Source organism: Lagopus leucura, unplaced genomic scaffold, assembly GCF_019238085.1.
Source record: "Lagopus leucura isolate 7727_CA_CO unplaced genomic scaffold, USGS_WTPT01 Super-Scaffold_739, whole genome shotgun sequence".
In the NCBI taxonomy this organism is placed as follows: Eukaryota; Metazoa; Chordata; class Aves; order Galliformes; family Phasianidae; genus Lagopus; species Lagopus leucura.
This window is the reverse complement of record NW_024962255.1, coordinates 3,880,399-3,952,487: the sequence shown is the minus strand read 5'-3', so window position 1 is coordinate 3,952,487 and position 72,089 is coordinate 3,880,399. Positions and strand designations below refer to the sequence as shown.

The 72,089-nt window shown below is 36.3% G+C and overlaps 1 pseudogene; it reads right to left on the bottom strand.

Annotated features, from left to right (window-relative positions):
• Positions 1–40,120: 40,120 nt before the first annotated feature.
• Positions 40,121–43,749, bottom strand: LOC122175441 (annotated as a pseudogene).
• Positions 43,750–72,089: the final 28,340 nt, after the last annotated feature.

Sequence of the window (72,089 nt, the reverse complement as noted above, 5' to 3'; positions counted from 1 at the left end):
AGTTGTGACCGTCCTATAATCAAACAATAACTTGACTGAATTAACTAGCTTTTTTTCCAGGAAAGAGCCTCATGAAAAGTGATGGTTAAAAAAAAAAAAAATCAACTAAATAAATCACATATTTAATGGTTCAAATTGAGCCTAAGCTAGGAAAAGCTGAACAGTCAAGCACTTGAACAATATCATGACGTGACATAGAATCTCCTCAATTAACTTCTTCTTCTAGCACAAAAATTAGAAGTTCAAAAAAAAAAATACACTCGGTTAATTATTTCACAGTGTTTCTCTAGACAAACCGGCGTCTCAAAATAGAAACAGAAGAGTTCCTAATGTATTATACCATACCAGATTTTTATAATTTTAAAATAAAGTGTCAGTGGAAAACTGTAAGTGAAATTGCATAATCAACATTCTGGAAATTACAAAAAAAAAAAAAAAAAAATTCAGGGAGTAAAGCTTTCAGTGAACACTGCTCACTGCTTTACAAATCTACATTTTCAAGTCACCTAAAAATACACGTTTGAAGTTACAAATAAACTCCTGCTCTCATATATATGTATAAACACAAATACTCTTTCCACTATCTATCCTACTGTGTAGAACTATTTTCACATGTGTGATATTTCAGCCCAGCATTTACTGTCACTGTTTATATGCCTCTAACTCTCTGAACAGCGTATTATTAATTCTCATGACATCATCTACCACAGCATCTCGGATTGTTTTACGAGTGTCATTTGACAGATGGGGAAGCTGAGACACAGAATCATAAAGTAGCTTGCACAAGGTCACGCAACAAGACTCGGTAAAACCAAAAACAAATATCATGGTCAATAGTCCAGCTATTAAAAAGATGGTTGTACAAATGTTACATTCCCCATCATTCCTGCTATCTTATATTTAGCAGCAAAGATTTTTGTACAGATCCATAGATTAACCTTCACATCATATTTATTTTATATTCTATCCCTTTTGCTCCTGTGGCATGGAAGGTAGGCTCAGGTAACAGATCTACAACCTAATTCAAAGCATAAACCCTCACGACATATTAGGGTCTCAAATGAGATTATTCAGCAGCCTAACACAAACAGCATAAAAAAATTCATCAGAGACTGGTAGAACAATGTAGGGTCCTCAGTAATTGTTGTTATTTGGCAGAAGCCACTCTAGTAGTCTCACTGCCTCTAACCTTGCTCCTGCAACTTATAAAGAGATACAATAGACAGGTAAATTAACCCAAGCATACAATATAATTTTTTAGCTTCTGTCTACATTGCAGTGTCTGTCCTGCATTTGTTTGCAACTCACAATTATCAGATTTCTAACAAAAGCCACGATGATTCTTTCCCAAGTTTCAGGTGAACTGCTATATTTATTACTGGGCTTCCTTGAGTTGACTTCATCCTTAAGAAGAAATCCCATTAACATTAACATACATTGCTTTTGTCTGGATCTTTATAGCCTTACCCAATTCCATCAGTGATTTTTCTTTTTTACTTTTTAAACATTTGATACTGGTTCTCAAAGAATTCCCAGCAGTAGCTATTTCAAATAATTCTTTCTTTTTGGCAACATAACTTCTGCCTTCTAAAGCATATTCATCTCTTTGGCAAGAAGGTACTCCTGTAGCTTACAGATAGCAGGGCTAAGTTAGCACTTTTCCAGTGACTTGACTTTGGAATAAGAGACACTGTTATAGTCTGATGAATAATGAAACTTATTTTTAGTCTTGTGGATTCTTGAGCAAGATGTGGAAAAAGGGAATTTCATAAACTTCTCTTCTACTTTGGTTTAGCCTCTTGCAGGTCACTAATTACCAAGCATTTCTGAACTTCCTGCTCTGCATAAGTGAAATTTTTTTTTTTTGTTTCTTCTCTGAAAACAAGATATAGAATTCTGTAATGTAAGAAAGTTAGAGGTTATACCATGGCAAATGCTTCTGATTTGATTTTACAAAGGCCAGTTCTATAATTCTGCATATTTTTCTCTGATTAGCATCCTAGTTATCCAAACTTCGACATGAGCATGTTCAATCAAGCCTGGGCAAACTCCTCCTTTCAATGCAATCTCCTTCTCTGCTGTATTAGCAAATTCTGCTTACATAAACATGTTCAAATTGCATTAAAATAATTGAATTGCATTTCATCTAAAAGTGCTTTGGAACAAAATACAGTAGAACAAAGAAAGGAGAGGAACATAGAAAAATACAACTCAAAATAAAGTCCTCCATGAACATGAAATTAACTGCAGCATAGAAAGAAACTGGGTATTACCTTACAGTGAGCACAAAACAGATTAAAGTATGGAAGTCAGTATTCCTCCTGAGAGACACCCTGCTTTCTTTATCCCTGCAATACCCTTCGCTTTGCAATATCTCGGAGACACAGCTTGAAGAACCATTTTCAAACTCATCTACAAGCGCATATTCATGTCTTCCCAAGTGGGTAAGAGTTGCGGTAACTTAGAATCTGTGGCTCACTGTGTTGTTCAATCTTACTTTGAATCAATCTGATCATATTTAAGTAGAGAAAGCTTCAAACACTTAAGATAAAAAGTAGTATTAATATTGATTGCATATCTAGTTTAAGTAATATGTTACTTACATTTCTCGAGTCTTCCTTGGTTTCAGGTTGTTGCTTACAAGTATAGTAAACGTGAAAAGTCAAATGGACAGAAAAATCCAGTAACTGGTGATTTGCGATTGAATTATGTATTCTGCTACAGTACAATAAGTAATTTCCAACTGCACTGGAGCCTAAAGGGATTGAAATATTTGGAGATTTATGTAGCAGCAGAGTTAGATGAAGTATTTAGTAGTGAATTATTCAATTATCTTGAGACAGCTTCCTGAAATTGAATGGTTTGAATAATTACTTTTAAAATGTATTTTCAGAGATACTATTAAAATCTTGTTACCAAAGTAAGTTAAAGACAATCATGATAAGGTAAAGCACACGGATTGGTTTTGATATAAATATTTCGTAACAAGTATTTGTAAAGCTGAGACAAAGTACACTTCCTTCACAGAAAATCCCACTGCACTAGCGGTTTCAGCTTATTTACATGTTTAATGTACTCTCTGCTCCTCACTTCAATACATTCTGATATAGAGTAATTATTAGTAATGAATTCGACAATCTATATTTACTCTCAAGGCCTGAAACTTTTTGATGCTCTGTTAATTTATAAAATGGATGTTGTATCTTCAAAAGAATCTGTCACACATACTACACTCATTTTTACTAAAGTTTTTAGTTTTAAGAATTTTTATCCAGCACTATAGTGAAAGAAAAAATACAGAAAAATTATAGGTAAAGTCACAAATAATGTGTTTATACAAAAAACACTAACGTATAAACATATCCTTTTGCGTTGCTAGATGTTTACCACTGAAAGATGCTTAACGGCAACCAAGAAGACAACACCACATAGAGCATGCACCAACATATTCTTAAGTGCTCAGAGCAACCTGAATTTCCTTGAAATCACATGTAAAAGCTAAAGCCTTTGAGGGACTGTTTCAGATTCACACCAGTTCCTTTTCATACAAACATGAAGATGCCACATAAGAGACACCTGTCATTTTGCCAGTACGGATGTTAGTTTATTTTAGAAGACCTCTTCTGAATATTCACTTGAACTGAATAATCCTAACATGTTTTGCATTGTTAACAAGGAGCACACCTCCTGAAAAATTGATGGAAGCATAACTGGTACAAGTGAGAGAGAATGGCAGCATTTACTAAGTTCCAAAAAACTACTAAACATAAGGCAACAAAAAGTTGGAGAATTTATTTTTTGTCAAAAATTTGATTTAAAGTTTGCTTGAAAACTTGGTTTGTTAAGTTTTTTTTTTTTTTTTTTTTTTTTAAATATAGCCTACTAAGCAAGAATATTCAAGGATTGAGTCAGAATTGCCTCTCTTTTGTTTCAATTATTTCTATTGTTTTAATTACATTTGCAGTTCAAGTCTTACAACGCCTATCTTCCTGGCTGTATATTGTATCCAGTCATCATACCTATTATTTTTTTAAACCATGTTTTATAACATAAGTCTTGCCTTTATGTTATGATTCCTGTTCAATTACCACGTCACACCATTTTTTTCTGCAGTAGTTTCACCTCCTGAGTCCTTTTTTTCTCTCTCTTATCATAACTGTGCTCTCATAAAAGCTAAGCAGCCAACCCAAAGTCACGCTTATAAAAAAGGTCACAACCTTTCAACCTCTACTCAATTCAAGTATGAGGAATTGGTATTTTCATTTGATCTCAGCAGTAAAGATACAATAAATGATAATATGCCTAATACAATACTAAGAGCCAAATATATACACACAGTGAAGGAACAATGTGTTTAGTAGTCAACTAGTTCAATTTTACATGTACTTAATTTAGTCTGAATAGTTTTACTTTTTAATAATTATTTATGAAACCAAAAAGTTTTCAAAGTACATAAAAGCTTTCGTGCATGTTGTGAACATTATCTAACTTAAAGAGGGGAACAGCTCAAAAACTGCAGTGATATTGTAAAAACAAAACAAAACAGCAGAGCTTCATTTGTACACAACACTGAAGCTTCCCAGAAATGACCAGTAGATTTTGCTTTCTAGTTTGAAAAGCAAGTTAGGAACAGATTTCTCCAAAATAACAGTGGTAGCTTTTTTTTTTTTTTTTTTAATCTAAGAACATGCAAAAGGTCTATGCTATTGTACATGGTATGCTTTTCTCTAGAAATTTGTGCTTTATTTGTGCAAATCTAGAAATAGATGCTCACTTTTAAGGAGAAAAAAAATCTACCAGTAAATTGTTTTATTTTCTTTCTTGGCACATTGTGGTTTGCTTTTCTACAAAAGCACTATTGTAATGATAGTCACTGATTGTCTACTTAATCTGTTAAATAACAAAATACCTTATCACTTTAAATTTTCTTAATCTATACATATACACACAACCGTTGCTAAGTATTTATTGCTATATCAATCTTTTTTTATAAATCTTTAAGCAATTTTCTGAAGGCATGCCTGAAACTGCTTACAATTCATAGCGTGACATAAAGATCCACAGAAAATTAAACCATTTATTGTTTATAACCTGTCTTGAACTAGTTCTGATTAGGCCTCACTTAACAAGCTTATTTTGAAATTATAGAAAAATCATTTGTAAGGTCTTGGTTACTAAATGCTTGAAAGCTCCATGGTAATTCACTTTGCATGTTTTCTTACCCTGCAGCAAGTACAAGTCAAATTAAAATTGTTCACTCCTCAGTGAAAGAGAGACTGCAACTCATTAACGTGTTGGCAATACAGACTAACAGTGTCTAAGCAGATAATCATTTACCAGCTGTTATCAAACCATCTTTAACTCTATGTCCTGTTGGCATGTCCTAAGCTGTATTAAGATACCTAGAAATCACCCCAAATTCAGCTTTGAAGATGTTCCTTTAGTCTCCTCAGTTATCCTCCCATGTGAAAATACCTTAGCTTATCTGCATTTATCATCAATTCATAGACACTAAAAATATATATAAAAATTTCTATACTATATTTCCCGTGTAAGTGTGCTTCAGATGTGAACAAAAAAAAAAAAACAACAAAACCAAAACATTTCCAACCATGCCATACTTTGGCTGTTGCTAGAAATATACTAAAATTAGTAAAGGCAATTAAAAATCTTACTAAATGAGATGCTAGATAAGATGACAGACAACTCATTAACTTAGAATGCTGCAGAAACAATAATAAAAATCATATTTCTACAGCAATTATCATTCTGAAATGATATGGAAGCCACTGCTATCCTTTATTATGAAACATAGTCCACTCTTAACATGCTTTTCTCCAGCAGACTACTCCTTTAGGCAGTTTTCAGCATAGAAACTGCTATCACTCCATCCAAATTTTTTTATTTATTTATTTATTTTTAAGATGTTTTTTGTTGCCATTAAACTTGGGAATACAAGTGTTTGGATCCATAGATACAGCAAGATATAAATAATGCAAAATTGTCCAAGTCTGCTGATAATCTTATGTGCTTTAATAGGGAAATAGATCTGTATTACTTATACATATATGCAGTACTTTAAAGCAAAAAATACAGCTTGCACAAAAAGCATTTTAAGGACACTTACAAAGGCAATAGGATACTATGAATATTTATCCCTATTTTTCCTATTCTGAAACTTAAAAATAGATGTAGCACTGTTCCGCTGACATGTAATACCCCCGGATAACATATTGAAAAGCAGCTTTAAGCTATGGACCCATATTGCAGGCTAGAAGAAAATAGCGTGGCTCAGTTGACACACATCACACAATTTGAACTTAAAATTTTAAAATCATTCCCACTGAAAGAACTGTACAAGACATTTCCCATTTACTTAACTAAGTAGGATCTTACATTCTGAGTTCTAGGAATAAGTAATTAATATCATTCAATGAACAAAATCACCTGCTTTACATATTTCACATTCAAACAACCAAGCTGATCTTAGCATATTTATGAGTACATATTTATGTCTCCATACTACCAGCACAATCCAAGTTCAAGGCAGTTAGGCTCAACTTAAAAATTGCTAATAGTACAGTGTTTTCTTTTTTAAAATTAATCACCATGCAGTTTATGTTTCTAAATTGCTTTCGCCAACTGATAAATAGGCACAAAGAGCAGAAAAATCGCATGTACAAGGGCTGATCCAAAAGTAATACCTGCTATTTTATTATGGCAGACTATGATATCAGAAGTGAGCATTGGTGGTATCGCACAAAGCGCTAGAAGGACCAAAAAATGCCTGAATAATACTCAAAATGCCCCAAATAGCTAAGCATGTTTAAAGTCAGTTGGGTAGACTGAAGCACAGGTAATTTTCTGTCATGACTTAGTGCCAGGTTTTGATTTGAGCTTTTCATTCGAAGCAACTTCTAAAGTGTCACCCTGCTTTTCCAGCACATTTCAATTCAAATTCACATTGGCACTCTCAGTTTATATGTCTACCACGTTACTTGCCTGAAATATGACTTCAGGCTTACAGTGCTATCAGTGAGAGCAAGCACACATAGCAGTGCAATGAGAGCACACCTGAAACACTGCTCACAGATGCCAGCTAAAGTCTCATTCCTGCCTTGATTCTCAACACAGAAAAATACAGGATTTTTCCCTTTCCCCTAAAATTTAAATTTTAGACTTCCATCAGCCTTATATCACCTTTCCTGCATGGTTTTACAACCAACAAATCAGCAACTTTGTTGCAGGATGATTGCGAGGCTGATCACCATTTCAACTGAGTCATTCCACCGGGTGCCTACAGAAAATTTCTTATATGAATTGAGACTTAAATCCCTTTCTTTGCAGGTCTCTTAATCCATCATTGATCAATCTCTCAGAACTGGAAATCTGACAGAGATTCTCCAGAATGCAACCACGAAGATTTTCCTTTTAAATTACTATTAATGCTGCTTCCAGAATCCCTATTTTTCTGACAACAAACTTATCTGCTACTAGAAAAGTTTTGAAAACATACCAGCTCCTATTATGTCAACTGGAAGCAGTTCTTGCTTCCTAAGAACATTATATACTATAACGTAACTGAAAATTCTTATGACCAGCCAACCAAAAGAGCAATCCCTAATCATAAAATACTCAGGTCAGAACATAACTACAATCAAATACATTTAAGAAGTCAGCTGAGCTGACTGAGACACTATTTCACACAACAGAAAATCTGGTTTATGTTAAATACAGATCCCGCTCTGTATTTTACAGTAACACATAATGCAAGGCTTCTCTAGTACCAGCTGAAGAACTTTATTCCCCTAAGACCTTCAGCACTGAAAACAAGCAGTTAAAATCTTTGGTGTGATTAGATTCATAGATGTTAACAATGCCGAGACAAAATCCAGAACACAAAATAAAACCAGAAATATAACAGGGAATCATTAATAATAACTACTAGATGACACCTTGCCACTTATGAAGTACCTAGTAGCAGCTTGAGAAGTATTACGACACACTGAACATAATCTCACATGAGGAATTTTCAATTAACTTTTTAAGCAAGCAAGCAGGGGGAATTTAATGATTTTTTGTTTGTTACCAACAGGAAAATGTAGCTCTTGACATCAAAGAATGTACATATTTGAAAAAAAAAAATCCTTCAGGGTAAGAAAAATATCAAAGTGGGATTATTTTACCCAAAACAAAACAACAACAACAAAAAAAAAAAAAAAAAAAAAAAAAAAAAAAAAAACCCAAAAAAAAAAAAACAAAAAAGAAAACCAACCCATCTTCATACTGTACTTACAGAAAGCAGCTGTTTTGTATCAAAATAATAAGGTTATTGAGAAGGTCAAGTCTTTTCTAAGGTTCAAATCCTAACACTAGCACAAACATAAAATGTGCCATAACCATTCTATGGAAGCCTCAATTAATTTGGTCCCAGATAATTCTGCTTCAACAGGTAAATACTGTTAACAAAGAAGCAAACTTCTTAGTGATGTTCTTAGTGATGTCAGGCAAAGCACAGGTAAGCCAATGGTCATATAAATAAAGAAGCACCAGACTCACCCAACTGGTGAAGAGAACCCATAGCTATAGAGCAGACCTTCTCAGAAACCAGCCAAGCACCAAAATATGATTGCACTTCAGTGACTGGCTCTTACATGAGATCAGGGTCCCTCCACTCTGGGTTTAACCCCTTCTGGTCACATGGGGAGCACAGGTACAAACAATTTCCCTGTGCTCTCTGGGCAGCCACACCCCTTCACCAAGTGCTCAATCACCAGTTTAAGTTATGACCTAACTGTTCCCCAGCAAAGCTAAACTCCACTGCATCTTGCAACAACACCAATTCAGAATACATTCATGACACTTTGTTGTTGTTTTGTTGTTTTGTTTTGTTTTTTTTAAATCCACTTTATTCTTCTTGATCAAAACAAATATGTATTATTGCAACAAGCCTAGTCTGCTGTATTCTGGAGAGCTTCTAAATGGATCCTTCCCTGTGATTTCCTCTGAAAGGAAAGGGGTGACACTGACTGTGTTTTTCTTGAAGGGGAAGAAGATTTTTTTAAAAAAAATATTTGGACATCTTTCAGCTTTTGTTTGTATTTCTCTGTACTACTAGAATTCAGCAGCAACTGTATCCATACTCACAGTCTTTAGAGGATTGCACTGACTGAATTATCAAGTCCACTCTACTCCTGGTCAGCTGAGGAAGTCTCACAGATAACTGCATTAATTAATTTTGCTGTCTTGCTGAGATCATCCAGCACACATCTCAGTCCAGAAAAAGTGGAAAAGAAAGTCAAGCACCACTGAGAGCCCCTGGTGTTTGTGTTAGACAGAAGTCCTTGAATAAAAGTATTAATACCATTGCTATCAAGAAGTATGGGTGACTGCAAACACACACAGGTTCTGCTATATAGCTTTTTGTTGTTAAGGATGTCCAGGGTTACCAGAAAAAATGAAAGGCTTCTAGTTCCCTTCTCATTTCCTTTGAAACATCCTCACCTCAGGTGATAAAAACAAATCAGCAGCCATGAAAATGCCCTTAGTTTTGATCTTATTGTTTTTGGGTTTCTTTCGCCTCCCAGAAGGGTTCTTAAGTCATTTACTAATGAAGCAGTCCACAAAGGAGCATGCTAGCAAAATAGGACACAAATAAGATACAATCTTGTAAAGATAAAGATTTTATCTTATAAGATAAAATCCAAGAGATCTTATGCAGCATCAGACTTCTCCCTAAATATTAGCACGTGCTTATTGCAGTAACAAACATTGAAGTTTGTGGAATCTGGAACACAGGCCATATGAGGAGAGGCTGAAGGAGCTGGGAATATTCAGCCTGGAGAAGAGGAGGCTCAGGGGAGACCTTATTGCTCTCTATAACTTCCTGAAGGGAGGTTGTAGTGAGCTGGGGGTCGGCCTCTTCTCTCGTGTCATTAGTGATAGGACCAGGGGGAATGGTTTCAAGCTACGGCAGGGGAGATTCAGGCTGGACGTGAGGAAGTATTACTTTTCAGAAAGGGTGGTCAGGCACTGGAATGGACTGCCCAGGGAGGTGGTGGAATCACCGACCCTGGGGGTGTTCAAGGAAAGACTGGATGTTGCGTTGAGGGACATGGTTTAGTAGGAGCTATTGGGAATAGGTGAACGGTTGGACTGGGTGATCTTTTAGGTCTTTTCCAACCTTAGTGATTCTATGATTCTATGATTCTATGATTCTATGATTCTAGTTCAAGGGACAGTCATTCAAAAACAGTCAAAACCACTATGTTCTAAGTTGTGCACTATCTCTTTTGCTTGGAGATATCTGCACCTTTTTAGTAGTTTTCTCTCTTCTTTCTTTTCTCTCAGAGACAAGTAGCAGAGAGAAATACTTACCTGCCTTCAGAAACAACTATACTTATATGGAAAACAGTATCCTCTTCAGTTATGTCTTCTGAGTAGGTTTATACAGTGATGATATTGCATTTTTCTCCTCTCATTAAAGTGAAAAGAAGATCTTTTGAAGCTGAAAGAGAGCTTTGGTGATGTGCACAACAAAGAAATAGAACATTGAATAATTGTCAAGATGTAGAATAATTATTTTTGTTTTTAAAAAAAAAAAAAAAAAAAGGTGTAAATTCTGATGGAAAAATTAAGCAAATGCTTCTAACTCCTGAAGAAAAAGAACATGAGAAATGATGGAAAAAGTCTGAGGAATTAACAGCCCCAAATAAATCTGGAACAGGATCCAAGTCCCTGTCATTTTCCCAACATAAAATCTTAAAGATTTTGAGGTTTTCAATCTTTCATGCAACTTCTATTTTCTTTTCTACGCGCTGGTAAGTAAAACCATACAGCTTTAACATCTTCATTAACTGCCTTCCTGTTAACACATCCTAAGTTCAGAAAGTAAAATTTATACAGTTACACAACCCCACAATATTGCTTAGCGTTACTAGTATCCTGAAATATGGAATAGTACGTGCTGAAATGATTACGTAAACCAAAATGATCAAAGACAATATATTCCCATTGAAATTTCAACCTCTACTTCAAATCTTTCTGTATGTTTACTTGATAATTCATGAGACATATCTAATGATGAAGTATCTCATTTCCACAGCAGGATGAGCAGCACTACAACGGGTGCTACAAACAACAGTTACATCAACAATATACCAGAAATAATTAGAAACAAGAAAAGACATGCCTTACAGTAATTCTGCAGTTTTCATTCCATCCTCTAATACTCCCAGAGGATCTGACGCCCTTTGACTGACTTCTAAAAAGTGAAAAAACAGATGATACATGACCTCAGATTAGAGTTTGATGGGCTTATGTTTATTCTATAAAAAGACTATGTTATTGCTGTACACTACTCAGAGAGAAAAAAATCTAGCTAAGATCTATTGTACCTAATGACATCTGAAAATATACTAACAGAACACTACCTGTTTCTGCTTATCATTATCACAAAAGTAGTACAGAAAGAGTGATGAACAGGTTTTTGTACAAATAGCATGATGCGCTTTTGTTAAAACTATTCTTGAAACAACTTGCCAAATATTTTTCTTTTACAGTTTTTCAGACACTGACACAAATTATAAATTTTGAGTCTGAATACAGAATATATTCTGAACAAGAAATGGACAAATATCCCACAGAATCTAAGTCCTGATTTCTATACACTTGCTCCAGGAACACACTGCAGTTTGTCCTCCACGTACCAAAAGTTCTCTAGCCAGTTCTACAAAATATTCAACTGCCAGTCAAACATCAAGGGTCAAATGCTTCAGCTGTTTATATAACGCATTCCAAGTATTTCAAGTAAGTAATTCTCAGTTTAATTGAGAAAATGACTACAATGTTCATCTACAATTTCACGTTGAACTTGAATTACCTTCAATAAACATACTGAAATTAAAAAAAAAAAAAAAAAAGTTAAACAATTGAACTGAATGAAGATTCTAGCAAATGACTATGATTTTGGTGTGGTGCTTGAATGCATTTTGATGTTAAGTTAAAAGTTGTTTGCTTTTTCCATGAGAGAATATACTATATGGAACCCTCTTATTTTTCTTATTTTAATAGTTTGAATTAAAAGAGCAGTGAAAAAAAAACAACCCCAAAAACCTCTTCTTCCAACTCTTATCTGCTGGTGATCTGCTGCTGATCACCAAGAAATGAATACACCACACTCTAACATTTTTATCTCTTTGATTTTCTGAACAGATTATGAATGCCTTAGTATGAATGTTGCTTCTTCCCGTATCTAAGACACAGGCTTGGATGCTGACCTTGGCACTTTCATTTAAGTCGTGCAGACACAAAATGTTTGTTGAATGTATCATATGCAAGTTACACTTTCATACTGAGGACCCTTACCTACTTATGCCATCCTCTGATACAACAGTCATTAGAACTGCTTTTAAACCTTTTTCATGTATATTTAAAACAACCAGTAGTTTACATCACAAGAATATTTATTCAATTTAAGAGAACTGTTGACAGTAGAACAGAAAGGTCATATGCAAGCCAGAACCTCCATTCTCACTTTTGTTCTGCATTTCAGTTATTTTTCCTTATTTTTATTATTATTATTTCTTCCCAGGATTAATGACAACTCTTTTTGAATAGGCTGTCAGCCTTATAAAAATCATCAAACTGGCTTATTAAATATTAAACAAGCACTCAAGTCTCTGTTCATTTTGAGACTTAGATTTGTGTACAACCTTGTTGTTTATTTTCATTTATTTTTATTTTTGCTGTTATTGACTTTTGCCAGTTGCTCTAGTAATTTTATGTAGTATTTATATACCAGATATATTTATAAAAAAATATTGATAGTTATGTGCCATATCAAATATCTAGAAACTACAACTATTATCTGAAGTACTGTGAATGAGAAGGAAAGAATAGAAAGGAAAGACAAATACTATGAAGCCAAAAGTACATTAATTTTTTTATATACTCATAGGCAAATAATAGTACAAATTTGTGGTTTTCTGTTCAATGTTTGCCTTTTCAAGATTATATGAATTAAGGGATGTAAACCAATACTTGATGATACAGTGAGATTGGACAGAAGCATGATGAGAACTGAACTTTCAAATATTTTTTGACTAGTTATAGAGAGGAGTGTATTTCTACACTCAGTGCTGCACTATCTTATGCCACCTAACTAGTTTCCAGATACTTCAAGATCATTTGAGTAGACATAACTAAGAATTGTAGTTTTTATGAAGAGTAGACTCACCAAACATGCAAACTTTCATAACTAATTTTTTTTTTCTTTTTTAAATATGGCAACAGTTAACAACAAAAATTGATCCCAATAAGGAATGAAGAAGTTGTGAAAGAAGGGCATTAAATCAACAAGCAAATGAAAACAATTAGGGAGCTGAAGATAGTCAGAAGTGACTGGCTGAGTTTACTGCCCTCTAAGATTACACTGTTGGAGAACATTATATTCTAACCAACAGACATCAAGGAGAAAGACGTGACTCCCGGAGAGCAAAATATTTGGAAACCAGATTTGCTAATAGAAGTATCAAATAGTTTAACCAACAATTTACTTTGTCAAGTAGAGATTAGACAGGAACTGTTGAAAAATAAATTCTCTTCTTCTCCCATCTTGCATTTAGAGTGACCAAACTGCAGTACAGCAATTCTGCATAGCATTCCCTAAGATCCCACAAATAGTACCCTGACGTTGTGCTTATGGCTGTAGGATCTGTGGGACATGTGTTGGAAAAAAAAACCCAACAGTTTTAGTTAGTGGATATTCAGAAGACAGAGGAATACATAAATCCACTCAAAAAAAACCAAAACAAAACAAAAACAAAAAACGAAACAAAACAAAAAAACACCTGTGTTTTTCAACTAAAACTTTCATTGCCTCCCTAGTAAACTTGTACCTGGCAACTTGCTGGGAAAGCCAGTAGTGGGAAGAAGGGTATGAGAAAACTACATCCTTATGTCTTCTGCAACTGGTCAGCCCATTTCCTGGATTTTTACTGGGGAGCTAAACATTTTAGATGAAAGACTATTTCTAGTTACAACCAAACGGAGCTGAGTCATTGAATTTCATCAATACTGTTAGCTCAGTAGAAGGTAGCTGAGAGAATGAATGCCAGCTTCTCAAAAGAGAGACTAATCTCAACACTACGTATTTATTTGTTCATGATACATAGTGCATTCTAAAAGCCAGAAAGTGCTCCTCTGCTATGGTATCAAAATTAAAGGAACTGTCTTGGATAACGTACTTCAATAATACAATACAGAATTTTAAGCTCTATCTTCAGTTTTAAAGGCTCCCCAAATTATAACCTAATTTCATTTTTATTGAGATACGAACATTCTAATTCTGAACTAAAAGCTTTTGAAATGCTGCATTGCCTATCATGTAATTCATAACTCAGAATAGTGGGATAGAAATAAGTTTTTGGGTGCATACATTAGGGCATGTGCTGCATACTTATTTTAATTGCTTCTTATGAAAATACTAATATTCAAACATATTACTTTAAACAGACACAGCTAGCTTTCCCAGAATAGATATGTAAAAATAATCAGAATATGAAGCCTAAGAATTCTAAGCCTATACTGCAGAAATACAACACTTAATGACTGTGCCTATCTTTAAAATTTGTCTAAAAGGAATGTGTTCTGTTCTCATTTCTACATAACCTTTATTGATTGGCTACCAAAAAAGGTAGCAGAAATCTATACTGAATTTTGAAATTTTAATGTTTTATAGGACTTGTGGTTTGTCACTGGGAAGAAAAGAAATTCCAAAACACAATGAAACTTGTGAGATCTTACAAACTGAACATTTATTTTGCTGTAGAGCACTGAAGCAATTTCAATGAATACTTTTTTTTGTTTTTAAACTGAGGTCCAGGACTTCTACTCAGACATTGTCTTCCTTCTATGCAGAGGTTTGTTCTTATACGTTACCAGTTTCAACAATGTTTTCTGTCGCTTAAAATTCTTGTCTATGAATAAGTGAACTGCAATGTAATCTCACCCATCTCTGTTACATGTGTATCTCCCTTAAATTATTTTTAAGAAGGGATTTCTTTAAATACAAGACATTTTGACACTATTTTTAATCACTGTGTTCCTAAAAGATGTTGTAATACAAAATTCGTGGACAATCTTCAGTTGAAACTAACAAAATGGATGGCTATTTCAGAATTTGACAGTATATGTAATGCACAGTGTTTGATTTCAAATTAGAACAATTTCTCCATATTCTTTTTTTGTTCATCCTATTTTTTGGTATTCTGTAAAAATAAATATGTCAAATTATTATTCTAAGGATCTGTCAAATACACATATTTAATATGATACAGAGATGACTAATGTAAACTAAACTTGCAGCACGTGGCTGCTCTTTCAACGTCTTAGCATGTGAGAATAAGAGAAGGAAACACAAGGAAGGATCTCTTTCTTGTGGTGCATGAAACTTTCTCTAGATAAAGTCATAGCTCAAGATATGCGTATTTTTCTAAATGAGTCTAAGCCCTGAAATCAGACTTGATGGACTTGCTGTCCTTATTCACTGATATTCTCTTGCTCCTGTCTTTTACAAAGGGTGAAATTTAACAGATATGTGAGAAGGAAGTAAAATGCAAAATAAACCCCTAGTGCTAATATGAATATATATTGTTTAACTTTTCTTACATTTAGTTCTTCATCCTTCCCAAAAATAGGAGAAGAAGAAATTTTCCCATCAGAACAGAACATATGACATTTTTCTCCCAACCACTAAATTCAATTAAAATTTAAAATAGACCTTTGGAAAACTCCAGCCAGTGGAAAAGCTTAAAATAGTAAAAAGACATTTTTCTTGAAGATCAAGTTTCAACTCAAAAGCCTGATAGAGTAAGGGAGTGGTAGTGAGGTTTCCAGGGTGACAGATAGAAGTGAACCATGACAACTTTTTCTGGTCACCTGAAGCAGCCCAGTGCTTCTGAAGTTGGACACTTAAAATCTCAGTAATCTCTGCCAAAGTGGCCGAGTTTAAGAGTCTCATTTTACAGTGAAGCTGTGAAAATGAGGCTGAACGTATAAACATGAGTGGTAGAGAAAATACACAGCACAGGTCAAGGATCATCCACCTCCTTTCAGTTTTTTTTTAATTATGCTGGATTTGCTTTCTTCCAAGGATTATTGCTGCTGGTATTGAAAAACCTCCACGCTACAGTCCTGCTCAGTGAGTTCCCAGCTTCCTTTCACTACCCCAAAGTTATCTTTTATCACCATCGGTACTTATTTTACCTACAAATCCTATACACTTTTCAGATGGAAGACAGAAAAAAAAAAACTTCACCAACAGCAAACTTCACTGAACTGTATTATACAGTTCTAGTTCTCAAAAAATAATCTTCTTATTTAGAAACCAGAGATTCAAATCCTTGAAAGCAACAAAGAAGAACATAATAACTATTTGAAATACTTAATCAGTGTTGAGAACACATTTCTTAAACAGTTCTCTACAGTAATAGCTTCTCTTTTTCCACATGATAATGTTGGTCTATGTCTGTGTTAAACTTGTGCACTAATACTTGCAGAGGTAACTCTCCTAGCCCTTTTCAATTACATTCCATGAAACCTTTTATTCAGTTGCCTTTTGCTTTAAAGTATGGAAATTAATTTTATGATTTACATCCTTGAACATTAAAGCATTTGATCTCATTTTACCAATATGTTACTTCAGTGATAATAAAGTCATCTAGTGCCTGATTTAATGGTTTGCATCCATGTCTGCTGCAGGGGGTTGAAACTAGAGGAGGACTGAGGTCCCTTCCAACCCAAGCCACTCCATGATTCTGTGATAAAAGGAAGGTAGCATTAAGGCATTTTAAAGATTTTGTTCCAGTTACATTTCTTCCCTAAAGAAGCAACATTGCCTATCTCACAGCAAGAAAAGTTTGAAAAAGTTTTAAAAAGTAATTTTTAAAATGACATTTTTGTCTTCCTTTCCCTTTCTTTTATACGTTTATCATTTCCTTTTCTCTTCTCATCTCCTAACACTATCACTTTTTCTTAATTTGTTTCTACATGTATCACTTTCCTTCCCCTAATTGTATCCTTCATCATCCACTATAACAAAACATACACATTTTCTTTTCTTTACCAGAATTCTCAGATTTGAATTCATAAATGTTAAAAAAAATACAGGATTGCTTTTGGTGACTAGAGGCATATAATTCCAACCCTATCTTAACTGATAACGCTTCCATGTTTCTAGAACAGAAGTGCAGCATTATGAGATCTATAATTGCATAAATCTGATCATTTCACAATATCTCTAGGTTTATAACGGATTTTAAGCTAGACCCCATTAAAATAAATAAATGAAAAAGAAATGTTAAAAAAGTCATGTTAAACTGATGCTGAAAGAATCACACTCTGTGCTGTGAAGCGTTTCATGGTTTTTGTTGATTTGTTCATTTGTCACAACAACCAAGATTATTGACTTCAAAAATATGTATAAGGCTGCCCTTTCCAGATAGTTTTAAAAGGTTTTGTCATTGTTGTTGCCATTTCTATCATTTACAGATAAGAGTCAAGTTCATACAGCCCCAAATACAGAGAACAGAGGAAAGGACAGAATGCAGTGAAATACTATGAAATACTATGAAAGGACAAATTGATTACTTAAAGATAGGTCCTGGAACTTTATATATTTGTCTGAATTTAAGCATGGGATGCTTTCAGTCATTAAGGTTACTTTAGAGTTTAGTCTGAAATACCCATGGAGTACAAGAAGTTCTGTAATAGATCCCTGCTGTAAATAAGTTTTGTGTTTCTTTAACTGAAGAGGGAAGTGTACAGCCATAAAGAGAAAGCGTGGATCATTTCTGACAGCTGAGAGAATAAGAAAATACAGGGGTTAACCATTCTATTCTGCATTACAGTTGCGAGATTAAGGGACTCCAAGGAAAAACATTTCAAGATAATTAAGCTATCGAAAAATGTTTCACAGCTGTATTTTATCCTGTCACTTGCCTTCTATAAAACACAGGAAACGTGTTATGTTGCAAATACATACCTAATCATATAATCACATATTGTGGTAATGTATTATAAATGCCTGTGACCACGCTCCAGGAAACTATCACAACACATGGGTTGTACCCCTGCCACACATGAAAGGTGCCCTCCTGCAGTGGGCACAACCCACGGAGCAGGGCAGGCAGAGAGCCCCAGCCAGCTCAGTCCCTGCAGGGCACTGCCTGCCCACCCACATGAGGGGTTTGTTGGCACAGAGAATTACATTGATTTACACGCACAGAAAAACACATGAAAATCAAGGATTTTATCCCTACGTAGTCGAGAAGTGTATGCCAGCACTCAGCTTCTGAACTCCTCACAGGAATGTTAATGGCCTGCCTAAAAACAGGTAACATTTCTTCCTCCATTCAAGTGTTCAGCATCAAAGTTGGAGTTAGTATGCTATTTTTAGAGTACAAGTCACTGTAAAACCTTAATTTCGTTAAAAGCCCAAGGGTGCACTTATCATCTAGCATAAAACTATCACATTATACAAGGGAAAACAAAGAACTAGCTTTATAGACTGAGCAGAAGAAAGAAATGAAAACAGCTCCATTACAGAGATAACCACGGCTTAGATTTTTGTCATAAAAAGATTATGAAATTACTCATTCTCTTCCATTAACAAGACAAACCAGGTTTCCTTTCATGTCAGTGCATTGTAAAAAGAAATACACCATTCTTGTAACATTTCCCTCCCACATATTTTTGTATCTATCAGAGGCATCACTAATTGTTTGCTATTAAGCGTGAGCTAATTACATCTTGCACTGTGTTAAAGAGAAACAGTAACAAAGTACATAACTCATGTTCCGTTACAACAGCTGCAGACAAATGAAAAACTAAATGAAAAGTAGCAAGAAAAACAGAAGAGCCAACAATGGCACACCAACTATGTTTGGTTTACCTTGGATGACAAGCTAATTTACCAACTCAAGTCAAATATAAGCATCCATAATAACAAAATTAAATCAGCCCAAATCTATCATGTTTGAGTCTTGGCAAACATAGCAGCTGAACAACCTGCAGGGGAAGTACCTCAAGCACATAACAGTTATTTAATAAATAGCTTGTTCTGCCTTCCTTGTGATTGCAATTAGACCAAGAAGTCATAATTACAGAACTTAAATCAGTCAATTACTGTTGATATACATTGCTAAATTTTTACTTGAGATCTAGAAAACTCAAAGTATTCCAGCAGAAGAATGCCTAGATTTCATTTTTATATTGATAATTATTTTGAAATTAAACTGTAATAATACAACTAAAATTCACTCTCATGTGAACATCTCACAAAGAAATATAAATACAAATTGATACATCACTGGCATTGTACTATCTGGCAGATATAACACAACTATGGCAATAATGTTCTCAAACCCCTTTACAAAATAAAATATATACATATTGGCAAAGGTGATGAATTAAAGGGACTGATGTTGCTCAATTGTTAAACTAGTGACAGTATTGAAGTTCATTCACATAAGTTTCTGCAACTCATCAGTTGTGCCCACGAGAAGCAACAGTTTTAAGAAAAATTTAGTTTAGATTATGTCTTACTAATCACAGGTAGCTGCTAAACTGCAAGAGTCAACTAAAAATAAAATCTTTAAATTTTCTTTATAACTTCCTTCTATCCAACTAGAATGCTTTACAGAAGGTCTATTACTTCAAAATTACCCAAAATCTAAGTTGCAGTGGGGCACATCTCATGAGGTCTTACAGGTTTCTCACAGCAAAGTAGCTATAATTTTCATGTACACGTTAGGAAGACGCTTTTGCTAGGAGTATTTTCTAAGAAAAAGAAAAACAAGATAATACTCATACATTTAGCAATCCAATTCAAGAGGCTCAACTTCACTTTTCCAAATGGAAATATATTATTGAAAACTGCATACACACTTAAAAATAAAAGGCCCTTGTGTAATTTTATCTTTATTTTATGTGATTCAGCTTGTAGGAAAAAAAACAGGGCCTAAGATAATATGACTAACCCTCCCTCAACATTACAAACAAATAGTTATCCTGAGCAATGATCCACATCAAACCGTAGAAACGAATACTCCGCATGTCAGTGTATACACACACCTATCTATAGAGGAACTCAAATATAAATAGATATGCATAAGCTTAATTGAATATATATAGGTAAGAAACCATGCAACTCACTCAAAATACGCAAGCAAGACTATCAGATAACTTCATAAGTCAATATTCTATTTGGTATGTTGCCATGTTCATAGTTAAAATCCATTATGAGCATAAAAAAATACATTTGAGGAATTTTTTTTTTTTTTTTTTTTGCATGAATCTTTTGCCATCTGAGTGAACACAACCTTGAGAATATAAACGGTATGTAATTTCAATCAAAAGTGAAACAAAATGACAGTTCTTGAGAATGCTTTTTAAATCACTAATTAAAGATGCATTATGCAAATAGAAAATAATATCCAAAAATACACAACACAGGAAAGTAGCACCTAGAAATCTCACAAACAGAGTTTCTAATTAGAATTTCTGGGGAAATTACATTGGTATGTGAACAGAATTATCTGAACAGAATACTTCACATCTGAACACATTTTAGCTTTCAGGGGGTCACGTTCTCTCTTTCATTTTTGGGTGAGATTTTTGTAGATGAATGTTCAAATTATAACATCAGCATTTGAAGCTAAGGATTTGACTCAGGCAAAGTTTGAACAGATCACTTCCCTCTCCATGTACTCCATTAACCCTACATACACATAAAATTTAATAGTAAACAGTATCTAAGAATAGCTAACAAGTGGATAAAATTGTATTTGATTTGCGTAAAATACATACAATGTATGTAAAATATGAAGGATGTATCAGGCAGAGTAATACCTGCATTAGCTGTAAGTATATACCTTTATTTCTTCCCTAATAGATTTAGCTGGCTAGGACAAGAAGAGATCACCTTCTCAACAAACTACAAATATCATTAAAGGTCATCCGGTTCAGCTCCTGTGAAAACAAATGCATGCATGTTACAAGAAAACAAATTGCTAGGGTATCCCCTCATTACTTCACATGCATTGATAAACTACTGCCAGTTATTGAAACCCCTTGTTTTCTTTATTATTGATCAGGGTTAACATTTAAACACTATCAAATGAACATCTTATCATATCAGACACTTACAAGGTAATAGATGTTGATGCACCCCGCAGAATGATGATTATCTTGAACATTTTTATTTATCCCCCATGTTTTATTTTATTATTTTTTTTTTTTTTATTTTTTTTTTTTTTTTATACTAAACTGTTCAGAGATTGGTCTGGATTGTGGAAAATAGCAGCATATGGGCATAGTTTAATTTTGTGAACTTCAGTTCACATATTACCTTAAAAAAAATCATTTTGCTGAAGTAGTTATAAATGAAAAAGTTTCTAAAATACTTAAGAGCTCCAGCTAGTCTATTACACTGTTCCAGGAAAGCAAGCTACCCACACTTCTGTTCAACTTTAACCTTTATTTAATTTCAAAAGACTGCACCAATCTATGAAATAAAACAAATACTTCAGAAAAAAAAAAAAAAAAAAATTGGCCATTTTATAAAAAAGGCAAACAGAAAATACCTTCACAAATCAATTGACTCTAACCCAGCCCCTCCGAAAAGTGAAGATTATCAGCTGCACTGCAAATTGAATGGCTAAGATACAACAGGCAAAAAAACCCAAACAATAATATCTATACTGATAACTTCTTCACATTTTACCAGTTTCTTGTTGATCAGTATTTGGCCATTGCACGGTATGAAATAAAATGTTAATTTGTTATAAATAGTACTCACGCTCTTAGTTTTTATTTTGCTAATAACACTTTTAAAAGCTTGTGAAAATTATCTTGCCCCAGATGTGACAATCAGACTTGCAATGGCAGCGTCTGTATCTGTTATTTTTTGAAGCAAAAAAGAAAAATCTGCACAACTAATTAACTAAAGTTTCAGAAAATATTTCTGATTAGGGTTTTTGGGATTTATTTATTTAAAATAAAATGTCTGTAAAATTTGAAGGCCTTCTCCATTTTATTTGGAAATGAGCTACGGAACACCAAATAAATCAGTTCGGTGACAAAATGAACACCCAGAACCAGCACTCATCAGTGCAACATTCACACACTAGCAAAGGACATGTTCATTCAAGCATTAGAATCAAGTCCTCAGAGGACTAGCTGTAGTGCTCTATGCTAATATCCTACCACTAAGTACTAATAACTGTCCATCCTTGTAGGGGAGGATGACACCAGATGAAAACATCACAGCTTGTTCTAGTAATGGACATACTTTGCTGCATATATCCTAGAAACAGGTTGCAGGCAAAGAGAACCCTTGCAAATTAAGTATCTAAGGTTTTAAAGAGTTGCTGCTGCAGGGAATATCGATAAATATCCTGCCTGGTCTTGCAAAAATAGACCATTTTTTGTCCTCTTCTGGAAAAGGAAGCTCTTGATAGATGTATTGTTTTTCCAAGAAAAAAATTGCTACTTATACCCTTGTGGGCTTAGAAAGGAAAATAACACCTATTTCCTGCAATCTGAAAGCATGTCATCATATTTATCACAAAGAAATGCTACATTAATGCAAGAATCTGAAGTCTCCTGTACCAGGACCTAGAGTTATGCCTATGTTTATATATGTTGCCAAATAAACACTGTGGGTCATACCCTTAGCTGACTTAATTACTGTTGTTCTACATACGTGCCTTAGAATGCACTTAACTGAATGGTTATAGAAAGATGTAGATGCCGTTGAAAAGAAATTCTTACTTTAAAGACACTCCAAGAACAAAACTATACCACAGCAAATAAAACCATACTTGTTAGACAACAGGCTGGTAGTTAACCACAGACCTTAAGAATAACATCGTATATCACTGACAAGTTTGAAAAACTAATATGGCTGATATGGGGCTTTTTTTGTTTGTTTGCTTGTTTGTTTTCTCCAGATTCAAGTTTTACTGAATCTGAAAGCATTGCTCTTAAACAGAATACAAGGATATTATTTTAACTTTCATGTAAATAAAAAAAAAAAAGCTGGAGAGATCTGCTATAAAACATTATCAGGAAGATGCAATGCAGAAGAACACTATTAACACATATGACCAGAAAAACATCCTTAATCCATCTTTATCTTGCCCTCCTCTCCCACAGTCTTGACCACTTCTTCTACCAACAAGTACCATCTGTGCTCTTCAGGATTCATATTTTACTGGCAAAAGGCCTTTTTTTTTTTTTTTTTTTTTTTGAGAAAGAATCTATGGGTATTGAGGTGTATGGCTAACCACATTAATTTAATATCAAAATACACAAGTATTATCAGATGTTAGTTGTTTCACACTTTCTTCTTATCGTTTCACAACAGAGCTATGTAAGAATGTGATCCAGAATAGAGTTGTGTAAAAATTTTTTTTAGGTTAAATTTGACAAAATAGGCAAGAAGAAGGTTTTGTGTTCATTTTTTTTTTTTTATCTTTGGAATGTGGTATACTGAAACAAAGTCAAAAGAGTTTAGTTCTAGCCAAACAGAGGTGATTCTATTGAATGAAATTTTCTTTAAAATACCACTGATTGTAAAAGCAACCTGACCAGCCAGCTGAATTGGAGCAATCCAAAATAACTAAAAGCAGTTAAATTACAAGTGTACAGCAGAAAAATCCAGCTGTATTAAGCAGCCCAAACATGTTGACAGTTCCAGCAACAAACATGACTATCTAGAAAGTTTTATACGACTCCAGATCTTCTATAAGAAACACATGTAATTCTCCACTGTACAGTCCATGTCTCACTCAGAGCCACAGAAGTGCTTGGTTAGACTCCTGCTCTCTAAGCCACTCTGGGATGCACTGCTTAGTTTGACAGTTTCCAGTAGGCAGATGTTTCTTCTCTTCTGTTACATTTTGATTTCTCAACTGGATGGTAAAAGCAGATGTCACTATATTTAAGACAATTTTTTTCTAATGTATATATATATATATATATATCCATGTATGTGTATATATATATATATAAATATCATGTATATATATATGAAACAGGAAGCATATTATAATTTGGTTTTGATTCACTAATGTTAACATATGATTTCCCACATACATACATATGCATTACATAAATATTTTTAAATACACATAGCAACACCTCACATATATTGTGTATGATATACATAAACAAGCACATGCTGGCACAGCATATATGTTTCCAGCTGGAATCAATCCAAAGCATAATGTGCTGTCTGTTAGAGAATACAGTGTTCTACATAGTGTAATATACAGTATACCTATATGACCCAGTCAAATTCTTTCTCAACTACTTCTCTGGAACAGGTGACATGGAAGCTTATCTGGCAGAAAACTGCTCTCTGGCAATACAAATTATTTATGTTATGTATATGATAAAGACCCCATCTGAATGACAGGAAGTTACTGAAGACTGCCCCCACACAGCACACCTTAGATGTTAATCAAAAAAATAAGGATTCAATACAATAACTTCACATATTTTAGAATATTCATTGCTGTCAGTACCGGGGACCATCCCACCTTCGTCATGTTATTGAAGCTCAATATAGCAAATTAATTTCTTTTAGATCCTCAGTCTCCTTTCTCCTTCAGCATCTGAATGTTAGAGCGACCAAAACATAGTGGGAACACAATGCAGTACCATAAAGGTATCCAAGATAAAATGACTGTCTTTTAGAGGAAGATCTTTTCAGAGCTATTAATAAATATTTGGGAATTTGTCACTGATCTTCTTTGGATTGCTACCAATTCTACTCTCATGTTCAATTTCCACCACAGCACTGACCCTATAAAGTAGAAAAGTAGCCATAAACTATCTATATTAATGCAACTATTTTTCACTGTTCTGTCAGCAACGTTCATAAATGACTGCATCAGTCTTAAGAAAGCAAAAGTAAAAATCTAAGCTTGATAAAACATAGGCTATTCATTTCAAAACAAGTAAGGGGAGAGGTGTTGCCTGCTACATCAAGAAAACAATAGAGTATGAAGTATGAAGAGCTGTCCATGTAGAATGGCAATGAGCAAATCAAAAGCCTATAGGAGAGAGAGAGAGATCAAGGCAACAACAGAACCCTGTGGATGGTGTCTACTATAGGCCACCTGGTTGAGTGGAGAGCATTCCGATGAAGCTTTATTCCTCCAGCTGCAGGAGGAGTCTGGATTGCAGGCTCCTGTCCTGCTGAGGGACTTGAACCCTGACATCTGCTGGAAAAAAAAGTATGACAAACTGTAGGCAATCCAGGATTTTGGTGCTGGCATTTATATTACTATTCCACATGAAATCACATACTTTTAAAAAATTATTATTTTTAAAGACAAGATAGTAAAGTTAAGAAATAATATATTTGAGTTTTTATTAGTAGTACGTATTAAATGAGAAAGAACAGCAAGACTAGGATCACTAATGAACGTCAACTATGTAATTAAGAGAAGGGATTAATATATAAGCAGCACATGACTAAAACACACAAGGGCTTTACTGAAGAATGAAAAGGTAAAGCCTAACTCACATTTCTAAGGTTGGCCAGATAAAAACTTTTTTTTTTCCCCCAACATCAATGTAGCACTTGTCACAGTGCTGAGAAACCTGACATATTAGTGAACACTTCCACAGAGAACATTCCAGCCTGAGTCAGTCTAGTACGACTAGAACATTAACTATAGACACACTGCAAGCACTCCTACTCACTCACGAAGTCACCCTTCTTTAATCATAAAATTAATATTCCCAAGGACTGCAATGCATGCCAGTATCATCAATTAACCTCACAACTGAATATACAGCCTTCAGCATGATTCTTTGGCTAGTAGCAAAAATGACTTCAAGCTGAATAGCAGTAAGATAGTTAAAATCTCCAGTCATTCAAAACAGAGCAACGGAGTAAGAACTGACAGTAACTATTGTGTATTCATACATTTATAAGTCCTGAAATTTATTTAATTACTTATTTCTTATATATGCCTCTGAAACTGGAAGCACATCATTTGGAGCTGTGACAGATTCAGAACATGTTTTAGTAGAGGATGTTGGCTTTTTGGATGACTTGCAGAATTTAGTCCAGTTACGTGACCTTTTGTGTTACTTAAAAATAACTCTTTATTTTCAAATAGCATTAAAACACTACCGTTGTATTGCCTTTAAAAATTTTTTTCCCTACGTATCAATACTTGTAATTCACAGTCCTTCCCCTTGTTACATACTACCAAATATGGCTTTTACATCCAATGCCATTTAGAATTTTTCAAAAGCAGAGTCACGCAGAACTTGTTGCTGACAGGAAGCTGAACGTCCACAGGATTAGACTGCTATAAAGCTGATTTGTGTTCTATCACAAGGAACCGGCAATAAAGGAAAGAAATAGAAAGTGATTTCACAAATTCACTCTAGTAAGCTTTTCATTCATCAGTCGGTTTTATCAGTCGGAATTATACTAAATCTTTCTGCTGAGTAGCATTTTTTCCGCAATAATGAGAAATCTGGCTTTCATTACTCCAGATACCATAGATTGATAATAATTGATTTTAAAATTTACCCTTAGTTGCCATAAAATTTCCTTGATAAAGAATAAAGTGTACATTTGACCTGTTAACAGATTGATTCTGCCAAACAAACAAGGTGATAAACCTCCTCAGCTTTTATACAGGTCTTGCAACTTACAGTGCTCAAAAAATTTTCACAAACTCTGGAGAATTTTGCCTGCTAAGGACAAAGCATATGTAAAGAACTATCTGCACTGAAGCCCTGGTTTAATCATCAGTTTCTTTAGTGTTTTAGGTTTTAGCATTTTTTCATAATTTTATTTGTTGTGAAACTGTAAGCTGCAACGCTGAATCACATTGTATATCATATGATTATAAAAGATGAAAAAAATTCTCAATCATAAAGTAAATAAAATAAATGCCATTTTACCATTTCCCTAACTTCATTTTCTAACAAGGCTACTTTAGAGCAAATGCAATATTGAGCGCATTAACAGGAGATGAACACAACATTTCATAACTCCTGAATGCGATGATTTCATTTTCACTTAAGAAAAATGTAATTTATCCATGGACAAAGAATCTTGGTCACAGTGAAGAATTTCCTGAAGACTTGTTTGTCAGGGATCCAGTCTCTTTCATTTTAAAAAACAATGTGATTCACTTATCCCTGACTCATCTTTAAGTAATGCCTGATTAAGCTAGGTGCTAATACAAAACAATCAAGGACCACTCTATGGTTCTAGACTCAAACAATTCTGCAGAATCCATTGCTTGGATTAAATCCTTGCTCAGAACAACTTCGTGAAAATTTCATGTTGGATCGGTCAGTGTGTGGTACAAGAGGAATTTGGATTTGCAGATAAAAACAGAAGAGGCAGGAGCATCTGTCTATAGTGCCTTATAACGGAAGACAGAAGTGACCCCCCTGGTCCCCTTGACTTAATGATCATTAACAGAGTCCTGAACTAAACTGTGCTCTAGTTACTCTGAATGGAATCCAGTTCATCCACTTCAAGAGGGCACCATGACAAAAACAAAACCATGCCCAACGAAGTCGATGTTGTAATGCTACTTGTCATATGCTTTGCACTATAATATCACAGCACCCCATAAGCCCCATGAAAAGCAGCATAAACTTCTTATCTGCATATCACACCTGTGGTAGTATTTAAGGTTTTCAAGCACTGGGACAGCTTCACAGGAATTGTCTCCAATAGAGAAGTCAATATGCAAAACTGCATACAGTACATACTATGAACATAAACTAAGTAGTTATCATAAGACAAAATAGATGAATAGCAAAAGACATAAAGCTGGCTAAATGCTAGCTAGGGATCACAAGTTTGCTGAACTAATTCTATTTTTTCCTGTAACCTCCTACACAGAAGAAACTTCTAGGCCTGACTGCAGGGAAAGACTTCAAAACTGCCATTTTACATGAGGACTGTGTAAAGTTTGAGTTCCAGGGGAACCAGAGATTTCAAACCCTCAGTATCCTTACCGAATGATTATATTTGAGAACTCTTCAGTTCTTGATATTTTGAGTGTGCTAGAGGAGCAGTGTTTGAAAGCCTTCTTTCTGCAGAGAGAGAAACAAATTTAAGCCAAAAACCTTGTTGCTTTGACTACTTTTGAACAAAACACTATTGAAGTCATAACAACATGAGAAAATTTATTTGTACAAAGTGCTCTTTCTAACTGAAGTTGGGCATCTTTTGCTCCAATTTCAAGAGGTCTTCTCCACTTTACACTTACAATTGCAGATGCCTGTAAAATCTGCACTGCTCATCTAGTGCAAGTGATCCTGGCAGTCAGTATTGGAATTTCTAACATCTCAAGACTCAAAACAGCTTTCAAATTTCAGTTATCAGCATATTCCCTGAATTATGTACTTGTATTTTTTGCATAAAAGATAATTTGAGAGAGTGGCTGTTGGGACTGTTTGAAGTAGCACATCTGTATCTTCAGATATTTTATTCTGATATGTTTTATTCCATACAAATAAACTAAAATGTAAGGAACTTGATATCAGCTAGGGATTTGCTGCCTGCTTTTTAAATGGCAAAGCACTGTAGTTTTTAATAAAAAATGCTTACATCTCTACTTTATCAATGTTTTGATTTGAAAATGCCTTCTTCTTTTCACTTTGTACAGATTACACTGCAGGGAAATGACATCCAGTAGTTTTTCATGTATTTTAGTAATTATGTAAAATTGATAAGATTACTATTTATTTTAAATGGATTCTCTGAGATCTACATGGCTAAGGTTGTTTTTTTGTTGTTGTTGTTTTTTTATTTTATTTTTAATCTCTTGTCATAATTTTCTACACAGAGGTTGTAACTCTTCATTTCATTACAGCACGTCCTAAAATAAGAATCTCAAAAATCCAGCTGAAACCTCAGTACAGTTATATGAAAATGAAAGTGATATTGTAAAACATTGTCCGAGGAACGTAAAAATCAAAACCTATTTCTGGCTCTGCTAAATGTCACTACCTTCAGCTCTCTTATCTGTCTCTCTTTCATGCTTTTACTGTATAGTCCACAAGATTTACCTGCCATTACGAGCATCATTCACTATCTGATTGTACATTTTTCTTGAGCAGCAACAGATAATATCAATAAAGACTATTTAGTTCAAATTAGAAGATGGCTGTATTTGCATTGCTACTATCCTAACCTAATATTCTCTTCTGAAATTAATGCTACTGAAACTTGGCAGATAAAAATCACATGATCAAAAAAACCGTTAACTTATATTTGAACGAGATCATACATTCTTAAGCTTACTTTATCAGGAAGTAGTACTCAGCTGGGCATATTTGTTCCAAAGGGTTTTATTTGTTCCATTACCATTTTAGAAAGTAAAAAGTGTAAGAGAGCATTAACTTAAAAAAACTAAGTTAACGCGAGCTGACACATCTGGCCTGGATATAATTTGTTGCAGTAATAAATGCACCACTTTGAAACAATCTTAAGGTATTATCAAAACCTAGGGATAATAATAATTGATAGCAAGTTATTGCTATTTTAGAGACATATTTATACAAGGGCCTTTCTCAATCCCTTTAAAAAAGATACTTGATGTGGCATCAAACATCTAGCTTTCCATACACAAAATTAACTTTCAAATTTACACAGTCAATATTAATAACTTAAGAAGCAAAGCTGGGTAATCTATTTAACTAATACTGATTTTTAAAACTCTCATTATATTGGGCATGAGGGAAGAATTAAGTGCAGAGGGAATGAGGCAAACAAACAAAAACCTCTGAATTTCTCAGATCCAAATTGTGACTGTATGAATATCCCCCTTGGGCATGACTGCACTGCACTGACAGGGCACAAAGTTAAAATGACTCACCTGAACAGATAATGGGCAAACACTGCACACGGAATGGTTATAAGCCCGAGCTAGGCTTCCTGTGCCAATTCAGTGGCTTTGCAGATTGCTTAATTTACATGCTAATTTGGTGAGCACAGGAAAAATTACAATTAATATACTCTTGAACTGTTCCTATGACTTATTTAGCATCCTTAGAGTATAAAATAAGTGGTAAATTCTCATTAGATTATTCTCACGACTGGATTTTTACTTTTTTTTCCCCTAGGTTGGCAGAAAGATGACTTAAGCAAGCATAAACAATTTTATACACTAGCTGTTTTCAGAGTAATAGTTTATATATTTGGCTAAGCTACTTAATCAGAGTGCGTCAAGTAATAAATCAAACAAATACTCAGAGAAGAAAAACAACAGTTATCCTTAAGCTTCAATAAGCAAAATTGGCTTCTCCTCACTCCTGTTCTTCGACAAATCTTTGCTTTCATCCTTTAACTGAAGGGTCAGAATTGCATTGCATTGTATTTAAAAAGCATTTTGACTTACTCACTGTTCTACTAAGCAATATACGGAAATGACAGGAGCTTTAAATCTAGCACGTAAAAGTAACCAGCACAGCTGCTTAGTTGAACAGCCTTACCTTCTTCAACACCAGACAGCTCTATTTAATGTACTTATATTCATTCTCATATCTTAATTGCACTAAGTTAACTAAGATAACTAAGTTATTTTTTTTCCTTCGTTATCACTGGGAAATACAGTATATAACAAACAATGGATAATTCAAATCCTCCATATTCATGAAGCAGCACGTTCTCTACCGCTATTCAACTTCACTGAAGCTCTTTCCCTGATATTCTTTTGTGCTATGAGTCTTTCAAACAAGCTGACATGGTACCTTGGTGATGCTGTTAAGATACAGCTACCTATGTATGATAAGTGACACCACTAAACCTTTGATAGCAGCAAAGATAAATCAACAAAAGTACAACCAAGAGTTAAGTTACAGTCTTCCCCCATCCAACAAGATTCCAATTGATTTTTAATTTAAGTTAATTGCATCTGTTAACAGCTGACAAGATTTTGACAACGTGTACTCGAAGAGAAATCCGGTAAACTGATAGACGAGATTTAATTTTGAATACATTCATTAGTACAAGATTTCAGTTTAATATTCATTAGTTTCCTTGGCTAAAGACAGATGCTTGAATTTAAAAAACTCAGAACTAGATTTAAAGGCGTAGTCTGAATTTAAATTCAGGTGCCATGTATTACTCCTTGCTTGTATAAGTGCTCCACGTCACTGATTACATAAACAAGATGGGGTAAGTAGGGTTTCCATACTGAAGAAAACGAAAAAAAAGATCTTCTATAAATGTAGCATGTGCATTTCCTTGTGTTCAGCTTAAAACTGTTTTTACATTAACAATATCATTATTTCTAGCAGTTATTTTAGTAGTAACATATTATGTAACACTTCCCTGTTTCACAGTTGGCAAATTTTGGCACAGAGATAATACCTTACAAACAGGAAATTGGAATAAAGGTAACACCCATTTGCCAAGAGCTCAAAATACTCATTTTTGTCATTACAGCTAAAATATTAGTAATCATTATAATTATTCAATGCTTAAAACTGTTCTCACTGTTATTTCTCCCTTTTTCTTCTCATCCAAGAAAGACAATATTTATATTTTTATATTTTTATATTATATCTCACTTACTGGTCACAGTGGTTGCCTGCACATTTTGCAGCAATAAGCAATGTGCCTCAAGGAACCATTCATCCTGGTCAGGGACATGTTTGAAACCTATTTCCATTCCACAAGACCCTACCTGACATGAAGTAGAGACAGAACAAAGGCACAGTTCAGTTGTTGGCAGCTATCAGATACAGACCAGCTCCCCACAGCAGTCTTGTTCACAAGTACCTTGAGGAAACTTTGGATGCAAACCTTAACAGAAGACCATATAAAACCAATAATTAGGGTTGGAAGCTCAGGAAAAGGCCTACTGGATTACTTCTGAGATATTTCATGAAGATTTCTAGATAATTTTTCAGCTAGCTTTGGATATTCGGCATTTTGAAAATCTGCAGCAACGCACTTTCTACCAAAGTGGCCATGCATACATATCATGAAGTGATGATGTAGATATTCTGTGTTCTAGAAAGTTCAACTTGCCACCTATGTATACACACAGACACCCTACACCCACAATTTTTATTTTTATTTTTTTTAATTTCTCCTTTGTTCAAAGCATATTGAATCTCCTAATAAACACCCATTCATCCAGCCTTCTATACTAGAGTGAAGTTGCAAACCCGTTTCTCCTTTTGCCACCTGGAAGGTTGAATACAAAAAATGACCAAGGTCATCACGGGGGTCTCAAGTGCCTCCAGAGGGCTCCCACATAGTGGTGGCCATTGCCTTCCTTCAACTGGCCATGCCCAGCTGTAGTGGTAACAGTCTAACACTGCTGCGTACAAGCCTCAGTGGTCCTGCTTTGTGCCTTCCAACTTTCATTAAACATTATTTATGAATCTTGGCGCATTTTACTTAATTTCATTTAGTTTAGCATTACATCTGAACATCATACCTGTGAAAACCATCATAATTTTTTTTTTATTTTCAGGGAAGCATTGCACAGAGATGGCTGCCAGTCAAGAGGAGTCACAGACCACAACAAGGCCTGTTGAAAAGCTTGGAAATAGAATGAACGAAATTGTGGAGGTAGGAAGTGGGCACGAGAAAGTCGTGCCTTCTCTCATGCCTTCTCACAGCTTTCCCGTGCCTTCCTGGTTCAGCTTTGAGGCATCTGACTTCCTCAAGTGCAGGCAGGAACACAAGCCAGTGTTCAGGTAACACAGAAAAGCACCAAGGCACTGCAATGCATTGTGTTGTCCAGTGTTTTTTTGTAGCACACACTCTGGATGTTTTGACAAGAATCTACATCAAGAGTGCTCCATTTCCTTCATAGGTAGAAATAACAATAGCTGTTAGAAACAAAGGATCTATAAATTCGCATACTCCATTTTCAAGTATTAGTAAGCAATGGAAAATCTAAGAGGTAAGAATACTTACATTTTTTTTCGTCTTACATTCTTCAGTAATTTTACAACCTATTGTTCTATGCTTTAGCATATGAGATTTATTTAATTACCTGCATCTAGTCATTAATCAAATTACTTTAAAAGTTGACATTTCATCTAAAATCTTTTGTTCGTTTGCAACCAAATAATGCTTGATAACAGTTTGGCATTGCTTGTAAATCCTTGAGAACCAAAGAAATTAGCATCTTAGCACCCAACTCTGTAATGATGTGCCTGATTTCACAGAAAAAAAGACAATAATTTCTATACTTATATAATACTTTTCTTATGCTTTAGCTGAATAAGTTCATTGAAGGATGAAAGCTGAGCTTTTTAAGACATATCTGGTTCTTAAAATGTGCAGTGGCGTGGAAAAATGATAAATCTGAATCTCTGTGATAATTAATATTTCAATGCAAAGTGAATATGCATGCTACGATTAATTAATTGCTGCCTATTTTTTATCTCAGTAGTCAATAAAATACTTACCTAGTATTCTAGAATATGTTACATACATAATTAATTAAACATTGATAATTTGCATGAGTTGTACCCTGCTATTTGTTGCAACTCTCACCATTTCTAGACATTTTCTAAAGAAAGTGAGAAGAATATCACAAACAGCTGGGAAAGGCCATCTCATCTGTTAGCTCTGCCCATTGAGCACCCTAATAACTTCATACTTGCCAATATTAAGTAGCTAAATCATGGAAAAATTTATGGCCTTGTAGCATTGTCTATTTCTGTTCCTTTTGAGGAAAATATTAGTATACTAGTATCCTCTTCCCTATGAATACTTCATTACTATGAATCCTTCATTAATCTACATCCCTACATCCGTTCTTGTGTGTTTGGTTATATCATGTATCACTTTAAAATATATCAGGCAAAAGCCTTCTCTGTCAAATGGGAGATAAGTCATCATCTGTTATGTCATCTGTTTAGTTTTAGGTAGATACATTTTTCTAAAAGAATATTCAGCTCTAGAGAGTAATAGCAGAATATTTACTTTTCTTACTGTTGAAACACTAAGTGCACAATAACAATCATCAATACATTCTATGTAGTCTTCTAGTCTTCTAAAATAGTAATTTAGTTTAAACTAAATTCTCTGATTTTCACATAAGAACTGTCCAATTTAAATGTTTCTTTTTCTCCTTTCTTTCTTACTTTTATTTAAAGAAGCAGAAAGATTTATATGCTTGGACCCTGTGTGCTTTGCCACAGTCAAAGTAAAATAGAAACTAAAGGTTTTTATTTATTATTATAATTAAAGCACATTAAATGGGTTAATGAAGTTCCCGGCTGCTGTGGTTGTGTTGAGGATTAGTGAAATTAAGAGCTTGTTTGTTAAAAAATGAGATACCAAATCATGGAAAAATAGAACAGTCCTGACCATGTAAATAACAGCTTCTGCAACAGCACCTGCAGCACACCTTATTTATCATAGAGGATACTCTGAGCTTTGTTTTGAACTGAATTAAAAAGAGCAAAAGTTACATATTACGTACATGTTTGAGCAATTTTTTCTTTGGGTTATTAAATACTTGAAGAGTATTTTTCCAATTATATGCTAACAATTACTTTGAAATTGCTTTTCATGTAATGGAAAGAGAAGTTCTCCCAAAGGACTTCACAATTAAATCAACATTAAAATTTTATCAAAAGGCCATAGAAAGAATACAGCTAGGGAGTAAGACAGTCTTTGCAATACAATCTGAGACGCTTGTTCAGTAATGTTGTTTATATGCTACAGGAAGTTATAGGAAACAAACTTCCTGAACACAAATTACAGGATAAAAAAACTTCAAAAACTGAGGAAAAAAAAATTAAAATGCTGTATGAAGGAGACTGGGGAAATTTAAATGTCTAATTATAACTTAATCCTTAGTAGCAAGGTCTTGCTTTTTGATTAATTTGCAAACATTCTGTAGTCAATTCCAAACCATAGCTAAGGTATGCACTTTTCAGAGGTGTTTCACTTTAGACATTTCCTAATTGCAAGAAGTGCTTTCAAAAAAAAAAAAAAAGTTCCACCAATAGGTCACATATTTGTGTGCCTACATTTTAAGAATCTAAACTTGGTTGCCCAATTTCTTAATATTCAACCTTTAATATTTACATTCATTATATTAACTATATGCCTAATTCATTATATTAACTATATGCTAGAATTAATTAATATTTAACATTCCTTAAAATGCTAGAATGCTAACGATCAAAACTAAAGAGAAAAAGAATACAAATGAGCCCATTTATTTGAAGGGAAGGTTACATTTCACCTGTGCAAGAGAGGCAGCAAGAGAAATAGGGTTTTTGTATCACTAGAGATAGAAGTGGCCAAAGTATAGGCAAGTTTGTTAACCTCCCCAGCTATCAAGAAATGGAATGTCAAACACAGCAGCATATTCTTTACTGATATGCCTGCACTGCTTTTCCATAAAGTCTTCTCTTAAAATAGAAATGAAGAAGTCTAAATAGGGCTTTAAGAATTTAAAAGCTGTAGGCTCATGAATATTGCTTTAACTGCTCTTTAAATCACCATGGTCTGTATCCAGCTCATCAGGGAAGGATTTAGACATGTAAAAAATAGACGTGAGATTCTTATACAGCAATGCAGAGGTGGATGGGTTGTAAATATCCATTCTGTAATGTCAATGACAAAGAACAATCAAGATACAAATAAAAGAAACCTGTTTTAATAAGCTTGCTTAAAAAGGTAAATATATTATTAATTACAAGTACAACACATTGAAGATTTTGTTTGGTTTCCTTTTAGTCCTTATCTGCCTTCATGAACGCACAGTTGTCATTAATTTCCTTTTCATAAGAGGACATAAAATCAGTAAAATTTATTCTGGAAATCTCTTTAAGGCAGAAAAGTCCCTAAATTAAAAGAACACCTATTTAGCACAAGCATGTGCGAGGATCTATAAAAACACATAAATATAAATTAAATATAAAACATATAAATACAAAATCAGGCATTCTCAACTCCAAAATAACTTTTGAGTGTGATAATTTAATTTCTCTAATCTTAATTCAATAATTTCCCAGTGTCAAAGATGTTTGGCAGAAGCAATTTTAATATGAAAACTCTTATTTTTGAGATAGCAGCTAAGACGAATAATTAGATTTTGTATGGTAAATATATAATTACATTGGTCTGGTATTCTCCACTATGCATTGTATGTCTATGATAAGAATATTAGAAATATCCTCCGTGTAAAAAAAAATCCTGCAACACTGCATGGTTTTTTATCACGCTTGTTAGGTTTTTCTTTTCCTTCAGTTTACAGTAGAAAGATCTTTATATGCTGCAATGCTTCTCAGTTGGATTATAACAGAAGGAAATATTTCCTGTCCTCACTTGGTTCTTCACAGTGAAACTTGTCTAATGATTATTGCAGTTAATGCGACACCACGACATCCACTCACACTTACACTCTAGCTGAATTTTTCATCTCCCTTCCCAATACTTTTAGAACACTTATAGAGCAAAGAACTAAACTGTAAGCATTTGTTTGCATGAGGCTTAGAATCTTTTATCGATAAGTATCACTGAACTTGACAAGAAAGATAAGCATTACTTGCTACACAAAGAAACAGCAATGAAGAAAGTCAAATGACTTCATCCACTTCATATACAGCTAACACTGACATAGTTAAGGACAATGTTAAGACTCTTGGCCATCAGTCATATTGTCTCTAGATTGGAACACATTAGAAGCTGTTTACAGCTGCACCATTCTCACAAAAACTTGTGAGCATGGTGGAGCTATCAACAAGTTCTGTGGTTCTGATGGACATTTTCTTAAGTAACAACTCTGTCTATGACTTCCGTGAACACTTAAAAGTAATTTTCTCTTTTTCTAAATGGTGATAAATCCATAGCTCCTTGCAAAATCTAAGTAATGTGATCATTCAGGCTAGAACATGCAAAGTCATACAAAGAACTAGCTACCTAGTTAGGGCAACAAAAATAAGCATATTTGCAAAAGCAACTGGAACTAACTTTTGAGAACATGGCACTGAAACTATGCGTTTGAAAATACGTGGGTTGATCCAAAATTAATGCCTGCTATTTTATTAGGTGTAAACTACAAAATACGCAGAGAGCACTGTTTGTAACACTGTTTGATAAACCAAATTCTCAACTACAGAACAGTACTCTTCAGCATAGTCAGCACCATTAACAACATATTTTAGACAGCCATGAACAAGACCCTGCATGCCATGCTTATAAAAATATGCACCATTGGAGTTGACCCACCGTTACTGTTGCTACTGCTGAAACACATCACCCACTGCCTCCACATGCTCACATCCAGACCTATCTGCAGTATTTCCTTTTAATATTCCCTGCTTAATATTTTCTTTATTATTTCACACCTCCAGAAAACTTCTTTAAGCTAACACTAATGTGTTTTGTGTACTCCTGGAAAAAGATCCTAATGATAAAAAATACAGCGTCAAAATAGACTTTCTCATTTCAGAAGAGCAAGAAAGTGCCAAGAAGATCAATTCCAGTTTTATATACTTACAGTTATAGCAATAAACCTGTCTCAGACTTAATCAATTACTTACTGATATTAAACACATACTAGACTAACAAAGTATTTTGAATAGATGCAGTCCTTCAGTGTGCAATTGAGGTATAATTTTATTATACAAGGGAAAGTATGAATTAATAAATCACAAAATTACATAACTTCAAAATTTTTTTCAATGACTAAGATAATATATGTTTCTAAAATATTCAGAAATGCATATATAGTAGATTCACTGAAAAATAATTTTTTTGTTTGTGGGGAAAAAAAAGAATGGTTGTAAAGGGAAGAGAGAAATTTCAATATAGAAAGTGGGGTTTTCTTTATCATTTGAGAAACATAAAAAATCAATAATGACAGTATACTAACGAATAATGTTTGGTATTTCTACCCTTCAATTTTAAAACTCCTTATAAGTGTAAATAATGCATCACTTAGTACAGGAGCCTCCAAGAAAAGTGCATGACGTTTTTTAAATTTGCCCCTGTGTATGCTATTTACCCCACAGCAAATTTACCTATACACTTCCTAATGAATCAAAGGCAACAACAAATAGAAGAAAAGCTTCCATCTGTAATAATAACCCACTCTCAGAGCTCAGAAGTTTGCAATCCATGGCACAGAGTCTAGTTGGAGGCCTGTAGCTCCTGGTAATCCCCAGGAATCAGTACTCAGTCTGATTGCATTTCACATGTTCATCAGTGTCCTGGAAAAAGGAAAAAGGAGTGCACCCTCAGCAAGTTTGCTGATGATACAAACCTGAGTGGAGTGACGGTCACGCAGAAGGCGTGTTGGCATTCAACAAGACCAAGATATCGAGGGACTTGAAAAAATGAATACTCAATGAAAGCAACACTACTAAAATTAATGAAACTGGATTGTTTCCTCAAACAACTTCACTTAAATCACATCAGTTTCAAAAAGACTTTTTCTACATCCATTCTATTAAACATCCTATAACCTTTATCAATTTATATACAAGGACATTATTCAGTCAGTACACAGCAGTGTATCACTATGATTGGCCAAACCAAAATTGTTAGAACACCAAGTGTGTTATTACTTTTCTATCACATTTTACATAGTAAGCAAGATATTAAGTGACATCTGTTACAAATGTGATATAATGTCATGGTTCTATATATTTTTTTTTCTTTTTGGGTTTCAGTATTCCACATCAAAACATCATGTAGTGTACGGGGTATTAAAGTGTTAATGCCCCAGTTCCAGGTACCTATCCCTGTACATTACAGCAGTCACAGGATCTGGCCCTTCCAGGTGGGGGGGGCGCTCTCCTGCTGCCTTGCAGTGGGTGCTGGAGGTGCTTTCCTAGCCATTCCAAGCTTTTCAGGTTTGACTCGGTCCCGGGAACTCTCTCTCATCTTGTCTGATTTATTAATCTCAATTTCAATTAAATTGTATATATTTTGTTATCTTGTATTCTGATATTATAGTAAAATAAGATTTCCTCCATAGATTGTTGCCGCTGTTCTTTTCCTCCCTTCCCCTTTTTGTGGGACTGGGGGGGGGAGGGGGGGGGGGGGAGGGCAGAGGCCCGTTGCCCCTGTCACGGACATAGATTGATCTAGTCAACTCTGTGACAGATTGATACATCTTGACCTGGTTTATGTTAGTACTACAAAATCTAGTTTATCTCCTAAGTAGCATAACTAGGTGCACTAGACTATAAATTCAAACATGGTAAACTCAGCATAAAAGAGAAATACTTAAGTGTTTTCTGGAAATGGTTTCCATGGATTTTTAAAAATGGCATAAATTGAAAGTCTCTTATTAATTTTTTCAGGTCCTGGAAAACAGTTATATTGGCATCTCATGGATCATATTGTTCATTTTGATGATGTAAAATGCTGGCATGAATTCTCATGTAAATGGCCTCCATAAATCTGAACTGTGGGACAGACGCCCACTGTTATAGATTGGTAAATTAATTCTCCTCTAATGCTACAAATGCTGTCCTATATATCACAACTAAATAAAACCAATATTTTAACTGTTAAGAATTCAACACTAGAAACAGCTGGACTTTTTAAATTTAAACCTGCCAGTAAATTCACTACCACAGGTCTATAAAACAAGGTCCTAACTCTCTGAAGGACTTTAGAAGCCATCAAGTGGTTCTTTATTAGGGAAACAATATTTATGGAAACTTCAAGAGTCCAAATTAGCTGTAGTTAAAGGATTTCTTCTATTTATTTTTTTCTTTTTTTTTTTTTTTCCCTATACTTTCTCAAAGTTTAATTTTTTTTTTTCTTGTTTTTATCAATTTTTTGTTTTTTAATATGCTGCTTTTTCAATGCTTTTTCAAGGAATTTAATAATAGTAAACCTTTAATGTGTAAAAAAAAGATTGTCTTGCCAGTCACAAGATGTATTCAGATTATTACATTTGTCAACTGTCTACTAAGAAGGAATGGGCAAATAGCACCAGTCTGTAGATTTTCACCTAAGTTTTCAATCATAGAATCATAGAATCATAGAATCACTAAGGTTGGAAAAGACCTAAAAGATCACCCAGTCCAACCATCCACCTATTCCCAATAGCTCCCACTAAACCATATCCCTCAACACAACATCCAGTCTTTCCTTGAACACCCCCAGGGTCGGTGATTCCACCACCTCCCTGGGCAGTCCATTCCAGTGCCTGACCACCCTTTCTGAAAAGTAATACTTCCTAATGTCCAGCCTGAATCTCCTCTGCCGTAGCTTGAAACCATTCCCCCTGGTCCTATCACTAATGACACGAGAGAAGAGGCCGACCCCCAGCTCACTACAACCTCCCTTCAGGAAGTTATAGAGAGCAATAAGGTCTCCCCTGAGCCTCCTCTTCTCCAGGCTGAACATTCCCAGCTCCTTCAGCCTCTCCTCATATGGCCTGTGTTCCAGACCCCTCACCAGCTTTGTTGCCCTCCTTTGAACACGTTCCAGGGCCTCAATATCTTTCTTGCAGTGAGGGGCCCGAAACTGGACACAGTACTCGAGGTGCGGCCTCACCAGTGCTGAATACAGGGGAACAATCACCTCTCTGCTCCTGCTTGCAACACTGTTTCTGATGCAAGCCAGGATGCCATTGGCCTTCTTGGCCACCTGGGCACACTGTCGGCTCATGTTCAGCCGAGCATCAATCAATACCCCCAGGTCCATTTCCTCTACGCAGTCCTCCAGCCACACCGCCCCAAGCCTGTAGCGTCGCCTGGGGTTGTTGTGGCCGAAGTGCAGGACCCGGCATTTGGCCTTGTTGAAACTCATCCCATTGGCTCCAGCCCAGCTCTCCAGCCTGTCCAGATCCCTCTGTAGGGCCTCGCTACCCCCAGGCAGATCCACACTTCCAGCCAATTTGGTGTCATCTGCGAATTTACTGAGGGTGCACTCGATGCCCTCATCGAGGTCATCAATAAAGATATTGAAGAGGACAGGCCCCAGCACCGACCCCTGGGGAACACCACTCACGACCGGTCGCCAGCTGGATTTGACTCCATTCACCACCACTCTCTGTGCCCGGCCCTCCAGCCAGCTCCTTACCCAGCCAAGAGTGTACCCATCCAAGCCTCTGGCTGCCAGCTTCTGCAGGAGAATGCTGTGGGAGACAGTGTCAAAGGCTTTGCTGAAGTCTAGGTAGACCACATCAACAGCCTTTCCTTCATCCACCAGATGGGTCACTAGATCATAGAAGGAGATCAGGTTGGTCAAACAGGACCTGCCCTTCATGAACCCATGCTGGCTAGGCCTGATCCCCCGGTCACCCTGCACATGCCGCATGATCTCCCTCAAGACGATCTGCTCCATAACCTTCCCTGGCACCGAGGTCAGGCTGACAGGCCTGTAGTTCCCCGGATCCTCCTTACGACCTTTCTTGTAAATGGGAGTCACATTGGCAAGCCTCCAGTCTTCTGGGACCTCACCAGTCAACAAGGAGCGCTGACAGATGATGGAAATCGGCTCGGCTATCACCTCCGCCAGTTCCCTCAGCACTCTCGGGTGGATCTCATCTGGCCCCATCGACTTGTGACAGTCCAGCTGGAGCAGTAGGTCTCTGACTGTTTCTTTCAGAATCACAGGGGGGTTAGTGTGCTCCCCAGCCGAGATTACCAGGTCAGAGAGAGGGGTATCCTGAGGATAACTGGTCTGACTTTTAAAGACAGACGTAAAGAAGGCATTCAGAACCTCCGCCTTTTCCTTATCCTCAGTGGTCACATTCCCAGCCTCATCCAGCAAAGAGTGGATATTCTCCTTTGTCCTCCTCTTACTGTTAATGTATTTATAAAAGAGTTTCTTATTCCTTTTCACACTAGCGGCTAGGTTAAATTCAAGCTGGGCTTTTGCCTTTCTGATTTCACCTCTACACATCCTAACAACTTCCCTGTATTCATTTTGAGTGGCCTGTCCCTCTTTCCACAGGCGGTAGATTCTCTTTTTCTCCCGGAGCCTCAGGAATAGCTCCCTATTCATCCACGCCGGTCTTCTTCCCCGCCGGCTCATTTTGCAGCTCAGGGGGACTGCCTGCTCCTGCGCCCTTAAGACTTCCTTCTTGAAGAGCAACCAGCTCTCTTGGACCCCTTTGCTCGCTAACACTGAATGCCAGGGGACTCCCCCTATTAGTCCCCTGAACAATTCAAAGTCCGCCCTCCTGAAGTCCAAGGTAGCAGTATTACTATTCCCCCTCCAGGCTCCACCATGAATCACGAAGTCTATCATTTCATGATCACTCTGTCCAAGACAGCCTCCAACCTCCACATCTCCCACCAAACCTTCCCTGTTTGTGAACAGCAGGTCTAGTGGGGCAGTTCCTCTTGTGGGCTCTCTGACCAGCTGTATCAGGAAGTTGTCCTCTACGCATTCCAGAAACCTCCTAGACTGCTTCCTCTGTGCTGTGCTGTACTCCCAGCATACGTCAGGGAAGTTAAAGTCCCCCATGAGGACAAGGGCAGGCGACTGTGCAGCTTGTGCCAGCTGCTTATAGAATACCTCGTCTGTTTCTTCATCTTGATTTGGGGGTCTATAACAGACGCCCATCAGGGTGCCTGTCTTGTCAGCCCTTCCTCTGATCTTTACCCATAGGGATTCAACGTTATCGTCCCCAGTCATAATCTCAGTAACGTAAAAGCATTCCCTAACATAGAGAGCTACACCGCCACCCCACCTTCCTTGCCTATCTTTCCTGAAGAGTTTATAGCCATCCATTGCAGCACTCCAGTCGTGGGAGCAATCCCACCACGTTTCCGTTATGGCAACTAGGTCATAGTTTGCCTGCTGCACAATGGCTTCCAACTCTTCTTGTTTGTTGCCCATGCTGCGTGCATTAGTGTAGACACACCTCAGCTGAGCCCCTCGCCTCTCACCTAATCCCATTACCACTTCCCCAGGCTGCTCTCTAGCAGGCCTGGCTTTGTCCCCCTCCCCCTTCCTATCTAGTTTAAAGCCCTCTCTACAAGTCCCGCCAGCTCCTGGGCAAGTATCCGTCTCCCTTTTGGAGACAAGCAATTCCCATCAGACCTCAGGCCAGATGCCGAGTAGACCACCCCATGATCAAAGAATCCAAAATTTTTGCGCTTGCACCAGCCTCTCAGCCATGCATTTATAAGATGGCTTTTACTGGTCATCTCAGCGTTCATCCCTGCCACCAAGGGAATACTGGTAAACACTACTTGTATGCCCGCTCCATCAACTAACTTCCCCAGTCTCCTAAAATCATTTTTTATAATCCTCAGGTTTCTAACAGGGATCTCATCACTGCCGGCCTGAACTATCAATAGAGGGTAATAATCAGAGGGGCGGATAAGGCTGGGGAGTTTTCTAGAAATATCCCTGACCCGGGCTGCAGGAAGGCAGCACACCTCCCTACGGGTAGGGTCAGGCCGACATATTGGACCCTCTGTTCCTCTCAGAAGAGAGTCACCTACAACTACCACTCTCCTTTCTTTCTTGGAGGAGGCAGTCTTTAAACGCGGAGCTGACCGCCTCACCTTAGGCAAGCTTGGCGGCAGTGCTCCCACATTATCATCAGTCACCACTCCCTCTGGTTTCAGGGTTTCATACCTATTACAGAGAGGGATCAGGGGAACCGAGGTAGGTCGAGAACTTGGGGGTTGCCTGCGACGCCGGGATGAGACCAGCTGCCATTCCTCATCTTCTCTCAAGCTGTCTCTCCCTGTTTGACTACAATGAGAGAGAGGGTCCATTGTTCCCTCCGTCTGGGTAGTGCAATCTCTGCGCCTTTCTCGCAGAGAGTCACTCCACCAGTCAATCTCTCGCTTGCACTCTCTGATGGTCCGCAGTCTACCTACCTCCTCCCTAAGCTCCAAGTTATGGCTCTTTTACTCTGCCTGATATGTGAAGCTTAAAAAAAATTATATTTTTAAAGCATATTTAATTATAAAGAAGTGAGTTAAAGCTGTTAAGAAAAAAGAAATATCTCTTTAAAGAATATATACAAACTGAACCGACAACAATTTCTCACTTAATAGAAGCATACTGAAGTATACTTCAGTGAAACATAAAATATATCAACCAGAAATTCTCCGTGTGTGCATGCATGCTTTCCTGTTTAAAACTTATGCACGTTAAGAGAATATCTTAACTGTGTACTTCAGATCTTCAAAAGATGATTCAAGACTGTGACAGTGTGAAGTTCTTGGAATGTCAACTAAAGGTACAGGTTTTTAAGAGGTATTTTCAATATCAAACATTTTTAAAGTTAATGTATTCCTTACTGACTGTGGCCGCGATGTTTTTCACTTGTTAACACATGAAAAAATTCTGTGAATTCTGATTTTTGCTTTTTTATTATATTTGTATTCCTTTCATTTTTAAAATGTTGCTATTTCATTGGGCTTTTTTTATGAACAAATTCACAAAATACTCTTATCAGATTGGTGAGTCAGAACTGCTCTGTCAGACGTTTTTCGTAGAGGCAGCTTTCTGTTTTTATTGTGATACTGCATTTGATCTTTGCCCTCATCTTCAGAGTGTTGTTTCCAATAATTCAGTAATCTATGTGACTAGTATGTAGCATCTGTCATCTTGTTTAGTGCTATTACCCACTTCATTTTTATTTATATTTATTCATTTTAATGCTCATGAAAGTTTTAATTAAAACAACTTCAACAAGAACAACATCCTCTATTAAGTGTTCAAGCCTCCAGTCCATGGGATCCAGACATTTTCTGCCAATATTACTTAGGAAACAATATTCTGAAACATAGTACATTAGTTGTTTCAGTGAACCTGTGCGATACTAAACACAATAACTCTACTCTGTAGTTCCAATCACACCCATTATTTTCTAACCGCCTGATGACCATAGCCCAGTCAAACCTGACACAAAAGGAATTTCCCCTACGGGGGAAAATGATCCCCTGCAGTACTTGTGCTGCTGCTTGGAGAAGAAATACCTGAACCACTTCCTCTTAGGCTACAACAAGACACCTGAGGATGTTTATCTTGTTTCCAGCATTCTGAACAGCTAGCCTGCTCAACATCTTCCAGCGCCTTGTGCCAAATCCAGCCAGTGCTGCTCAAGTTCAGTGAGCTATGAGATCAACTCACAGGAAGTCTGACCTTGGAAGAGGTCTCCAGTGACACAGGAAGAGATCTTCACATTTAAAGATGCACTGATGGGACTCAGAGCTGTGGCAGAGGATGATCAGCTACCAGAAGGAAAAATAGGGCAGGCAGGACGCAGCCTGCTGCAAGGAGAAGCAATGCTCTCTGTGGGATGGTCTCCCCAGAGCTGCAGCCGGTGATGACAGCAGTCTTGTAGCCACTGATTTTCACCATGCCTTTCCATCACAGGAACCAGTATGGCCTGGGTGGTCATTATGCACGGAATCTGACATAATCACTATCAGCTGCAGCACCAAGCAAAAGGCATCAATAATGTTGCGCTCACTAAGGGCAAGGTGGAAAACTTGCCCATCCCAGCACTCCCTTGGTGAGGGTGAGGCTAGGACTGAGCACACTGGACACACAGCAGACACTGCTCAACAGCCGTATAGTATGTGTGAGGTATTGCTCCCTCACATTTTCTCCACTGCTAAGCCACATTTTGGGGAACCTGATGGTGCAACTGAAGAGAGTGCTGAGAGGAGGCTTACAACAGAGAATTGTTAACATCCAGAGTGACCACTCAAAAACTTGGAGAGACTTCACTATCTCTGGGACCTTCAATCTACACACTGATGTCAATAAATTGTGTGAACAAACAGTCTGCCTGCAAACACCTGTGCAACCTGATCAAGCTGTAGGTGCCCCTGCTCATGACAGGCTAATTGGTGTGGATGTCCTTTAAGAGTCTATTGCAACTCAAGCAATTCTATGAGTGTATGGAAATAAAAGACGTCCTTTTCATGGACTTTAGGGATGACCGTCAAAAACCACATGTTAAAACCATCACAGCAACAATTCCACTGATATAGAATAGAATTGAAGGCAGTATACTATATGTATATACTTACACATATGACTATTACCAAAATGTACGCATACATATATAAAACTATGTATTTGGGAAGAAAAGGAAGGGAGAAAGACAGAAAGAAAGACAGAGAAACAGTGACTCCAGGATCATAAAAATGTAATGAAATGTTTTAGTTTATCATTTAAATAAATTATGGTATACACACCATACTTATTTAGTGTTAATAATGAGAATTGAATTAGCATTTTGGATCTAATCTCAAAAAACTTTTCATGTATTCAGTATTATTTTATAGTCACCTATTATCTTTCAAAAGACAAATTAATCTAAGTGTGTATTTGTAGTGAAAAACAAACCCATTAATCCTGAACAATAATGCATGTACAGAACAGCATTTTTTCCATTTTGAAAATTGCCAGTAGTGAGTTTTTTTGTTTGTTTGTTTTTAAATGAAAACAGATAAATAATAAGGGGGGGAAAAAAAAAAAAACAAAGAACAACATTCCTTTTGCCATAATCAAATGGAACTGAGCTACTACAGTTTGGAGTTCTTATAGAAATCTAAACCCAACATCTTGTAGCTGCTTTCAGCCATGAACGGAAATTGGTATCACATCTGTGTCCATGTGAAGCTGAGTAAGCAATGCCATATGGTGGCTGACATCCAGCAGTTGGATTGTGAGCAAAATTTGAGCAGGCACATCGGAGTGGGTATGCATTTGAGCATAAGGATGATTTTTAGCAGATCACTGTTTTAGATCACTGCCATTCCAAATTCCTAGGGTTGTCTAATGCAGTGCAGCCCTGCTCCTCCTGTACTTTCCCACCAACATCATGCTTTATTAATTTGCCTGTGCCTTGTATTACTTCTTATTTCCAGACTCAGTTCAGAAGAAGGAATCCCACTCTTTGCTGAAGTATATATATTTTTAAAAGCACTTCATACTAATGACCACTTAATAAAAAAACAAAATACATACTTCTTGGAACAAAAAGCAGGAACGTCATCACCTTCTTAGCATTACGCTGTCCTTATCCACATGTGGAACACAATTTACATACTTCCCCACATGAAGGACTGCCTGTTTTTCCCTGTGATACAGTTAATTCCGTATTTTGCTCCTGGGGACTTGTAGGAATTGGGTTTGTGTGTCTACAACAGCATTGTGAAGCTACTGTTTATTTCAGCACTTTCTGTGCCATCAGTTGTGCAGATAGTAGCTTAACAAATTGTCTATTCATAATCAACGCCTTCTATTTCATAATTCTTACTTCCATTGAAAAGCTAGGAAAAAAAAAATCTCTCAGTTGTGATTTTAATTGTAAAATCAACAAGTGATAATGTCAAAGTAACTGCCAGCCTCTTCAGGATGATAGCATCTGTGTAGCTGCAACCACAGGTAGCCTGCCTCAGAACAAATGAAGTACACACAAATAATTGGTGTGTATGAGATAAATTCAAAAGCACACATCTCATTTTGCATAGCATATTTTTATTTCATTTCCATCAATCTTCTCAGTATTATTCACTGGACAACAAAATACCATAACAAAAACTAGTTTCCTCTTTACCTAATAGTAGATACTGCAAAACAAAATAGAGTTCTTTAAAGAAAACAATAATTTTGCATAAACACAGTGAAAATTGTAGATGAATACATTTGAAGAAATCCATTTAACCAGTATAATCTAAGTGCATCACCTACTGAGATGAAAGACAAACTCAATTTTAACTCCTGATACCTCTTAGGCTTGTTTTATGACTACAACTGCTCCTGTGATATGTAAAAATAAAGTATATTCATTATTTAACCACAAGGTTCAATAGATCTGTTGGTTTGAGTGAGTGCTGTTGGTGGAAGTAGCTGGTCTAATCATGCAAAACAGAAACCACCTATCAATTTTTCCATTGCATTTATGGCAGTTAAACAGAAATGGAATAAACGCTACTTCCCACCCCTCAAAACAGACTATATTCAAGTTTCCATGGAAACCGTGAACACCTGTGCAGAGAAAAGTAGTAAAGGGTGAAAATGTTCTCCCTGTTTTTTACCATTTCCCCTTTCCTTTCTTTGATCCACACAGAAGCGTTTTATGTATTATTCATTTTCTGCTGTCCCTTATTTCTTCTTTCACTCTGCATGCACATCCAGGCCTCAGGAAATTTCCCTCATATCATCTTCTATTGGCTATCCAGATGATTTTGAAGTGTAATGAGAGAAATTTAAATAGTTTCAGGTGCCTAGTTTTCATTATTACAATTATAGGTTCATATTTTAAGTCAGGAGGGCATGAAAAAGCCCAGCCAGAAGCTCTAAGTACTCAGGATGGGCAACTATAACTTATAAGACCCTTGGAGATCTTCCCAGTATCTTACTGATTATAAACTTGGAGATATGCTCCCACAGGATATTAGAGATGGTACCAGACAAAGCCCAGAATGGGTACAAATGGCACGTACCAAAGAGATCTCTAAAAAAACTTTTAAAAAATTTTATTTGTTCCTCCTGAGATGAAAAAGGAAGACTAAAAGCTGTGTTAATTAAATAAATAAAATTGCATACTAAAAAGCAGGTTTAGCTGTATACCTGAGATTACTGAGGAGACAGAACCTAGAAAACAGATCAAATGCAATTCCCATTTTGTCATCCTTAGATATTTTTCCCAATCTTTCCCAAAGGTGCACTTCAGCCCTGTCTATATAAATAAAATAGCAAAAAAAAAAAACAAAACAAAACAAAACACAATACTATTTTTAGATTAATTAGAACTAGCTGCTGAATGATTTTGAAAACACCCACTTACTGTAAAGCAAATAATATTACTTGCCATAAGAGGCATAAAAAATTCATAGTGCATAAATTGTTCAAAAGTGCTCACTATAAACCAGACTATTCCTGGACTTGCATTATTTTTTGCAGGAATGCTCCCCACTTGCCTATCTCTTTGGAAGGCTGTATCGTGTCCTGCAAAAAGGACACATCCAAATTGCTGATGTGCTCTGCCAATTGATTTTCATAGCTGTAAGTTGCTTGCTCACATGTGTTGGCTCCTAGTGATTTTCTTACACCTAGTGACTTCACTTAAATCAGGTCACATCAAGCATTCAGAAGCCAAAGTTTTTTGTACGCTAACACTTGTGCATTTTGACAATTTTATCTACCCCGCTCCCTCAAGATACATTCCTAGACCAGCCCACATTTACATAAAACTACTGTTAATACTGTTAAGTCTTCTCCATAAACATCAAATAGTTCAGAAACAGTATCCTTCAGCATGCTATGATACTATTTGTTGCACTCCACTTTCATTCCAAGAACTTAACTAACAAGTATATATACAAGATCTGTTTATGTAAGAAGTACCTGAACAGCTTTCTGAATGCTGTAATGCTATAACAGGATGGGAAGTGCCACAGTAATAGCAGGGTGGCAAAGTCTCTGGCTACAGCAAATCACGAGCCCAAGTGCAGCAACCACGGATGCAGAAATGAAAGAGAAGAGCTGCTTACCTTCAAAAGCCCTCAGGTAGGCAGGGATCTGCAGCAAGATCCCCTTACTTCCACTTCCAACCCTTAAATGAAGTCTGGGTAAGGGTGGGTCCTGGCTCCTGCCCTTCCAATCATTCAGCTGCACTACATGCACCTGAGTTCCCCTGGGTTAGCCCTACCTTCCCACCAGGTGCTGCATCACTGCTTCAGGCTGTGACTTAGCATTTTCACTACAAATGCACTGTTCCAAATTACTTAATTGCATTAAAAATGGTATGTAATCTCTCAATCTTACCTAACAGAGCATAGGCGCTAGGTTTCTGAGCATATTTTGATATTACTGTAATTCCAAGTTCTCCTCATCAGTGCAACTGATTTTTCTCACTCATTCTTACGGCACATAAAAAAAATACAAATACAGAAGTATTCCAAGTCTATTTCCATGATAGAGCTACTTGCAATATGCCTTAAGTAAATGAAAATCTTATTGATGTCATTGCTGCTTAGCATTTAATCAACTGTAAATAGTATTAAAATGCACAAGACTGTAGGAAATAGAAAGAAAATTAACTGAATTGAAGTCCTTACAGTTGAAGTAATTTTTAAGAATGCACTCTACGGTAACAACCAAAAAAACCTTGACTTTTTACCGGGTAACATTTTCACTCTGTTACCTGGAGTAACCTATGCATAAAATCTGAATAGAAACTACAGAAATGAGGACAGTTGGAAGGGTAAAGAGTGATGAGCAGAGACACACACACCTAAATATTTCATGAATGCCTTCAGATTCCTAATGTCTGTTGGAGGATTTTTAACTCCCTATCTCTTTCTGAATCACTTAAAATACAGAATGAAAAAGAAATAGTAGTAGATAGAGTCTGTTTTACCTGTGTCTTTCACCTACTGCCTCGCTTGTTTCAGTTTCACGTGTAGCAGTGGTGCTTTTTTGCCTGAAATGACAACACAAGTGACCAAAGATGTAGACATTCCCCTCAGCCATGCGGAATTTAAGGTCAGCCTATCTGCTTTCTTCTTACCCACATTTTGTCATCCTCATACATTACAGTCTCACTCTATCCACATCTTCAATTTCAGCATCTGAAAACAGATATTGCTCTCCTCATCTGGTTACCTCCCGTGTTTTGGGAATGTAACGTTTATTTTTCTGTCACAGATACCTGACAGACAAGATTAAAAACTGAGCATGCTTATAGTATTTGAAAGAGCACATTAAGAAACAACTGAAATATCGCACATCTCTATACAGGATTTCCTTTCCCAAGAGGAGACAAGCACATTCTCTTAGAGAAGTCTACAGAGCACTTGTGAATAAACTTTGATGCTCTCATAGTGGAGTTGCCATGCAATATCAAAGCAGAACACGTTCTGCAGGAGGAAGGCCTACGAATGACCTTAATAAGGATGATTTCCAAGAGCACCAGCTACTTCGAGATTAATAAATTATTTTCTGTTTTTCTTAAGATGTGCATTTAATTCAATCAGTTTGCAGCATATATTTTCACTTCCTTGATTTTATATCGATTTGGAAACATCTACGTACCAGCTAACATCAGCTTCACTTCTTTCCATTACCTACTAAAAAAAAAAAGGCAAACAATAGCATTCAAATAGCATTCAAAGTGCTGCAAAATGCTTAATAAATCCTGACAAAGAAAATTCCTTATGACTAAAAGGAAGACAGAATGGAATTGTTCATCCTTTCTACCTCAGGAGTCCTCTGCCAGATAAAAAGATAAAAAAAAAAACACTGACCACAAGTAGATTTTAAATATTGATAGTCTTACGATTATTACATAGTAGAAACATTTTGAGTGCCTAAACACAGAATTTCTTGTAAAAAGATGAAAGTTCACTAAGGTCCTGGAGAAACTTACCTCATAGCTCAGGTCTTAAGAAAATTCTACATCTTGCACATTTTATTTTTCTCTTACAGTTAGGAGTCTCAGCACACAGGAAGGTATTTTTAGTGTGTTTTTGCAAGTAGCTCCATCACTGAAAAAGATTGCTTCAATACTTCTTTCTGTTCATAGGGTGCAAGTATGTGCTGTCTGGAAGGCTCCTGAAGCATGGAAAAATAGCAATGAATTTTGAATGCATATTAGCAATTTATCCTTCACTCTTCCTTTGCTGAATTCCTTTAAAATTGTCAAATGAGAACAACAAACAGCAATATCTAAATTCAAGATTATTACCACTTACAGAAAATAATGAAAGCTGCAGTAATACATTTTTTAAATGCTCAAAACATTCAACTGGAGGAAACACTGTTCTCTCCATCTGGACTGATTGGTACAATGGTGACATATTTTAGCTTCTCCATTAGGGAGTTAACATGACCAAGCTCCTGCAGGCCAGCACAAGTTGTCACTTCATATGGCCTTTTCTTTTGGACACAACTGCTGCTAGTTTTCTCCGGATGACACAACAGAGTGCAAAACTGCAGGAAGTTAACACTTGTCATCGCAGTGAGTTTTAAAGCATGTAATTAAAAAGAGCAGAAGTGTGCAAAAAAAATGAGCAAAGAATCACTTTTCTGTATCACCATGTCAGTGTAGATCTAACTAACTTAGTCCAAGGAAATATGCACCCCTTTAAAAGAGAACTACATTTATTTCCTGTTTCTGCAGTTACCAAGGAATAGCAAGCTGTGGTCCATTTCATATAGGCTTGTAAGTAATTCATGAAGACTATATGACCCTGTTCTCTGAGGCTGTATAATCACTATGATATTTCATATAACACACAAAATATTGATAAAGCGCTAACACTGAGCAGCTACTTAAAAGAACAGATCTCTGGATTAGCGAGCTGATATAAGGTTACATAAAAAGCAAAACAATTACTGAGACTAAGCATTGGGTGAGCTGTACTACTAGATATTTTTCATCAGTAAAGCCATTTACAAAGCAATCTGAAAGAGTAAATACATATACGACTTCTCTATATTGTTACAAAGTGATTCATTAATTTTGACTGCATAATGTGACTGATGTAAAATAACTAATTGTGGAGGAAATATCATTGCATGTGCAGAAAGACATACTACCACTATTATGTCAAAACATTTTGTGTACAGATATTGGAAAATATGCAAGAAACATGAAGAAAAGATTCTTATACACTAGCAGCGTTTCTACTGCTGTAGCTCACTAATGAAGTCCTTTTATTTTTTCCATGATGCCTCCTCCCCTTCAGCTGCCCAAAAGATCTCAGACCAAAATCAAAACACCTATCATCCCTACTTCTTCTTGAGGGGCAATATTATGTAAATCAACAAAATAAAAATTATATTAGAAAGCTCCAAATTATGTAAAATTATTTTGCTAATTTCCTCAGCAACATAGAAGATTTAATACAGGTTGTTGTTTATTTGGGTTTCTTTTTTTCATATCTTTATAACAGCTTTTTATTCGAGTTCAAGCACCTGTTCCTTTCCTTTTTAAATTCTCTATGTTCTGTCTCACAATAAGACAAAGATTCAGCAAAGCTCAAGGAGGAAGGCCTTCTACTTCCTCAGCACACTGAAACTCTTCACCACAAGAATGAATAATAAAGATGTGCAAGATATCTGTGGGATCTAAAAGTTAATTTGTCCAGACCATGAATAAACTTAATTTTTATTTTTACTTTTCTCAAAATAGCCTCTCCAAACACTGTCTCTCCACATCACATTTTGTCTCATTTGTAAACAACACACAGTAAAAGAAATTAACATTATAACACAGTTTTAATCATTTATTAAAACTTGAGAGTCCACATGCTTTCCTCCCGAAGAGGAGGAGAAAGAGATGTATAGCTATATTTTGTGTCATGTAAAAATCTATAAGAAAAGAACCACTTTGAATATGCTAAGGAAGCAAATGGGAAAAAAAAATCATGTTCAGGTGCACTTAGTGTGAATTTGTTCAATTTGCCCTCTAACTGATACCTTCTTTCCCAGCCAGAGAAAGAGGCTCTAAAATGAGCCCCATTACTTAGTTGAAATTAATTTCCTCTCAAGCATTTTTATATCACCTATTTTGGGAAAAACATTTAGTGAAACAACTGAAATACAAGGATGGCAGAACATTGTTCTCTGCTTAAAGGATCATATTTTCCACATTTCATGATCTATGAAATAAATATTCCAAAATAGTCCATGTGAATGAGGTTGTAGAGGGAAAAAAAACACTATTCATGACCATAAAAGAATACAGAACTTCCTCAAGAGCGTACAGGTAAAATGAATATTGCAAGAAGAGGACATGCAATTAAGGAATCCCAGAGAAAGGATGTAACATTGTTTTCTTTTGTCACCTGGCACATTGCACACTTAACCTTGGATTTCAGTCTGGTTGCTGCTGCCTTTTACAGAATTCAGAACGAGGATGGCTGACAGCTTGCTGAGCTCTCCATCCTTTGCTGGCAAATTTGTGAAGAAAAAAAAAAAAAACTCTTAATTGCAGGGTTTCTGTATACTTTGAGGCATCAGAGAAAGTTATGACTAATAATAAATAACTGTTCGAGCCGGCTTACATCAGAAAAGTTTCAATTAAAACAGTAATTTCTAGGACTTTGGTTCTATGCTTAAGCAGTGCTGTGAATCAACTCTCTGTACACCAAGGCTGTCACTTCAAGCATATATTCTATTTAACTGTTCTACCTAGCCCATAACTTCTTCAGCCGAATTGTTGTCCTACCATGTTTTCTACCCCAATAAAAAAAATCATCTCAACAATGAAAGAAGTCCTTCTTAATTATCTTGTGCAATCAGTTTCATGGTACAATCAGGATTTGTAAACTTGCAATAAGAGTTAATTTAAAAAAGCCTTGAAAATAAATTTAATGGTATGGCCTCTGAAACGTCTACAGTAGGGCAACAATACTGGTGGGAGAAAAAAAAGTGGTACTCTACTTTTGACAAGACAGAAAAGTCTCCTCTTTAACATATTTAAAACTGGTGTAATGGTGAAAACATTTGAGTCAAAGCAGGGCATAATAAATAGATGAAAGCACAGCCATGAAGATACAATCCTCTGTAAACTACAGACTACAGATTTTGTTTCATTACTCTTAGAAATCTTTTATTTTTCTGCAGAATTTGCAAAGCTTCACTAAATGGACCACATGTGATGATTGCTAAGAGGTCAAGACTAAATTCTTTCTTTAGAACGGGCTTTACAACTCTCAGATATGGCCACGTCTGCCATTCCCCGTGGTGAAACAGATGAAGTGATCTCTCAGCATTATCTATTCACACATCTCTTGGCCTTTCCAACAGACATCACAGATCAAACAGAAAGGCACACATCTCACAACTGGAAAAGGATGAAAAGTGAAAATTAGGACGGATGGAAATATTTTCCCTGTTTGTGCCCAGTTCATTTGATCACTACAGGGAAAGCTGAAATAAATTATTTTGAAAGGTTCTGAAGTCAAACGTTAAAAGAAAATTAACTAATAAATACACTTTCTTAATGGCTCTGACATGGTAAAATGAGATCATATTAACCATTTTCGGTGTTTTAATTTGTCCAATGATGTTGGGCAGTATTTGGTACTTCTGTGGACTTTTTTCACCTAGCCTAGTACAACTATAGCTTGTATACAAATAATAGAAAGTTAATTTGCTGATCACTTCAATTAAGATGGAAAGCTAGCTTACAAGAGCTCCTGAGAAGCCCTTTTCTTCATTCTTTCTTCCATGAATTAACCCTTATCACAGCTAAAAAATATCTCCAGTCAGCTCTACTATCACAAACAGATTAGAAACTAACATCTTCAGAATGGATATCGCGAATGCTCTTACAGCTACAGAATTTGAAGTCAAAGCCAAGAAAATTATTACATGTAACTAACAGTTCATTTATGCACTGTCCTACTGTGAAACATAGTATTTTTCAGTATTTTAAACAACAGATTTAGCCCTGTTGTACTGTTTTTATGCCAACTAAGATACTTAGCATGCCATAAAATGTCCTCCTCTGGAGAGGAGATATCTCACTGGAGTGAGATGCACTAATAAGGAAATAAAACTGTCAAAATCAGTAATGATTCTACCAGAGAGATGTTCTTTGCCTACTCTTTTCAAAAATGAAAGGTTCCTTCCCTAGAACAGTCTGTTATAAATACTGAAAAGAAAGCTAAATATTAACTACAGCAGAAACAGCTTCCATACATTTGTGTTAGGAAAGATCTCTATCTATGCTGTTGCAGACAGAAATGTCACAAAGCTTGAAAGCCATGGCAGGTCAGAAACGAGTGTTATATAAGGTCAGTGTAAAAATCACAGGATGCTAATACCAGTAGGTCCAGAAATAAGAACTGCAACAGTTACAAGCATTTTTAAAAAAAGATGAGGAGGGTTTGATTTCTTTTTAATGAATGGGAGTCCACTGGAATGAATAACAGATATTACAGACACAGAATTGATTCATGCTTCAAGTAAAAAAAAAAAAAAAAAAAAATAGGACACTTAAAGTAGTTAAGTTTCCAAAATACTACTAAAAGGATTTAAAACTTATTTGATAATCATTCTCAACCTTTTGAAAACGTATCTCACAACTGATACCAACGCTATAAATCATAGCAGCAGGATAAGTATACAAACCGAGTTTCCCATATTCAGTTCCAAATTACCCACAGATGAGTCAACTTCTGATCATTAACTGTGACTATGATTTTGGGAATCATAAACACAAGTATTCTAAAAAATAGATTATTAATTTTATCTTTATTAATGATATTTTTTGAAAATGTTCCTTTAGACTCTTATTATTTTATAATAACATGGTAGGTTGCATCGTAATGACTTCAAAAATAAAGTAACAATACTGTTGATGAAGTAAGATCATGTTGATGCCATAATTTGGTAGCCTGTGAGTGCTTCCAGATGTGATAAATGGAATACAGCAATACCAAAAGACAAATACTCTCCCAAGTATATTGTTGTCAGACACACTTAGCAACATGTTTTTATTGGGGAAAAAATAACATTTGTGCTAAACAGATGTGTTCTGAATTTCTTTCTGGCTAATACATTAAGTTGTTTTTGTTTTTACTTTAGGCAGCCAGAAAGAAAAATATTTCTCTCATGAAATTCTTGTTGAATAAGAAGTCTGGTAAGAACTATACATATACACAAAGTTGTCATCAGATTCCAGTCCAAATCTTGAGATGGTAAATATGTACTTATATAATGGTTAAAAACTTCATTTATTCTTCACATTACAGATTGAAGTCCAGTGAGAGACTTAAACGAGGACTGAAGGCAAAATACATTCCTCATTTCGAGCATTTCAAGTCCATGCTTTCTTATTTATGTTTTCATAAAAAGCAATTATTTAAAGAACAAACAGCTCTTACTGACAGAAATGCATTGTAAACAGTAATTAACAAAAGTATTTCTTGCTATAATCAGATAAAGAGAATGGCTATGTGTTTTCTTTTCCAGATGCATCCAATCCACGCTTGGAACAGGGATGATGAATGGGGAAGAAAAAGCACCCTCTCTTCCTATCTTCTGTGAACCTGAGAGATCTGACAAACTAAAGGAAGTGACAAACCATGACAAAGTAATTGAAGAGCTTTTGCTTGTCCCTCTAGTATGGGTGGCTTTGCTGGTGATGATGTGTTGTTATTTACTGTCTAATGTATTAAGGAATATTAAGAGTGCTTTCAGCAATAATATATCTTAATGTGGGCTGCTGTAGCTTGTAATTTTTGTGCCCTAATAACATATGACTTCTGCTGAGCTGGATGGCGTGCCCTGATTGCTTAAGCCAGCTTAGGTAAACATTGATGCAGATCCTATCAAGTGTTTAGATACCTAAAAATCATCCTACGAAAAAAAATTTGCGATATCCAAATTCTCATTCTACTTGCAAATACTCATTCTTAATAGTTTAATTCCAAATTAAAGTGGAGCTTGAATAAGATGATCAAATCTCAAATATTAATGTTAAACCGCGACTGGTTTTTGCTCTCTTGTCCCAATTACTGCCATTCTTAAGCTAAATAGAAGGGTTAGTTTTCAGCACGATTTTTAAAAAAAATATATATTTAGCCACTCAATCCTCTTATCTTCATACGCAGAAAAAAGGGGCTCTCCCAGGAACTATCTGTGATTCTGACCTAATGAGATACTGCACCGTGCCTCAGAGCACTTGTAAGTAATATGGGATTAAATAACTCTTCCGTTGAATCATGTTCAGAAATACAAAAAAGAAACATAGAAAGCTTGCCCCCTATTGAAATCTGTGGCACTGTCAAGTTTTTGAAGATATGTGTCAATTCAAGGATTAAAAGGACACACACATATAAAGGAAAACCTGGAGATCATTCCAGGCCCACATTTTTCAGAACTGTAAAGTCATAAGAATTCACCAAAAAATAAAATATCCTGACACTGATCTCAGCCCAGTTTTTCCTAACCCAACAACTTGCCACTCCTCATCCTCAAGCAAGATTAGTGTAGGGCAGAACTGTGCTGCAGGGCTCATGCAGAGCTGGATCTGTTTTCATACAATGGCTTGGAGCTTTCTTTGATTAGCATTGCATTTGGCCAGCACTGCCTGATCCCTCGCCACACCTGGATGCAGCAGTTCACACACAACTAACAGGTGCTGCTGTCACCTACAGAGGTGACCTTCTGCTTAAACACAAAAAGGCTTTAATGTGCATGAGTTTAACGTACATAATAGTTTTACTACGTTCACAACTAAAGAAGTTTGAAATCAGTAGAAAGCTGCTCCCTAGAGAGTTCACTCTGAAAAGTCAGTCTAGCTATACTTCCACAGAAACTGAGTCTTATCAGCTTAGTTTGGATGGAAAGAATAACTGAGCATGGCCAATATCTGTTTTAGCTATTAAAATCCCAGCTTTTTCATCTTATGTTTATTATCTTATGTCTTATTATCTTTTAAACACTTGGCCTTGAATATGTCTTCTCTTCTTCTGTCAGATTTCTCTGCTGAATACAGATATTTCCAATAATTGAGGCTTCAAGCATGTTTGTGTGTAAAAGGAAAAAGCTTTCCTTGCCTGGTAAATTCTTCAATTTCTTGCAGCTCTATTTTAAACAAATTCTTACTTTCACGTATACATACTGATATTATGACATTGCTATTTCTGACAGAGAGAAAAGTACAAGTGTGGCTGCATACAAAATCACAACAGTGGGTGACAAACTTTTGCAAGCTTGCTGCAGACAAAATGCTAAAATCTGCAATTCTCTTAGCCCAAGGATCATATCTAAATGCAAATAAACATAATTCTTTGGAATGCATGAGTAACTCATGTGTTCATTTCCTGTATCACCATAAGAGAAAACCACAGGACGTATTGTTCCTACATGTTGGTACCCAAAGACCAATCTAGATGAAACACTCAGATGAAGCTCAGGCTGTAGAAAGGCAACCCAAAACTGTCTACGACTTAAAAACTAGTTAATAAGTACTTGTGATTAATCCATAGAAGCGATACTTCAGTTCACCAGTCAAAATACCTTTTAGACAATGACTCAGTTTTTTGTGCGTTTCCTCTTGTAAGCAGATTTCCTTTTGACAGAACATTTACAAATAAGGTCTTGGAAAAATAGAAGTGCTGTTGTGACAAATAGCACAGTGCAGGAAGCATAATGATATGCTGATGACAGTGTAATAGTATATGAATACATCAGATTAGATTAATCAACTGCTCCTGTATTTAACACAGAATTCTGATGAATTAGAAGTCCAGTTGCAGAAGAAAAAAAAAAAAAACGTACTTCTGAAAGCACATCACTCCTTTTCCCAACAGAGAGGACAGCAAATACGACATTCTAGGAGAAATCAGGCTGAAAAAAAAAATATATATATACACACACACAGAAACTTACACTATCTTATAAGGGTAACTACAGCAAATGAAGTCTAAAAAGAGGCTGATAATGGATTCTTGAATTTGCATTTTAGATGCTCTTCCAGAAGCAGCTAGGTACCATAGTCAAAGAAAGATAATTTCCTAGTTAAGATTCGGGATTTAGTTAATAAGATAGAAAAGATATAGTGCTACATTAATCACAATATCTTTATAATCCAGGTTCTTTTTGGCACAGCAATCCTCAAAAAAAAAAAAAAAAAAAAAAAAAATGGTTTAATCTCTAAAGAAAAGCTACATAAGAACAACAAAATTTGCTAGAAAGAAATCGAATTAAAAAATATTTCCAAGATTCTGGGTACAATTGAAAGGCATTAAAGCGAAATGCTGGAATAAATAAATACAGATAAGACTTGAGGAATGCCAAACTAAAATGAGAATGACTAAATACCAGGGTTCTCTTTTTAACTCAAAGCTGCAAATCTGTACTTCTTACTTCACTGACAATTTCAGTTGTATGAAATTTTACTAAGTGGAGCAGAATGAGTGCTAATCCAATTCCTAGAGGATTACAGGGAAAATTTACAGAAACCTTAAGAAACAAATAATGAAATGCTGGCTCTGTTCTCTGATTAAACAGAAAGCCAGGACTAGGTGTGAAGCATGAAAATAAGATATCATTTTACCTCTAGCATTGTAGTTTTAAACACTGATCTGATTTGGATTGATTTACAAAATGTTAGCTGTCTCCTGTAAATCTCCAAGCTGATTCATTCCTTCCTGTATAATTCTAGCACATGTTTATGAATATCCAGACTTGTGCTGTTGTTCTGAGTATGAACAGCCCAAATGACACTCAAAATGGAAATACATAGGAGATAAGCCTGTTCCATAAAGCACGTGGCATAAGCAATATGGTATTCTAGTTAATCTATTAAAACTGTAAAAGGAAAATACTTTCAGGAGTCAGTTTATTTCAGTTAACGTAACTCAACGCTCAAAAATATCTGTTCACAGGAAAGATTTTCCTGAAACGCTGAGTTATTGCACGTAAATATGGTAATTTCACCAGCAGTGAAACACTGGTGCAGTAATTTAGCTAACAACATTATCTTACCGCCTTGATATGTTATGCAACCCAGGTCATTAAGGAAGCTGTTATTCAGGAGCTTTCATCACAGTTTACAAGCCAGTAATCAGTGCCAGTCCTGGTATAGTATGTCAAACACAGGCTGGCTCGGCATCAGTCAAAATATTTCACCTAAGTAGTGGCAACTGCACCCAGAAAGATTTCTCAGTGTTATTCGTGTCAATGATGCCTATTTTATTACTGATTCTCATGGGTACCTTGCAGCATGAGATGCCAGCATTATAACCATCAAGATCAGAACCATGTTAGAGAAACAACTAGGCATGTCTGAATCCACCAGAGGCTTTACACCTTTTTCTCCCTCCTGTGAGTAGGCAGCAGAATGAAGGGACACAGCAGGCTTTTTATCTTCTCCCTCTTAATTTCAACTTATTCCAACAAGTCTTTGAATTATTACAGAAAATTACTTTCCTAGTTTATGACAAAACACCACATCTTTCTAAAAATACAAGACTCTGGTTTACCCGAGACAAAAATATATATATTTTTTTCCCTGTGTTATTCTGTCTTAAAAGAAAACCAAGGTTAGAAACTCACAATACTATAGCGAAAGCAGGATCTCATAATCCATGCACAAATTACATTAAGTACAAACTAACTTACACAAGCATGAGCCATTCTTACTCACTAACTTACACTCTGACAAAGTGGACCAAGCAGAAAAGTACTTGTACAGACTCAACTTCCATTTCTTGAGTGAAAAAACATCCAAAAACTTAAAGCTACATACACTACTTAGGACAACCTGATGGAGTTGAGAAAAGAGATTAATTTTGTTCTAACACTCAATAAAAGGTAACCAGTAACCTTTGGACTGATACAGATGAAAAATGGGGATCAGTCATGTTTTGCAAAGTGTTTTTTCTACTGAGCTCCAGAGGAGGTGGCAGCAGTAACATCTTGGTGCTTGATTAACCGATAATCACAGACTTAAAGATTCACTTTCTTCAAACACACATTCAACAAGGGTTGCACTGAGGAATTAAGATGTTTCCATTATATTGCACTGACTGTCCACTAAGCTGCTTTCGCTAAGATTCTTGCTGCTTGAGTAGAATAAAACTTACTTGATAGAAGGTGAAAGAAACGCAAAGCAATTTGTATTTTGCAAACCATTTCTTAATATTGGAAGAAATCTAGGAAAATTTCCATCTAGCTTGTCTGTTGTTGAGGGTAGGCATATGCAGTAATTAAAAGTTTGACAAAATATGAAGGGCAAAAAGAACGGGAAAGAAGCCCAGAGAAACAAGCGAGCGTTTTAAAAGTAACCAGAACTGACAGCAAAGAAGTAGTGAAAGCATTTAGTTCAGCTCGGTTTTGAAAACTTGGACCAATCTGGAAAGTGACAGAATAGTGAAGCACCAGCCTTGGGGCATCAAAGGAACTTCCAAAGATTAAGCTGTTTTCTTCATAACTGACATTAATAATGAGTTTGCTGAATAGGCCAACAGACTGTTGGGAACTTGGCGCACAATCGCAAAAGCTCCACTTGCTGTAGAGCCTGCCAGTGCTCACTGCCAATCTGTCTTTTGCTATTTTCTCTTATTAAAGCTGTTTCACTGTAAGCTTCTCTAGAGCAAGTGCTTTGTATTGGTCATATGCCTGCACTATTCCTAGCATGACTCAATGAAAAACAGTTCTAGAAATTGGAATCACTGCTGTTACTAGGCTAGAAGTATGATTTCTTGATTTCTTCATTTACTCTAAGCATTACAGCATGAATCAAAGCATTCCTTTCATCATTGTGAAGAAAACGCCTTGGCAAACTTTAAGTTGACTTAGCCTGCTTGTTAACCTAACTAGCTTTGCCTTTGACAAATACTGAATAGCAAAGCAATTTCGCATTTTCCCTTATCTGTTTCTTCAAGGAAGTTCTCTAATTAATGATTATATCAAAAGACTAATTTCAAGAAGCTTCTAAAAGGCAAGACTTGGGAACTTTGCTGTACCATACTAATAAGATTAATTTCTTGTTATTGATGTACAATTTTAATAATGCTACGTAGGCAAATTAAATGCTACCAGAAAGCAAGAAAATTCCAGGAAGGATGATGATAAAAACAAAAATAGCAAAAACATGACCTAAAAAACCTTGAAGTCTAGCCATTTGCACATTGAGAGGTGTTTTTTCTTAAACTATTCCAATAAAGCACATTAACAGTGCACAAAATAAAAACTACAAATAATTCTATAAACAATAATTTGAAGAAAAATAGGGTTTGATTTCTGCAATTGCTTACTAAAAATTGTGAGAAAAGACTCAGTTCTAGTCTCAGACATTCTCACTAAAGACAGACAATAAGAAAGCAGGATACCATGCTATGTGTGTTATCATTTCAGTAAGGTATTTGTATATTGTATCTATCTGTGAACATAGCCAAACGGTAAAATAATTCCTGTCTGAACTTGATAGTGAACTTGATAGAGGCAGTGAGGAGGGTTGAAATATTTGAGGGACAGGGAAAGACATAGTATACAGAATAATGAGATAAAAATAGAGAACTTCAGAAGTCATTCTGAGGACACTTCATTTTTTATTTTTATTAATTTTTTAATTTAATTTTGGGACAAGCCTCCATTGAAAACTCCTGGCCAAATACAGTTTACAGTTGTAGTAGTTTGCAGCTGTCTATAATCAGCAAATATTGCCTTCTCTCTGAGAGAGATTTTGGCCTGCAATGGTTAGCCATAGCTCTGTGTGAAAAAAAGACTCTTCATCTGAATTATTTTACCCTGAACCTGCCTCATCGTCTTGATATAGAGCACCAGATGACACTAGACAGGACATATCGTTCTGAATGACAACCCTGTGACAGGGGATGTTCTGCAATCTTCTGGCTACTCCTGAAAAATTAAAAAAAAAAAAAAAAAAGAATAATAAAAAAAAAATTTAAACCAAGAAAGGATTGCTTACTTGAAAGATTATTTGAAAATTTATTTAATTCTGTACATTCTATTGGAGATGTGCACACCACAAGATTTGCAAAGACCACTACTCCGACTGCTTAGTTTACAAGTCCTGCTAAGCAGGGTGGTCCTACTCAATCTCTGGAGGTCCCTTCCAGCCCCTACAGTTCTGTGATTCTGTGAACAGTTCCTAAATAAGATACAAATCACAGGAAGTTCTATACCCCTAAAGCATTTAGTTCTTTAACTAAGTCACAAATGAATTCGGGTATTTGTTGGAAAAAAAAAAAATCCCAACTCAATTTACTGCCTTGTTAAAAACATATAACAGTTCTTTGTTTCTGGCAAAGCTTTGTGTTAAGCCTGAAACAAAAATCATCTTGCTGGCACAAAAAAACAAAACAACAAAAAAAAAAACTTTATTTCGTTAAGGGATGATTCAGTTTTCTCCCCAGAAAGAAGATTTCAAAAAGGATATGTGAAAGTCTGAAAAACATTTTAAAAACACAGTTACTGGGAAAGTTGCCTAAATATTTAACTTGATGGAGACTGTACAATAATCAATCAAGGTATTAAAGCTGAAAAATCTGACTACCTCCATCGGCTGCAGAACCCTTACTGCTGGAAACACACTGATCAGGTAAGCGTGAGACCAGAAACAGTTTCATGACCTTGCATAGTAAAGAAGTTCTTATTAGCTACTGTCCTAACTTACTGCCCCTGTGTCTTAAATTCCATCCTACTTAATAAACTTAACACACCTGCAAGAATACAGAAATAAGGACATAATTCAAGTGCTGAAGGAACTACAAAAATAAAGTAGCATTTCAAAATAAAAATATTTCAAATATTCTTTATTCTTTTTAATTTACTTATTTAGAACAGCAGCACTCTAAAACCATATAACCCAAAGCGGACAGGACATAGTACTTGGTCAGATAGCAAATTTATTTTTGCACTAACATGATGCTACCCTTAAACCTAAGTGTTTGTGAGTTAGGTAACTGAGCTATGGAGAACTGCCTAGTCTTTCTAAGCTTTGTCTTAGAAACACATTTTACATGTGTTTTGATAAACTTCTTCAAATAGCTTCAGAACAGAGTAATATTCCATGGTTTTGTGGGATCAAAATGACAAGGTCATCATGCTGGCTTGATCAATAAAGACTCAGTTCATCTTCTTGTTCTGAAGTGATTAGCATCATACTGGATGGATGGCTCCTAGGATTAATTTGACTCTATTTCAATAAGATCGTCAAACTGATTGCATCAAAGACCCTGAAATGGGGTCCTGCTCCCACTGAGTTCAGAGGATGAAATCCCAGCTAAGTCAGTGGTCAGCCTTCTCCTATAAGGTTTCAGCATCATTTTTTTTTTCCCCTGTAATAGACTGAATATAAATGAATAGTTCTATTCTAAGCTGCCACAGAGAACGCTAAAGAGAACTATTTAGTCACCGTACAAAATATCATTTTTCTGCATTTGACTATCAAACAAAATGAACTACTCTAAACAGCAAACAAAATTTAAAATGACGTGGACTGATCTGTTAAAATCATCTCTGAAGGAATAGAGGACAATTTTCATAGATTGGTATACCCCTGACATATGAGCATAATAAAAAAAATAATGAAATGCGCTGAACAGATCAGATATTAGAACCATTGCATCAGCAATTCTACACTCAGCATCTCTTCTCACTACGGTTCCATCATAACTTCAGCTCTCAAGAATAAGATGATTGAGGTTGCATGAGAAATTATCTTCACCTACACAATCTACTACTTTTTATATGCAAATAGTGGTATTTGATCTTCAAATATATAAATATACACATATATATATAAAATATATTTTCATGAAGAATTTAAGGAAGCTACCTATCAAAGAGTGAAAAATTCTTTTCATCAATCTGCCAGAGAAGGAAAATTGAAATGGTTATAGCTTAAAATTTTATACAGGTTTTATTAGACAGCATAGAAGCTCCTCAATCAAATATTACTTTCCAGTGACAATTACTGGAGATATAACCCAAAAGGTGAAGATACGGTTCAGATCTTACTGGCATTTTACGATTTTACACTGCCTTTTGCTATTTAGTTAAAAATCATTCAGGAGGTTTAGGCATAAACCAACAGTTTTAGAAAGCAAAGATATATTCTGTCTATAGTCGCAAAGGGGTATTTTACACTAGGGAGGGCTCACAGGAATACTACGGTTGATTCTATTTGTTTCATAGTATTTGAGCTGAATGAAGTGAAATATCCCCAAACGACAGCAATTCAAATACAGTTTGTAGTATAATATTATTACAAGCTCTTTCAAATACTTAATAAACCTATGATTAAATTGTTAATTGTATACTTAGTGATACCATAGTTCCAATGCATGGACATGTAAGCATGGTTAAAGCCACAGACAGACTCCTGGAATGACAGCCTGGAAGGGAGGGGACAGATCAAGTCCCTTTAAGGAGATGATCAAGGGACCATCAAGACTCAAGCCTCCACCTACCAGGTAAGACCTCCCAGGGCTCCATCCAAGCTGGCCCTGAACACCTCCCATGATGGGGCAGCCACAGCTTCTCTGGGCTGTCTGTACCAGAGCTTCACTGCCCTCTGAGTAAATCATTTCTTCCTAACACCTCACCTTTATCTCTTCCCTGATTACAAGCTTCCCTCAAGTACAGGAAGACTACAGTGAGGTCTCCTCGGAGCCTTCTCTTTTCTGAGCTAAATAAGCCCAGATATCTCAGCCTTTCTTTGTGGAACACGTGCTCAAGACCTCTGATTATCTTCACAGCCCTCCTCTGGATCTAATACAACAGCTCCACACCCTTCTTGTGCTGGGGCCCCCAGGCCTGGATGCAATACTTCGGATGAGTCTTCATGAAAGCAGAGTAAAGGAAAATACACTTAACTCATCCTGCTGGCTACCCTTCTTTTGTTGCAGCCCAGGATACAGGTAGCCTTCTGGGCAGCAAGTGCACACTGCTGGCTCATGTCCAACTTTTCTACCACCAGGATTCTCAAGTCCTTCTCCACAGTGCTGCTATCAATGAGTTCTCCCAGTCTATACTCATACCCAAGATTGTCCTGACCCAGCTGCAACACCTTGCACTTAATCTTGCTGAAACACATTAGGTTTACATACCCACTTCTCAAGTCTGAGCAGGTTCCTCCAGATGGCATCCCTTCCTTCTGTCATACCCACTACATGATTCAGCTTGGTGTCATCAGCAAACCTGAAGGTATGCTCTCCCACAGTCAGAAATCTCAACGCAGTGGAAAGGCAATACAGGAGTATATTAGCAAAGGGACTAACACGAATGGAATGGCATTACAAAGGAAAAGTGCTCACCCATCTCCAAAGTTCTAGGTTTACTGAGCAAACTCTGCAAGGGAGGGATCTCCAATCAGAGAGTCAGTCAGTCAGAGAGCAGTCAGCCCTTGAGGTCTAAGAAAGGCGCAGCCAGGCTGCCCTTCTGGTCTCACAGGTCAATTGCCTTCACCTGTGCTCCCAGGGCTGACCAGGTCCTTTCCCCACATGCTCAACCAGTGGTTCAGGTCATGACTCAAGTGGTAGCATACAGCTCAAACTATGTCATGAATAAGGGTATTAAAGAGCACTATTTCCAAAATCAACATCTAGGGGATACACCTGGACATAGGCTGCTCCAAAGATAATGCCTCCTATTTGTTTCCATGGAAACTACAACAGATACAAAGAGTAGAATAAGACTATTTCAGGGAGCAAATTCTCAGCTACAAAGACTATTCTTAAACGTAGTTATCATTGTCAGCTACGCATTGTTGCCAGCGATAAACAAGAGCCTGTCATGTTTGTAAAAATCTGCATCACTGGAGGTGAGCAGTGGTCACCACTGTTGAAATGCACCTTTCACATCCACTGACTCCATAAGCATCCAGTAAGTGTCAGTGAATGCCAGTGGGCATCATTTTTTCCTCAGAGAGAAGTTGAATTCCAAACTTCCTTTTCATATGCACTTTCATGTTGGACGCCTCTGTCAGACTGCCCCTCTGCTGCCATTTGTCAAAGAGCAACAAAACGTAATGTAATGTCTTTGGGAAGGTTCAACCTCTACTGCCATGCCACGAACATCCTCCTTTAACATTGTGGCCTGTGGGAGGCATTACTTTTCAAGCAGCCTTCATAGAGCCATTGTCCACATCCCTCTGGCTGCAATCATCCAATCAATTCTTCATCCACCTTAAAATCTATAGAAACAAAGTTTTCACAGTATCTTTTAATAATTTGTCTCTAAAAATGTAGTCTCTTTACAATACCCAGATTAAAACCAGTCCTTTCTTAGCTTTAGTTTAATATCTAGGATTTACCAGTAGCAATGACACCTTCTAAACAATCACGGTCAACCATATAACAAAACCAACCAGCTCAAAACATTTTTGCCTGGAATTTTCCATCAATTCGCCAAAAAAATTAGAGTTCCTCTTTGAGGCACTTAGGATTTTGTTTCCTTTTGAAGACAACATCCAGCATGTTTACAGATGGACAGTGGTTAATGCAAGCATTGTCTAAATACAGTGTTTGTCAGGGATATGAACAGAGTTCTCTAATTTGTGTACTCATCTCTCTTCATATATTGAATAACATTTAATTACGTCTTCTTGTTTTATTTTTACTGAGCTCATCCACAATTTCATCTGTTGACATTTTACCATCCCATTCTCTAAAAATGGAATGAAACTTCATAAGCAGCCTCTACCAGCTTTTGGATACCTAGCAACTCAGTTTGTCAAAGCCTGATTGCAGGCTGCAGTTTGTTGATGTCCATGGGAATAACATTTTGTTAAATTTAATTAAGTGTTCCTCTGCTTCCTGCTTCAAGAATAATTTATCCTTCTTAGCTAAATAAACTGGTCCTTGTTTATTTACTTCTAAATCTTCAGACTGATATATTGACTGTGGAATTCCTGAACCTCTACAGCGCTTTCAATTTTATCAGAGAATTGAGACAGTCATTAAGAATAAGTTCAGAGCCTCTTTCAAGTAGGGTCCTGCTTGAGTTGAAAGGTCCACTTCATAGATTAACCAGTATGCTGTGTTCTCCTACCTCAGTATTCAAAGAAGACAAGTTTCATTAGTATAGCAGAAATCTCTCTTTGTGGACCTAATCACACATCCACCGATGTCCACAAAAGGACAGAGACACAACTAAAATGACCAAAATAAAACAATACAAAAGACGTTTACTTCTATATTTAGGTAATGCTGTGTAAGAAAATGCATCCTTGATCTATTTCTCAGACATAAACTAAAAAAAAACCCACGATAACAAAACTTCAAAATAATCTTTTTAGAGTATTTCAGTGAATGACTTGAGAGGATTATTACTTGGATGGGTAAATATTTATCTCTGTGACAGAGCTTAAGTTTACGAAGGTAATGAGTAAATCCTTCAATTCTGTTTACACTGTTTAAAAAAAAAAAAAAACTAAGTCTTGAGTTACAGCCATGCATCACAGAAGTAAATACACAATGTAATTAAATCCCATTGCCATTTCAAAGGAAAGTACCTATCATAGAAAGGCTTGGGTAGGAAAGGATCTCAAGGATCATGAATCTCTAACCTGGCACCACAGGCAGGGCCAACAACCTCCCCACTTAATACTACACCAGGCAGCCCAGAGCCCCATCCCACCTGGCCTTGAGCACCTCCAGGAATAGGGCATCTACAACCTCTCTGGCCAGCCTGCTCCAGCATCTCACCACTCTCTTGGTCAAGAACTTCTCCTGGTATCCCATGGAAATCTTTCTTCCTTCAATTTAAAATGATTTCCCTTTGTCCTGTCATTACCTACCCTTGTAAAGAATTGCATATATACTTATATATGAATATATACTAATACATGAACACAAATGTGTTCGTGCCTAAAAAAATTGATTGTTTTCTTTGGGTAATTTTGTTTCTCCAGTTTGAATGGCTTCACAATTTTAATTTTTCATCTGTAAAACAAGCAAACATTAGATTTTCATGTATATATTCTCCTTAGATTCTTCCTTTATCACAATGTACTGATTCAATGTCTTTAGAGAAACAGAAGAAAAACTAGAGAAACCACTGGAGTTTTCAACATTACACACGAACACAGCAAAAACACGCAAGTGAAAGGTTAAAGAGGAAGAGTTGTAAACCTCAGAATATGTTAAAACTTTTTTTCTGGTGGGAGGGAGGCAGCCGGGAAGAAGGGAGCAGAGGGAGAGGTGGCTGCTGGGGCCCTGTGATTAGAAGATTCAGGCCACTGACTTGCTAGGTAAAGCATTTACATTTCATTTTCTCTTATCACTGTCAGAGTAAGTAATTACTTCTGTGCGTAGGGTTCTAGTTGAAACAAGCTCACTCTGACTGCAAGCTGGCTGATTTAACTGTCTATGTAGTAGGGTACTACTGAGAGGTTTCAGAAAGCCTCTTGTGTTTCATTTATAATACGCATTCCCTGATGGAAAAGCTCCAGTTAGAGAATTTAGAGTTTACTTTTAGAGTAATTTGCTCAAATAAGATTTGTTTCTTGAAATTAGACACAAAAAAGAAAAACGGAAGGGTTTCTCGAATTCACGAGTACTAACACAGTGGGAAAAAAAATGCTCTACCACCTCCTCTTCAGGATAGAAGTCTGAAAATCCTAGTAGATACACCTCCATTAAAAAAAACATTACCTTATAACCCTCGCCATTTCTTATTTAAAATCTTCTTCTGCAAGGACTTAACTACGTGTTTTCCTCTCTTAGCTAAAGAGGTTCTAGCAGAGACACTGATTAATAGAGAGCTAAAGTCTGGAAAGAAAAACATTAGACTGGACATTCAAATACTCTGCCAGAATCTTCAACTTCAAAGCAAATCTTATGCTTATACAGTATGATATATTAAGCGCTTTTTTCCCTCCTTCCTTGTGTCCTGAAAGCCATGGAGTCCTATATCAACAGGAAAAAGACAAAAGGAAGAAGTTGAAGTACATCTACCTCTTCCCCTCAGCAAAAAGGCACACATCAAATCTGCAGAGGTGTTAGCTGGCTGATACACAAGAAAAGTGAAGACCAGTGCTTCTGAAAGCAGTTTTGTGATCATTTGATTACAGCTCATTGAGAGTGCTTTCTCAACCCAACTTTTCCAGGAATGAATCTTTCTATGATGAGGCAACTATAAGAAAAAATGAATTTGTACAAACAACAGAAAATAAGACTACATAAGAAAAGGACATTTCAACAAAAAAATCAAGTTTGATAACAATCAAGCCTATCGTGGAACAATTTAATTCCTCTCCTCAGGACTTCATTCAGAAATGAAAAACAAATCTCCTCAGTTCTTCTACAACACACTGTGTAACAAGCAGACAGGACAGTACAATGTGAAAGGCATTACAACGAAGATGTGACAACAGAAGGACTAACATAACAGAAGGGTGCAAGATAGAGAAGATTGCTCACCCGTATCAGAAAATTCTAAGTTTGCAAGGGAAAGCTCCACCAAGGAGCAATCTCCAGAAAGAAATCCTTCCCCAGTGGCACTGAGCCCTTAAATGGGGGTCTAAGAGAGGCGCAGCCAGGCTCTACCCCTTCCAGTCACACAGGTGAATTGCCTTCACCAGGGCTGACCCGGTCCTTTCCCCAGGTGCTCAATCAGTGGTTCAGGCCATAACTTAACACCATATGTGTCAATTTTGACAAGCATCCCACAGTCTTTTATTTTTTTCTCCCTTACATCTTCTTTGCTGGAGATTTTCGCATGGGTAATAGCTTTGAAACTAGCAGGATATTTATTCAGGATATATCTGAATGCCATAATAGGTATGACTAAAGAGTAAAACGTAATTTCTTCATTGGATTTGGTTAACTGAAAAGACGTTCTTTCAGGAGATATTTACCTTGAAGCTGAGCAACAGATAATATGATCCATACTTTCAAAATTATGTGATTACAGTGTATTGTAGTATATTGTATGCTATTTATAAAATGTACGAAGCAGATGCTCCTAGATCCATTATCCTCTCTTGAAAACATTTCACGCTAATAAAAATGAATACTGTGTTACATATAATCTAATTTGCGTCATGACAAACAGTACATCCAATGAAGCATAGGTACATGGAGAATGTAAAGCCCAGTGCATCCAGAAGCTGGGATTTACTCAGCAGGAAAGGACATCTTGCACCACGAGCATCTAACAACATGCAAAAAGTTTAATCTGGTATACCTTGATTCCTTTCACTGCGGTGAAGACTGCAGAAGGATCTGAAAATCCTTCCTGACTGAAGTCAAAACAAGGTCTTTGGCTAAGTATCCACACTACAAGAGACTGAATGTCTTCATTAACACAGGCAAAGTGGCACAGTAGCTGACCAAATGCAGCACAGGCTGTGTGACAGCAGTAAGGGCCAGCTGACATCCCAAGGACTGACTGCCTACCAAGTCCCCAACAAGGCGGGCAGCCTGTAGGTTAGTCAGGAAGCCAGGTCACCAACGCTGCACAAACATCAGGCAAAGACCAAGATGAAGAAATGAGATAAAATACATCTCTCATACTATACCAGGAAGGAATTCCAAAAGGCTTCCCACAGCTGTTTCTTCCCAAAGCACTCAGATCTAAGGTAGCTGCATCTGAGTTCAGACACAGGCAGCTGAGCCCCTGGCACATGAGGAAATGTGTGTATTGCCCT